At 33.8% G+C, this 72,089-nt stretch overlaps 4 protein-coding genes and 1 long non-coding RNA gene across 15 annotated transcripts; 3 read left to right on the forward strand and 2 right to left on the reverse strand.

Annotated features, from left to right (window-relative positions):
- Positions 1-12,281: 12,281 nt before the first annotated feature.
- On the reverse strand, positions 12,282-27,653 carry LOC107953139 (ubiquitin C-terminal hydrolase 13). 2 transcript variants are annotated; one of them, XM_041117764.1, is made up of 32 exons: positions 27,382-27,653; positions 27,147-27,213; positions 26,848-26,998; positions 26,587-26,744; positions 25,694-25,959; positions 25,394-25,612; positions 25,200-25,308; positions 24,992-25,107; positions 24,460-24,558; positions 23,327-23,436; positions 21,189-21,263; positions 20,815-20,893; positions 20,548-20,694; positions 20,227-20,307; positions 20,028-20,147; positions 19,795-19,917; positions 19,415-19,492; positions 18,455-18,543; positions 18,261-18,369; positions 17,835-17,903; positions 17,630-17,740; positions 16,449-16,504; positions 16,133-16,310; positions 15,946-16,047; positions 15,786-15,857; positions 15,598-15,663; positions 15,184-15,249; positions 14,912-14,998; positions 14,681-14,797; positions 14,382-14,456; positions 14,201-14,287; positions 12,282-12,584 (listed from the first exon to the last, which is right to left on the reverse strand). In XM_041117764.1, exons 1-32 carry the CDS (start codon positions 27,409-27,411, stop codon positions 12,573-12,575), a joined length of 3,324 nt encoding a protein of 1,107 aa, XP_040973698.1. In that variant the 5' UTR covers positions 27,412-27,653; the 3' UTR covers positions 12,282-12,572. The 2 variants fall into 2 exon arrangements, with proteins under 2 accessions (XP_040973698.1, XP_016743862.2); XM_016888373.2 differs by lacking the exon at positions 12,282-12,584 and adding an exon at positions 13,409-14,017.
- An 867-nt stretch (positions 27,654-28,520) lies between these two features.
- LOC107953138 (general transcription and DNA repair factor IIH subunit TFB1-1) lies at positions 28,521-35,929 on the reverse strand. Its single transcript, XM_041117765.1, has 21 exons — positions 35,576-35,929; positions 35,189-35,267; positions 35,046-35,107; positions 34,825-34,888; positions 34,252-34,366; positions 33,413-33,488; positions 33,230-33,325; positions 33,006-33,050; positions 32,777-32,833; positions 32,468-32,623; positions 31,723-31,788; positions 31,375-31,498; positions 31,140-31,194; positions 31,082-31,086; positions 30,911-31,038; positions 30,649-30,840; positions 30,454-30,567; positions 30,206-30,283; positions 29,683-29,730; positions 29,384-29,452; positions 28,521-29,011 (listed from the first exon to the last, which is right to left on the reverse strand). The coding sequence occupies exons 1-21, from the start codon at positions 35,654-35,656 to the stop codon at positions 28,925-28,927; spliced, it is 1,797 nt and encodes a 598-aa protein (XP_040973699.1). The 5' UTR covers positions 35,657-35,929; the 3' UTR covers positions 28,521-28,924.
- An 823-nt stretch (positions 35,930-36,752) lies between these two features.
- LOC107953137 (uncharacterized) lies at positions 36,753-41,434 on the forward strand. The gene is made up of 3 exons (XR_001699083.2): positions 36,753-37,479; positions 37,577-37,647; positions 41,118-41,434. It is a non-coding gene; the product is annotated as an uncharacterized lncRNA (long non-coding RNA).
- A 790-nt stretch (positions 41,435-42,224) lies between these two features.
- LOC107953135 (uncharacterized) lies at positions 42,225-45,896 on the forward strand. Of its 10 annotated transcripts, none has more exons than XM_016888366.2 (9): positions 42,225-42,564; positions 42,729-42,778; positions 43,220-43,301; positions 43,427-43,543; positions 43,608-43,789; positions 44,032-44,083; positions 45,194-45,276; positions 45,423-45,488; positions 45,614-45,896. In XM_016888366.2, the coding sequence occupies exons 5-9, from the start codon at positions 43,620-43,622 to the stop codon at positions 45,696-45,698; spliced, it is 456 nt and encodes a 151-aa protein (XP_016743855.1). In that variant the 5' UTR covers positions 42,225-42,564; positions 42,729-42,778; positions 43,220-43,301; positions 43,427-43,543; positions 43,608-43,619; the 3' UTR covers positions 45,699-45,896. The 10 variants fall into 10 exon arrangements, 6 of the variants coding, with proteins under 6 accessions (XP_016743855.1, XP_016743860.1, XP_016743859.1 ...); XM_016888371.2 differs by having other exon boundaries at positions 43,657-43,789; XM_016888370.2 differs by having other exon boundaries at positions 43,660-43,789.
- An 11,515-nt stretch (positions 45,897-57,411) lies between these two features.
- LOC107955881 (uncharacterized) lies at positions 57,412-58,191 on the forward strand. Its single transcript, XM_016891667.1, has one exon. It carries the CDS (start codon positions 57,412-57,414, stop codon positions 58,189-58,191), a length of 780 nt encoding a protein of 259 aa, XP_016747156.1.
- The last annotated feature ends 13,898 nt before the right edge of the window (positions 58,192-72,089 follow it).

Raw genomic sequence — 72,089 nt, forward strand, 5'->3', positions numbered from 1 at the left:
TACGGTTGTTTTCCGTGCGCAGGCTAGGTAAAGTTGAAGTTCAGTCAAGCATCCGAGTCAATCCCGACCTCAGCTCAATTTTGGTGATACATCTATCTTTTAGAAATGTGACATGTACTAGGTTTGGTGTTTGTCACTTGTAAATATTTTATATTTTGAATGTAAATGTGGTGCATAATCCTTAAGAGGTAATGAAATGAATGAATGAGAATTTGCTAAGTTTGAAAGGTTTGATGAATGTTATTTGATCAAGATATATAAGAAAATGTTTTGGGCATGAATAGGGTGTGTTTAGTATGTGAAAATAGCTTTAAAATGGTCAAAAATTATGTTTTCACACGGCCAAGTCACATGGGCGTGTGCCCAGGCTGTGTGGAAAAGTCAGAATCTGCCCATGGGTAGGCCACACGGGCATGTTCCAGGCCACACAAGCATGTGCCCCTATCTTCAAGGAAAAATTTCTAAAGTTGTCAGTTTAGTTCCGAATCACTTCTAAAACATATATTGGGCCCCGTAGGCCCATATTAAGGATTTTAAGATGAAATTTGATAAGAATTGATCTGGAATGTAAATTTTATGTCTCAGTTTTGTGTAAATGTTAGTGTATAAGTCTAGCAATGCCTCATAGCCCTATTCCGGCGACGGCTTGGGGTTAGGGGGTGTTACAATAATAGTGTGCACAAGAGTTCTAGGTAACCCAGTATCAACCAAAGTATCCCAAAGAAAGTCCTAATGAATCATGTCATATGCTTTCTTAAGATCCACCTTGATCACTAACCGCCTTCGAACGTACTAATCTCCAAAGTGTGAATACTACAACAAAATATAAAATGACAAGATGGTCCTTGCAAGTATACGGGTCGAGTTGTAATATAGTATTACAATGAAGTAAGTGAGTACTCTAAGGATCGTACCCAAGGGAGGCGAGTGCTAGAGCAAATGTAACACCTCTAGCCCATATCCGTCGCTGGATTAGGGTTACGAGGCATTACCGGTCAAAACACAATTTCAAAGCATTCATATATATATAATCACTCAAGTCAAACTCATTTATAAATAAAATATAATTAATTCACCTTTCAGTACATACATCGATTTATACCTAGCATATATAGATCACAGCAAATTTCAACTTATTACTAACAGTATATAATGCATTTAATTACACAGCTTTATCAAATACCAACATGGTTAAATATACTTCCATTACCACCTATTTAATTATACATATAGCCACCAAAATTACATATACATTCTTATAACCCAATAAGCCAAAAAAAAAGCACATCTTAAATCATTGCATATACGGCTTAGGTAATAATCAATTTGAATTTTGCATGCTTTACACTTTACCACAAATTGAAACAACCACACGATATTATTCACACATTTCCATATAATTCATTTAGAGTATTAATTATTAAAAGAAAACTGTACATACCTACTTTAGTCATTAAATTACACGCAATTGGCCTTAGTGAATTTTAACCATTTCATGCACACACCACCAAGAAATACACCGATTAAATATACTAGTTAATGTGTCCAAAATTTCGTATTCAATAACAAAGTAATAGTCAATGTTCGGACATCTTAAATTATGGATCACTTAATATCACTCATGGTCTAACTTTAACAGCAAATTCTTAATAACTACATTTAAGCATACAATTATATTACATAATTTAATAAGTAGTTACATATGTGTATTTGGTACATTATACCTTGGCCGAACATAATATTAATGCACATGTACATGATAAGCAGTTTACCCTAAAAAAATAACGATCAAACTTAACATTGAAAACTTACTAAACAGTCGACCAAATATTCATGAAACACATGCATTACATATTTTTCCACCTCAACTAATTAACATACCAAATGCATATTGTACTATTATTCCTTCATAGTCGAATCTTCTATTTGAAATCATGTACATATCCCAAAACTTTCATCATCAATTACCAACGAACATGCTCATTAAATATTTTGACTATGATCTTACCATACCAAGTTCAAACATAATCAGCAAGCCATTCCCAAACATATAGTGCTTACCACATATATTATACCTTCATGGCACGCAACTTAGTAACCAAAATTAATATAAACCTTAACTAACATAACCAAATTCTAATATAATAACTTAGCCATTTTTGCATGGCTTAGATTACACATAACCAAAAATCCAGCTTACAAAAGGACACTCTAGCCTATACATGCCATAATTCGAGTTTGAATATTAAAATACCGAAGCTGTAGATAGTGTGATAGACTTTGCTGACGATCCCCGAGCTTGTAACTCGAATCAAAAATCTATAAAACAGAGACATATATACACACGATAAGCTATTTAAGCTTAGTAAGTCATAAGCAAACAAACAAACCGATAACATAATCAACTTATTTTAACCAACCAAATTACAATATCAATATCAAGCTTATTCTTAACTTTCAACTTCAATAATAATATACCTGAACACATATATCCATTACCTTGGCCGAATGTTCACAAGATTAAGTCATCAAATCATTGTTCAATTTTCGAAACCAAATTATCAATATAAAACCTAATATACATACCTTTGTATAAATAAGCTTTTAAATCAAGATAAAATTTATATACACACATTAACTAAGTAACCGAATATGCAAAATCATTATATATATATGCGAAAATAAAATCACACCAACAAGGATCATACTTCTAGCCCATAAGGCCGAATACACATGATATATTTACACATATACTTTTCATTCATGTCACATATGCTTGTAACTAATATCATAACACTCACTTACCTTGTTGCAAATAAATACTAAAGTAATACATACCTGATTACTTAGCTAATTTTACATATTTTTCCCCACTTATCAATGCTAGATGAACCATTCTGAATTGGGTAGGGCACTCAGATAATCATACATGTATCGTACAATGCCAACGTCCCAGACGTGGTCTTACATGTAATCACATATCGATGTCACTGTGCCAGACAGGGTCTTACTCGTACACATATATCGGAATCACATATCGATGCCATGGTCTTACTCGCACACATATATCGGGATCCTATGTCATGACATATGTATCCTAACTATTCCTGAGGTTCATACAGGGCTTTCGGATGTCATAACTCAGTCGAAATGAACTCGGAATGTAGTAACTAAGCTTATTCATATTCGACCATAGTGTATATAATTTCATACATTTGGTTCCAGCATACATATTTAATATTAAACTACAATTAAACACGTCTATTTACTTATAAACTTACCTCGGACGATACAAAACGGAACAGGGCAGCTAGTCGACAACTTTCATTTTTCCCCGATCTAAATCCGATTTCTTTGGTTCTTGATCTAAACATATTCAAATTAAGCTCATTAAAACATATTTTCATTCAATTTAGCCCAAAACACATAAATGGTCAAATTACCATTTTACCCTGACATTTACACTTTTTACAATTTAGTCCCTATTGCACAAAACACAAAATATTCAAAATTTCAAGGTACCCATGTTTGGTTGAATATTCCTAGTGTTCACACAAGCCCAAATATTTTATTTATTTCACATTTTAGTCCCTTAAATTATTATTTTTTCAATTTAGTCCTAATTACTCAAAATCATCAAAAACTCCAATACAAAATATGTTAATCTAAAACATATCTTTCATATTTCATCATCAAACAAAAAAAATCACAAGCTATCAACAATGGCATAACTCAAAATATTCATCAAAATCAAAAATTAAAGCTTGAGTTTTGTAGTACTCGAAGCAACGATCTCAAAAACGTAAAATTTATCAAAAACCGAGCTAGAACTTACCTTGAATCAAGCTTGAAAGAGCCGAACCCTAGGTTTCTTTTCTCTTTTCTTTTGTTTTAATGTTTCAGTCATAGAAATAATAATATGAACATGGTTTCTTATTATATGTTTTATTATATACTTATTATTACTTATTTTACTATCATAACCTTAGTTATAAAATTACAAAATCATATATAACATACCCATTATCGTCCACTTTACTTAATATTGGGCTAATTGCAACATAAAGGCTTCCATTTAAAAATCCAAGTGCAATTCAGCCTCTTTTAGAAATAACCACCTAATTTTCATTTTACGCGATTAAGTCATTTTATTTAATCGGACTCTCAAACGACAAAATTAAATCACGAAAATTTCACAGACATAAATTCACACAATATAAACACAAAAAATATTTTTAAAATATTTTTTGACTCAGATTCGTGGTCCCGAAACCATCGTTTCGATTAGGGTCTAAATCGGGCTATTACATCAATTCTAACCTAAACAATAAAAGATCTAATTGGTACTTTTAAATAAATTATAGTACTAGAGCATAAAGAGGGTCTTTATGGTTTTTATAATAATAAAATAAAATAACATAAAATAAATAAAACTCAAGAGATAGAAAAGTAGAGTAAATCATATCTCGATTATGGGTGATTAGCTCATTTTGATAATCCACATAACTGTTGCTTTAGGCTCCTCGTCAATCAAATAGTCACTACCCTAGCAAGACCTTCTGGTCTTCCACTAACATAACGAGTCAAGAAGAACTACTTATCTTTTAACATCACAGTCTAGACTAGCTTGCGATGAAGGTGTTCATGAATGGGCAATATTAATTTTAGGTTAATTCTAACCATGATGACTTATCGAGGTTGTTAGGTCCAGGGTTTGTTTCACGTTCTTCCTTTCCTAAACAGTTGATCCGTTGAGTGTCCCTACAAAACAATTAATAGATCATACCTCCACTCGCTAATCCCCCACAGAGGGATTAGTTTCTCATGGCTTTCATAAACAATATGGAATAGATGGAAGACTTAATCATAATGAATGAATTGAAGTAAAGAGTTTAAGAAAAACCTAATTGATATTGATAATAAATAAGAATCCACAAAAGTTGATCTCCTTCACAATTCAGATATCTTGAAATACAACAAAGAAAAATAAACTAAACTCTAAAAAACCTAAGAAAGTAAGAAAACAAAACTAAATCTAAAGAAAGAATCTAAGCTAATGGAATGGTGTCTATAACATGTGCTAAAAGAGCCTATTTATATCCTTCAGGTGGCCATCGTCCTTACCCTAGGTCAGCTGATGTTCTTGAGTTTTAAGTTTGATTATGCAGACCAAAATGCCCTGCTTCGTGTTTATTTTCCATCCCAGAGTCGATGTTGCGACACACCAGGACCTGTGTCACAACAGATGTGGCAGTATACTCCTTCTTGAGACGTCTTTAGGGATATGTCGCGACACTGTCAATCTGTGTCACGACATCAAAGGTAGTTTCGTACTCTCTCCATTCTGCTCTATATGTTACGACATTAGGCCTCCCGTGTTGCGACATAGCATCCAGTATCGGTCTAAAATGCCTTCTAATGGTCTCTTATACACTCACAAGGTATGTTAGCTCTCCCTTAGGCCTCTTTTGACCCTTAGGGTCAATAAAAGACTCAATTTTCACATTTTGTTGAAGGTAAGTAAAGCTAAAGAAACTTAACTAAAATATAACGAAAATGCTTATATTCGAGCTCCTTAAATATGAAAACTAGTTTAATCTATTACACCGATTTATGGCCGATCAACCACCATCTACCCTTTTTAACTTTTTTGTAGTCTTCATAGTATAAATAGCATCTTAACAATGATTATGTTTGATATGTTTCGCGACGAGATGAAGCTTGATTGGTTTTACTTGACCAAAGTTTGCATTGCTTGTCAAAGCCGGATTACAATTGTTTTGGTGATTATTTTGCACAGAACATTGTACAAACTAATTGGGTGAAATTGATTAATAGTTTCTGCACTAGCAATCTCGGTATTGAACTAAAAGAGTCTTGTTAAGTTTAGGATCCAAGTATTCCTTCGAGAACACGCACTTTACTAAATTGAAAACACTAACCCTCACAACCTCTCAATTTGCTTAGTAGAATTTGGCATGAATCCTATCCACCCCAGATACCTTAAGAGGATTCATACTGAAAATAGAACAGCAAATCTTCTTTAAAGTGACATCAGCCAATAACTCACAAGAATATTAGCCTCCAAATTTGGGAAATGTCCGCACATATGAAACCTCCCCATCGAATAATTATCAATCGTATATAAAGATGAGAAAAAATCAATCACATGCCTTCGTAAAATATCCTTATCAAAACACCAACCAATCCCTTCGATCAGTAAAGCTTCAATTTTATTATGGCTCATCTGCTTTAATGTGTGATTATGGAAAAAAGCAGTATTCTTGTCTCCACTCAATAACCACTCACTTCGATATGTTTGAAACCAATGCATTTCTTCTTGGTTTAGAATGTTTTATAATTTGAGCCAATTTTTTGTTCTCTAAAATTGAGCCTCATACTAAAACTTATTTCTAAGGCTTACTACACACATTCCAATTCTCTCAGCTTCATTCTTTTCCTGTTAAAAATGTTATCGAATCCAATTCTATTCCACTCCTGTATTGACTTCAAAAATGTGTCAATATTCTGCATAAAATCACCCCCAGAATCCTACACCTTCAAAATCACATCCTGGAATTCCAAGTGTTGTAGCCAACTCACAAGGAACCGGAAGGGGCGAACACCCCTCTGTACCTCTTTAGGGCTATTTGACACCAATAAAATATGGTGATCCAACTTTAATTTATAAAGGTGTTTGATTGTTGTATTCAAGGCAAACCTCTACCAATCATCATTGCAAAATGACCTATGTTTGATTGTTGTATTCAGGGCAAACCTCTACCAATCATCATTGCAAAATGACCTATCAAGTCTATGAAACAATTGAACCCTACTCCAAGTGAACTTCGGTCCTTGGAAACCTAAATCATTGAAACTGTGATGAAAGAAGAAAGACCTAAAATTATTACACCAAACCTATAAAGCATCTACACACCTTGTCCTTCATCAGCACTCATAATCATATTAAAATCACCTACCATAATCTATGGCTCATTAACTCCAGAAGCTAAATGAGCAATGTGATCCTATAATTGTCTCCTTAAACCCCGTTGGAGGCTTCTATATAACATTGTGCAGAGGAAAGGCATTCAGCATCTTTGGTCCCGAATCCGCACATGAATAAACTGAAAATGTGCCTTTGGGCTCTCCACACTAGTCCTCTCCTTCCACAACAACCAAATATAACCAAGAAAACTCATGACCTTAACCCTATATAAATAATCAAAACCCAATTTGGCAATCACAGCCTCAACCTTAGAGACACTGATTCTAGCTTCAAAAATAGCAACAAAGTCCAATCAAAATTCTCTATTATACTCATTTAAAATCCTGTGAAAACGTGGATGCCCACAACCCTGGCAATTCCAAAATAGAAACCAAAAATCTAACCCTATAAAAAATATTAAGTAATATAAATATAGGAATTCCTTACCCCGAATTAAGCTTCCTCAACATCTACCAATGATTCATTACTCGAACCACCATCCTCCACCTCATCGTCCATCAATCTGGAGTTTTCCCCATTATAGCTATGTATCCCATGAATAATTTTATTCATCACTATCGTAATGGTTAGAAATGGTTTCTCGTGCGCTGACAAGGAGCAAGGAATCTGACAAGTATTTTCCCCTGCCTCTCCCCCAACCAATCTGTTTGACCTGTGGCGAGAACTTTCTCCCATTCGAATTTCCAGTTTAGAACTATAATTTTTTTTTACAGAGTCCCCTATCGGTTCTTTCCCCTTACTAGAAGGACAAGTCACCGCCACATGATTCCCATATCCAGTCTTGGGCCAGATGCTTGAAAAAAATGCTCCTTAAGTTTTCCCCAAGAAAAATGGTTCCCATTTTAGATCCATCATCAAAAGGGTTCTGGGCCAATCCCAAAAGAGGTCCACCAAGGGAATTAAATTGCTTTAGGACCTCGCGGCCCACTTTGGGCCCATCCTCTATCAATATTAATTTCCCCTTATTAGCTGACTTACCCCGTATCATGTTCCTAGTATTAAGTTTACCAGCAGCTTGTTCTTTTGCCAATCTTTCTCCGAATTCCTCCACAAATTGCACCTAAGAAATCTGATTCACATTCTCCACATTAATTTCCTACCCAAAATCACCAGAATTATCGCCCGAATCACCACTCAATGATTCAAATCTGGACCTATTCCTTTCACCTACCACCGTGGCTCTGCATGTTTTTTCCAACACCGCTTTAACCCTTTTCTTCTGTCTCCTCTCGACTAGCATCCAAGGGCCATACCTTTCCTCCTCAACACATTTTGGAACCCCAGACGTCTCCTTTGATAACTGATCCACATCTATCATTAAAGTCGTATCCTGACCCGATTTGTAAGGACAAATCTCTTGGCTATAGCCATACCTTCCACAGTTAAAACACACCATCGGTAAGGATTCATACTCCACACTATCTGGTCATCAATCTTGATCTTTGATATCAAAAGTTGTCCTAAATCAACAAAAACCGCAAGTCTAGCACATTTTCCTCTAGCTTTGCCGTCTGTAATCCAATCAATTTTGGCTACTGAACCTATCACACCACCAATAAACTTCAATAAGCTTGTATTGTATATCCTTTCCGGTAAGCCAGGCAAACAAACCCAGACCAACAGATTATTGGGCTGTGTTTGATCAGTTGAAAAGTCTGGTGTCCATGGTCTCACCATTATATAATGTCCAAAAATTACCTATGGTCCTCCCGATATTACAGCAAGGTACTCATTTTCATCTTGGAAACGAACCGACAAATAATCATTCTCCAGATCAAATATGTAACAGCTCGTTTTCCAATGGTGTCGAGACCACAACTTTGGCGTATCAATTCGTAAATACTAATTATTTAATTTTACGAGGTCATTAGTGTCGTATTAAAATTTGGTTAAGAAATTTTATTGTTTGGATAGTCAATTAAGAAAAAAGGATTAAATTGTAAAAGCTATAAAAGTTGTTTCTAGTAGTGGAATGTGTCAAATGGTATAAGAAAAGGAAGGTAAGGATTTTAAATGGTAAATATACCATTAGGACTTTAGTGGATGGTTTAGGTGAGTTTGAAGTTGAAATTTCATTAGAAATTAAAGGTTAATTTAGTAATTAGACACATTAATTAAGAAAAATAAAAGTTAAAAAAAATTAAAGTGGCAACATCTTTATTTATTTCATCCAACTGAAACTCCATTGTCAAGGGAGAAGCAAGCTTTCAGTCATTTAGGGTTCTTCGTTTTGGTAGGTAAATCTTACACGTTTTTAGTAATTTTTATGTTTCTAAGCTCCTATTGCTCGATCTAGCTAACTCGAAGACTAATTTGTAAAGCTTTAAAATGTTATGGATTATGCCATTGATGAATTTGGGGCATTCTTGAAGTTTATGATAATTTATTAAGCTTGGTTGTTAAATAGGACTATTTTGTAAAGTAGTTTTTGGTAATTTTAATGTTTAAGCACTAAAATATGAAAATAGTGAAATTACTTGTACTTGCTGCGAATTAAAAGTAAATATGGACTGTAGTGAGGTCCTAAATAGTTTGGCTAAGCTGGGCTTTAGTGGAAATTGGTTAAATTACGAGTTTTGGACTTAGGGACTAAATTGCATAAAAGGTATAATGTTAGGGGTAATTTTGTAAAAATGTATAAAAGTACTTATTAGCATCAAATGAGTTAATTTTTCTGTTTGAATTGGTTAATTGAATGGGATTATTATTATATATCAAGAACGAGTTGAAAATTGAGGAAAAGAGAAAGTTGTTGAATAGTCCCTGAAATTTTGTCATTGCTACAGTTTAGCTTGGTAAGTTCGTTTGGTTTAATTTAATACAATTGTTATGCTTATCTTGTAAAACTAAATTGTTGAATGTTAGTTTAATATAGTCAATGTTAAGGTAAGGAGAATTATAGATCTGATTTGTATATATTGTTGGTTGGTAATGTGTACCCCTATGCATGATAAGTGTAAGATAGAGTATAATTGGCATGTCAATAGGTTATAATGCACGCTGTACGAGATTGATATGAGACAAGATGATGGGTCCTGTATATTTCTTATTCGCTGAATATACAAAAGTCTTGCATTTGTTGTGAACTATCGTGTTACATTACAGTGTTTTTTGGCATGTTAGCGGGGGAAAATGTTAGCCTACGGGTTAGGCACTTAGTGCCAAGGCGTGTTATTGGTTGGATTGGCTCGTATGAGTGTTTGGCGTGTTTCCAGATGGTTAACTGTGTACTCATATCCATATATTGTTCATTGACAACATTCTAGTGAAAACAGATTATTATTTGAATTGTGGTGTCAATAATGGTTAGGCACCTAAGTTGATTGTTTGGCATGCTTTGAGTGTTTTTGAATGTGTTTTGAGAGCTTGTATGAATGTGCTTTTGGTATGTTTAGGTACATAAGCATTTGGGAGTGAAAATGACAAGTTTTGGTTTGAATTTGGATGCACACGACTTGGGACACGAACTGTCACGAGGCCGTGTGTCCTTGTGCCTTATTTGTATTCAATATAGGTTGGTTCACACGGGCACAGAGAGTTACACAGCCTGGCGACACTACCATGTGACCTTATATTACATGGATACAGTTAGTTACACGGTCAGCGAACACGAGCATGTGAAGTAGCCACACGACCATGTCTTAAGCCACACGATTTGGGCTCTATCACACGGCCATGTGCCCCCTGTTTTGAAATTTTTCATATTTTCACTAAATCTTCTGATTTGTTTCTAATTGGTCCCTGATTATTTCTAAACTATTTTTAAGGCCTCGTAGACCTGATTTTAGGCCAATGAGTGTATGTTTCACTTTAAATTACATGACAATATAAATGATGACAATTAATTAGAAAACTTGATGCTATTTGATAATAGATGTTCTGCTTTGTATTGTAATACTCCGTAACCCTACTCCGACAACGAAGACAGGTTAGAGGTGTTACAAAGCATCTGTAAAGATTGTTTTGTTTTCCATATTGACTAAAGTTTATTTGACATAGCATGGTACGAAATCCTCCGACCAAGGAGCTTCACAATCACAATCTTGGACATTCGTTATGCAATAAAATCATGAACCCGTTCAGAAAACTTAATCGAAGGTATCCCATCAACCACTTCCTTCACAGCATTGCCTTCATTTAAGATGAAATCCTCATCCTTTTGCAACAAGCTAATATCGCCAAAGGTACCTAACAACCTGTCTTTCCATGACACAGTGGTTTTCTGACCTAAGCCAATTGACATCCCCGCTCCATCCACAATAGGATCATCAAGATCCAGAGGTTCATTCGACCTCTTCCAGATCTTCTTCATTGCTCGTCCTAAGGCTCCATCGACAGTCAACACCCCATCAACCATTTTTCCTTAAAACTTTTATTATTAATTTTACACTTTTTAATTTTAGAAATAAAATTAGTGGTTGCACTTTATTATAACCTCAATAGTTATTTACTTGTAATTCTTTTATATACCAAAATATAATAAGAAAAAAAAATAATATCTTCAATATAATATCTCAATTATCATGATAAAACTTTATTCTCTCAATTTTTTTTAATTTAATAATACTTTTCCTATTTTGTTCGAGTGTTGAGATTTACTAAACATTCCAGACGAACAATAATTGAGAAAAATTGGAACCAAAGTTCACCGACTTAATTAAATGACAATAACTCAATCCAATTATGTCACGTGACAATGTTTCAAATTGGACCGCTTCAATGTAGTTGATGTTAATAAAACATTGACATGTCATGATTAGGGCAAGCAACTATCTGAACCTATTGACATGAATCATGACTAATAAGTCAAAAACAACTTTATTTGTTTAAAGCTTCTAGATTTGAAGGGGAGAGAATGGTTGTGAGAATAAGAGTGAAGATGAGGCTTGAGATTTTGTGGTTCCACTTCTAGTGCTATAAAATATAATTCCCCAGTTTCAAGTTCACTGTTCAAATGCCATAAAATGTACTTTCCGAGCTTTGATACTTATCTCACTATTTTCAAGAAAAGATATATAGCTTATCGTATATTTTAAGAACACATATCTTGCGGCAACCGTAAATCTAGAAGAGCCTGGCCTTGATCTTAAAAAATAATAAATTGCAGTTTAAATCCTTATAAAATTATAAATTAATATAACGGTATAATTAAATTTTTACCCCAAAAATTTTATTTCAATTTTATTCCCTATAATGATTTTCTAACTTTGCTCTGTCTAGCGGATTTAAATTCAAACGCCAAATGTTGAAAAAACACCCATAAAAAAGATTGTACCATAAAAGTTCCAAATTCCTTTTTCTTTTTTTCTTTTTTTGCATGTTCGTTTAATTTTTGCCCATCTTCTCTTTAAACAAATGTTAATAGATATAAAAGACAACTGATAATAAGCAATCATTGATACAAAGTAAAGGTTGAAAGTTGAAACTGAATTTCTATGGGGGAGAAAAACCAATTTGGCTAAAGTGAATGAGAAATGGGAACCACATAGGAGGTGAGGTGAGGGAGAATTGGTCCTGCAGTTACCGAGCTCATGGTACCATGTTAATACAATTATGATTGAAGTCAAGTCACATCCTGCACAAAAAAGGAAAAGAGAGGAGATAAGGTCCACTATACTACTAAAACTCAGTAGGGAAAAAAGGTAATGTAACATCTCCACCTTATCCTATGTATATATCTAATCTTTTGTCATTTTCCTTAATTCTTTTTTTATTAATCGAGAATTTACTTAGATGACAGGCATCCACAAAGTGAATCTGAACTTAAGCATGCAGGTAGGCAAGGAGATATTGAAACAGTTTAGTCGTGAATTGGCTATCAATCAGTTTAATTCAGTGGTCAATCACCAGTTATACAATTACAGTAAAAGAATTAGAGTCCCTAATTAACAACCTTTGGAAACAAAATATGATAACATAAAAGCTAGTGGTTATAGGTATAAAACAGTTTTGTTAGTAAACAAGCTTTCTAATTCTACCACTAAAAAGTTCCACACACCACACCTTGAGTTTATAAAAGATTTAAAATTACAATTTATCATAAACTTTGAAAATAACATTATTAAAAAAAAAACAACCATGAACCCCATGACATGGACCATTAAAAAAATAATATCACCATGACAAGGCCTACAATAGGTAGGAGAAAAAAAAAGCAGTACCTAAATTGTATATCTTTATAACAAAATAGGTAATTGTTTCGACAGAGTGGAAAATATCTCTCAAGAGAAACAAGAAAATGGAAAATAAAATATATCCCATTATTATGAATAAATTTGATTTACTTTGGATTACTCCGAATCATAATACCAAACTCAGATTTGTATTCATATAAAAACAAGTTCACTATAAAAAGAAATCAGTAATGATTGAGATTGGCATTTCAGAGTTAAGCAAAAGTAGCGCAAATATGAAGAGAATCTTTAGATATAATAATAAGCCATAATAATAGGCTTGAAAAAGAATGGCAATCAACCATTACAAAGGGCAGCAGCTAATGCTAAATGCATCAGATGATCTACATGGACAAAATCAGGGCAACCAACCAAAGGGAATGGCAAAAATCACAACCTTCTCCCAACTATACTGTGTATACATAAATTCACTAATAATCAAAATCTTGTTTATGTACTGACAAATTACACAGGCAACTTGCCCCCATTTACGTTTTGATTGAAGATTGAACCAACCAACCAACCTCGATTTAAAGACGGAAAGTAGTAGCAAAAACCTCAGCGGATCGTAATTGTCATTTGCAGATGCACACTTTGATTACGTAAAAGGAAGTAGTCCTTTGAATCGACACTAGCGAAAGAATTACATTTATCCAACAAATCAACAAGCAAAGGTCACAGATGCCATTTCAGTGCTAACTTGTTGCCTCACATTGTCATTTGCTTTTAGTTCATGTAGAGTGCCACTCTTTTGTGCAATGTCACCAAAGGGAGGTAAAATCTAAAATAGTCCCTAATTGTATATTTTAACAGGCTTCTCAAAGGTGTGCCGGTTCTGCAAAGAAGCGTGATGTTATTAGAGTCTACTATTCCAGGCATCTCCAAAGGCCAGTCATTTTCATGGACTTGGAAAAAGCAGATATATTAATCGCAGTCTTAAAGAATATCTTTATCCTTAGGGTATGTTTGTTATCAACTGATTTCTGCTGAAACTTTGGGAATACTTTATGGTTATTACCTGATTAGCAGCATAAGCTCTTTTCGGAGCATTGTCAGAGTGCTCCAGCCCAAGATACTGCTCCCAAGCACCATAAACATCTCGTCTCTGAGTATATGTATAGTAAAACCAAAATTAGAGTAACATCCTAATGAAACTTGGAAAATTTTTCGAATATCTATAAGCAAAACAATGTGCACACCTGAAAACGACTAGATACAATATCAGAATCTTGAAGGTACTCTGGCCGGCCAAGTGAGAGGAATGCAAACTTCCACTGAAAAAACAAATAGGATTCATATAAATAAAACGGAGAATACATAACTGAAAAGGAAAAACTAGTTAAAAAGAAATATTAACAGAGGATACATCACCATCAGAGTTCCTACTATACATCAATTCAAATTCAAAAAGAGGAGAGAGAAAAGGGGTTGAACACACTAAGAATTAGGGTAAACCAGTGAGCACAAGTTCACTTAGGATTCAGGAAGTACAACAAACCTTAGCAAAGTCCTCATCAGGAACTTGCAGCTTCTTTTGTATTCGGACTTTTATTTCAGCCAGTGTCTCACCTTCATGAATCACCAAGAAAAAGGGCTCTCCAAAATTCAGAATTTGCTGTCAAAACAAGAGGCAAAAACATTGGTAAGGAAACATAATAGTGATAAAGAAGTAATCTTAGGCAAAGCAAAATGGCAACTGAAAATAAGATGATGTAAAAAAAATTATTACCATCTGGTTCTGTGCAGTTTCTTTAGTGAAGTGGTAAACATGAATTAGGCGATCATTTGGACCAAGATTTTTCTCTTCTTCTGGAATCTGCAAGATTAAGAAACAAAGATCAAAATCAGCACTCTATTAACTTAAAGAAAGCCATTATCCAAGAAATGATATTCAAAAAATCAAAACCAACAAAATACAACAGAAAGAAAATGATTCCTTAGATCATAGCAGGAAGCATGAGTGCATGCATAAGAGATAGAGAGCAGGGTGGAGGAACTGACCTCTTCTGCCCGTAATGTCCAGTACTGGTCATTTATATTCTCAATCTTCTCACTAGGTGGGAAAATCTGCAGAAATGTGATGGAAACAAAATTTTGTGACTAAAGGGAAGAAAAGGGAACAATAGGTGAATAAAGGAACCCCAAATTAGCAAACCAGGAAGAGCAGAAAATACAAACCACATAAAGGAATATACAATTTAAGAAACTAACCCATGAAACAATCTTTTCAACAAGCAATGTCAAGTTTTAAACAGATAAGACAACTGATGGCATTAGAAGATTATGAAAAATAAGATATTAGGCAATACATCACCTATACATTCAGATCAAATTAAATAAACATGGCTCATTCCCCATTTCCAGGGTAAACACTGATATGAGCAAAAAATAATCATGATAACATGACACTCAAACCTTGTAGATCTTGTGATAGAAAACTTCAAGCAACCGCAGTTCTGCATCAGGATGAGACAACTCTACCTGTTTCCGAAAGATTATTAACAATATTAACAATTTTTACTCTATTATTTAAGAAATTATCCATAAAAAGTATACATGACCTCAACATGATCATTTGACCCATCAAATGAAAGAAAACTTACCTTTGTCTTAAGATCATTAATCACATCGCCCACAGTGCTTTGTTTTGGAAGCCTAATTGTATGGATAACAACCTGGATCACAAAAAACCCAATTTTAGTGTACTACAACAGAACTTTTACATCATTCATCAAAACTCTTAAATATGATCCATATACTCACTTCATCCTTAGTAGCATGATGAAATGCTACCTTCAAGGTTTTCAAACCTTGTAATTCTGGTAGAGGGATGTCTAAAACTTCATAGTATAAAATATCAGAAGTCTGTCAACAAACAAAATTGGTTAGCTTTTAGCCCTATCATCATTTGGCCTCTCGATATGCATTGTTAAGGGGATTTGATTATTACCTGATTGTAGTGGACCAGCATGTCAGACAAATGATCCACCCCACGATACTTAATAGGCTGAGGTTTGGGTTGCTGAGAGTAACAATTGTGAGATGTAAGCCTGATTTTTGACGGATCATTCAAACCAAGTTGCTGAGCTACTCTTTCAACAACATCATCATAGGTATAAAGCCTTGACCTAAACATTCAAAAGGAAGGAGTGTAAGGCCTTGATCATCAAATTCATATTTAAAATAGAAGAAAATAACAGTAAGAAAAGGTATGTCAATAGAAAAAAAGTACAGGAAGGCAACTTCAACTGAAATTTTGAACTTACATCTCAAGACAAAAATCATCTTCCTTGGGTTTCTCCAAAGACCGAAAGTGTACAATCTACCATAAAGAAATTTAAAAAAAAATGAAAATATTGCTTTAGTGAATGAAGCAAAAAAGATTATTCAAGCTGGATATAACTGAAGGGTTGTATATTCCAAGAAACGACTGAAAGTGTACAATCTGCCATAAAGAAATGTCTTCACAAATAGGATAACAGCTTAATATGCCTTTGGACAACATTCAAAAGTGAGCCAAAACAGTTTGAAGGCTATGTGAATATATAGAGCTTTTACTGTATCATTAATAGACAAAAAATATAACCATACACCTTATACTTTTTCGGACACATACAAATGAAAGGGCTGCACTCATCACTCATCCAAACAAGTAAAACTTCTAATAGCATTTTCTCTTGTATTTAGTTTCTGGGTGACAGTCCTGTTAAGTTTTATGTATAACGTAAGCAAACTGGAATTAATTATGCTGATAATTCTCTTTAAATAGAAAATGCAGAACAAAATGTGATTTGACTATTTTCATTCATCAAATGCATTTATTTTCAAAGAGTGGAAAGATTGAATTTTTTTTAAAATTAGGGAATTTAATAAAGAAATAGATGGTGCTTCTGGAACCAAACACTATTATTTATAATTGTTGATATCATGATCTTATCAACCAAACTCTGAAGCCCATTGAGACAATGAAAGTAATGCCAATGCTATTAAAAAAGTTAACTTGTTTTCTTCTTTAACCTATTACCAATGCTTACCAACATTAGCACATGCAACCACTAACCTAATATGTCAGATCAAAAACTGCTCATGGAATTAATGAATGCGACCAAAAAAGCAGACAAATAGTATTCAGTTAATCAAACTACCACTGAGAGAACAAAGTGCTCAATATATTGCACATTAGCTCCTGAATATCATGAGTGAAAATCTACCTTTTATAGGTCTGAATATTCGTAGAAACAAATAACCCAGGCATCAGATTGGACTGAAAAGACGCAAGACTAATCTACCTACCACACATCATCCATCACAATCATACAAAAAGTAGCTATATGACCAGACAGGTCAACCCTCATGCTTGATATCCATCAAGACTTCAGATGAAAATGCAGTGAAAACAATAGAATAACTGCAAGAAGGTAGTATATAAAGGATAAACAGAATTTACTTGGCGATTATGCACATATTCCAAAAATGAAGGAACATCTGGATAGCGGAATTGTTCAATGCTTTCAACAGGAAGAGACTTTTGAAAGCAAACTATGTCACCATCCTCAAGCTGCAGTGGAAAATGATGGAATATCAAAACAGTTAAGTAGGATCAAACCAAATAAGAATTGTCCCAAGGACCCAAAATGAGGTACAATGCATACCTGGCTAGCTCGGAATGTGATTTTCTTGTCAATGGGTTCACACATAACACTGGGCTCAAACTTAATTTCCTGTACATTAAAGCATACCCAATGTATTATTCCTCATTACATTTTCAAAATTTATGCAAACGCTTGGACAAAAGAACCAGATGGACATTATATCCATTTCACTGTCAAACACAAAAATATACAGGAACTTTTATCCAAGTTTTTTATCAACTATTCAAGTGAAAATAAATTAGAAAATGCCTGAATAGTTCCAACTAAAACCACCATAGAGGAAGAAAAAAAATGTCTTTTCTAGGACTATGCATTAGTTTCAATTACCATCTCCTCAAACGCAAGCAAAAAAGAGAGAAATGACAGGAAAAAGTTAAAAGAGAACTAAAAATTGCACTGCTGTAGAACGAATAATTGGAAGCAAACCTCGTAAAGGTTGATCTCTTCATCAGGAGCATATCCTGCCATTTTGTTTAATTTTGATAAAATTTCAATCGGCTTGCCAGTGCTTTTCACAAACAGCCTTCCAACAAAGCTGATGCAACAGAAAGATAATCTCTTATAAGATTTCACATAATTCCCCGAAGATAAGGGGAAACACGCAACATGAGACAACTTACCGAAGCTCTTCTTTCTCAGGATTATAGTGCTTAAAGAAAAGTAAAATATCCTCCTTCGTCTTATCCGGAGGAGCAATTGGGCGTAAATCCTGAAAAGTAATGTTTAAGTCATGAAAAGAATACAAGATGACCGCAAAATTACCAAGGGGAAGAAGGCAAAACTGGATGAAACACTCATTTTTAAATGATTCATATACATAGGGTTTGCCTAAAGAATTTAGCAAAAAGGAGACAGTTACAAATCCAATTTTTAGTTAAAGGGCGGATAAGTTATTCTGTGCTGGACATGAGTGAAGCTTAAAACCTAATGGTCTGATTCCTACTTATTCCTTTTATATTGGAGGTTTCTGAAGCTTTGACCCATGGTCACTACTCACTAGAACTAAGAGTTCAGCACTCTACCAAAAAACAACAAGGCCATTGGAAAATGCCTAACTTCTATGGTGACAACAGACAGCATTTTGCACTTGGAAGCTTTTAGAATCCCAACTAAGGCCTATCCTTCAGGATCTCTCCTAGTTCTCATTTTTAAATGATTCACAGACATAGGATTTGCCTAAAGAATTTAGCAAAAAGGAGACAGTTACAAATCCAACTTTTAATTGAAGGGCAGATAAGTTATTCTGCGGTGGACATGAGTGAAGCTTAAAACCTCATGGTCTGTTTCCTACTTATTCCTTTTACATTGGAGGTTTCCAAAGCTTTGATCCATGGTCAGTACTCGCTAGAACTAAGAGTTCAGCACTCTACCAAAAAACAATAAGGCTATTGGCAAATGCCTAACTTCTATGGTGACAACAGACAGCCTTTTCCACTTGGAAGCTTTTAGAATCCCAACTGAGGCCTATCCTTCAGGATCTCTCCTAATTATAATTTTGGGATTGGAGAATGAAGATCCTGAATGGGATAAAAAAAAAACATAACTAGACAGAAAATTTGAGAGATGGAAAGCCAAATTACCAGTCCAAGCTCAACTTCCAAGAACAACCTCAATTCTGCATTGTGAACTTTATTTGATACCTCCCGCAGTGTTCCAACCTACAGTGAGGAAATTCAAAGTTGGGCAGTGTTAGATCCTTGACAAACAAAAAAGGAAATTTCAGCAAATTTCTATGTTGTCCAGGTTTTTTCTGTATTTTTTTAAGAAGAAAAACATGTATAAATAGTATAAATATATACTCATTCAACAGGAGAGGCATGCAACAATATGCATGCAAAGGTTTTAAAACCAAAAGGACCTTAACTATGCTGAACAAAAACGGAAGCTAAAACTAGACACAATTACTTCTGAAACAAGGTTTTAGAACCAAAACAATATAAGTGACGCTTAGGAATATTACAGATTGTGTTTCCTCCAAAGGTGTCAATGGTCGGTTTGGACGGTATGTATGATTTTGACGCTTGGCCCACAACCAGAAACGCTGAAGTTGCACTGGTATGCCAAACTCTTTAGCAATCTCTTCCTGCGTGCACCAACAAGTGAAATCATGAACACAGGAGATAACTATTACCATAAGTGCCAAGTACAAGCCAAGAAGAAATCTTTTTATTTCCTTTTCTCTGTTTACCATACCTTAAACACATTGAAAGTTATCTGCTTCTGAATTCGAAAACTCCTGACTTTATCATGATCCACAAGATCAAAATATATATCCTTCCCAATTTGCTCTGCAAGATCATCATCTCGTGCAACCTGGACAATCATATAGCTGTAAGAAACTACTCTCAATAATGCTCCATCCAGCCACTAAAATAATAAATCAAACAACAACCTTTATAATAGTGTAAAGGTGTGCCTCTGCCTTCTCTTTTTTCTTATGCTCCTTCTCTTCTTGTTCTTTCTTCAACCTCTCCTAGAAACATCATAAAAAACATTGCACATTAGATTGTGAGAAAGGGAAGATCGGAAATGATCAAATTGAGAAACAACACCTAAAATCAGCTTGAGACTACTAAAAATGCTGAACTATCCTAGTTGGAGCCATAAACAACCCGAGCTCAAACCCAGCTAGGGACTAGTTAATAACTCCCTTCCACCACATCTCTCGACTTGGCTCATTTTTAGCTCTAATATGTTAACAACAGAATCTTACCCTAAGATGTTCGGCAATATCCTTCTCATCCACATTACATATTATCTTGTCTTTGTCACTTTCACGTATATACACCAGCATGTATGCATTTGAGTATTTGGTAAATTTAAAAGGAGTATTATTGAATCCTGGATTTGTCTGTGGTAACTGGCACATTAGAAGAAAGAAACTTTGTTAAATCATAACCCAGAAGATACATATAATTAAAAGAAAAAAAGCTAAAACAAAAAGTTCATAAACAGTGCGTAAAACATACTAAGATAGTACCTCTTCTTCACCACCATACTGCTCCTCCAATGCCCTTTTCATATCTTCTTTGGTTACTCTTTCATCATCAAATTTATACCTGAAAAGCATTCAATATCAATACAAAAGAAGTATCACCTGCAAGTCTCCGAAGCATAGCTGGCATATGTATGCTGTAAATAAAGTACCTTAAATACAATCAGCATAGGTTAGTTTAATAGTTGTGCAGCAGACTAAGCATTTAGTAATCAATTAGTTTAACATTTGTGCAGCAGACTAAGCATTTAGTAATCAATTCCTTTTCTTTTCTTTTCTTTTTTTTTTTTTTTTTTTTTTTTTTTTTTTTTTTTTTTTTTGCTGCTGCAAAGGATTGAATGCATTAATATGATCCATACCATTGATCAGAAAGAGTCGGCCTGATAAATGCATAATAATGTCCACCATGCACCCCACCACTGTGAACGAGGACACTGTAACCAAACTCAAAGATGTAAGCACCAGCTGTTATTATAAGCATTAAAGAAACATAAAGTAGCATGTGCTGTCACTAAATTTCTGCACAAGCACAATCAACTTGAGATCAGTTACCATCTTTCATAGTATCATTAGAGAACCCCGGTACATGGTTTCTAAACTTAATGTTATTATAAGCAGTGAAGAAACATAAAGTAGTATGTGCAACCCATCAAATCTGTGCACCAGCACAATCAACTGATACGCGTAAACAATCTTTCTACACATTATTAGAGAAACCAAGTACGTGATTCATTTCTCAACTTCTGTTTGTTTTTGCTCACCATCTTAAAGTAAGCAATTGGAAAAATAACTATGTGCAATTGTTGAGGTCAGTTGAGGGGAATGTAACACAGAATCAGCATTCTCTAGCCTCTCTACATCAGGAAGGTAAAGATGCCTCAACTGAAATTTCAAAAATTTGAGGACAAATTCTTTATCCAATTATACCATCTTCTTTGGATTAGGGTCTTCACAAAGAAGACTATTCTAAGTCCAACATCTCCTTCATAGTTCATAAGTCGGTAGAAAAGTAATTATCAACCCTAAACCTTAGAATTTTGATGTCAACAGGAATATTAGTAATTATCTTCCATGCTGGATAGGACATTAAGTCAAAGTCAATTGGGTCCCATCTTTAATATATTTGAGGTACAGTGCTTTTCCTTTATACATTAGTTTGGGTATCATTACTTAGCCTAACCACTTACCAAACCCTAATCCTAGTAGACAAATAAGTATTTTCCCATCTATATCTCTTTGTATTGACCAAACTTGGTAGAGTGGATTTAATCAAGGATATGAATTATTTTTTCTTTTGAGAATGTTGTTATTCAGTACTAGCACTTCATGTTCTTTTCTCTTGCTAGTTGCTACGTTGTTTGAGGTTTCAGACTACCTTCCACATAATGTTGTCAAGGGCACCAAGCGTACTCAAGGCGCTAGGACCTTTATATAGCCTGAGGCGCAAGACGCAAAAAAAGCGCTCACCCGAGTAAACCGAGGTGCAAAAAAAGCGCTAGCCCTAGTAAACTGAGGCCCAAGCATATAAATATACATGTAAAATGTATATAAAAACATATGTAACTAATACATATAATTAATAAGTACTAATTAATTAGTAAAAGAAAGATAAATTTTAATATAGTTCAATTTATAAATTCAAAACATTGTTCAATAATTTAAGTTTGATGATTTACTTAATGTATTGTAAAATAAAACACCATAAGAACAAAATTATATATCATCATCAGAAACTAGCTCTAAATTTCCTTCATCTTCTCTTGAAAAGTTCTAACTTTTAAGAGTTAACTAGGTTTTTATATAATAAAATTAGATCAATAATTAATTAAAAAATCATTTATTATATTTTATTATATTTTTCTTTTAAAAGCAAAAATAATATATATATAAATAGGAGAATGGCTCTTCAGTGAGGCACGCTTTTTTTGCGCCTAGCTTTGCAACAAAGGCACCCAAAAGCACACCAGGCACTCGCCTGATTGAAGTCACCTCGCCTTGAGGTGGCTGAGGCGGTAATGGCATTTGCGCTGCGCCTAGGCACGCCTTGACATCACTGCTTCCACGCACGACCCTCTTTGAGATAAAAAAAATCCCAACTAAACTAACCCTAATTGAGTTATGCCCAAAAATATCTATTTCCACCAAAATGACTTCACAAAAAAAATATAAGTATACAATTTTTGTTACAATGAAGCCCGTACCAGATCCTGAACAATAAAAAGCCTTACCATAAAACCATTAATGAATTACTACTAATGATACAAGTTCAGAAAAATATATATCAAACATATCAAAGAAGTTATAAAACATCTAGAAAGTATTTCCACCATGAAAACGAGTAAAAAAAAAAATTCAAGTCCAAAGAAAATGTGAAGGTATAAAATTTGGATATCCTTCAACTTTCCATCAAGAGCAGCTTATTCTAGCTACTGGTTACCAAAAGATGGAAATGGAAGAGCACAGCTGAGACAGGCTAAATGCTTAATGTTATAGGTACCTGTGAAGCGTGTAAAGATTGCGGACTCTCCTATCAGCATCTGGTGATAAGTATTTTCCACCATCTCGGTCAAGGTCAAGTTGCAAAGGGAACTCATAGCGATCATTAATCTACATAACAAATGGAAATATTAATTTTACCATTAGAATCCAGGATAAAAACACACTTAACAACTGTTAGCACAACCCAATAAAAGCATGCAAATAAAGAACTAATATTTGTCAGATGACAGAACTTGCAGCAATTCCTCACTGAGATAAGGAATGTCAATTTACGCTGAAGACATCAAACAGGCGTAATGGTGCCTCTTTAAGTTTTTGTTACTAAAAGCATCCACGGTGTGTGTGTAACATAAGGATTTCTGTTCTCTAAACAAAATGAAGAGAGGCTGGAAAGTCTACGAAGTTAGTTTTAAGTTTTAATGCAAAACTTCATCAAAACCACACAACAAATTAGCATCGCAATACAACAGCTATTAATAAGATGCAGACAACTAGTAATTGTATTCTGCCAGGTGAGTTGGTTTGAACCCCACGCTTCCAAACCGAAAAAAAAAAAAAGATTCAAATATTTTAATAGCACAGAACATGCCAACCGGCCATTCACAGAGGGGAGGGGGGAACCACTACAGGTGAGAACCAACACCCCCCAAGCTTCGATTCTTTTACATGGTCTGGGGACTGGTCCCCTATATAGCTTTAACCCTTCATCTTTCTTGAAGTGCATGTGTCCGACACATGGATATGATGATACGACCTCTAAGTACGTGGAAAGAAATAGAAATATCTGACCATACTTGTGCCGGGCACATACTGTATCTGACACACACACCCAAGTCCGACTAACAAAGCCAGTCAAAGGGAGCATAGTGGGCCCCTTGCCAGGCACCATTCCCAGACCTAGCTAGCACCTAGCAGCACACAGTTAGAGCTCATTACATCTGCTATTTTTTGCAACAATTGTTTGCATGTATTACGAGTTAAACAAGAACATATAACTATTTTTTTCTCTACTTCTGCAAAAAGAAAATTTATCATCATGTATTATTAAGCACTAACAGCGAAGCCCCTGGACCGCACATGCACCATTGGCTATGAAGAACCACGCAGAATTAAGATGTTATAACTGCTGACCTTGACCATAGTGTCCCGCATAAAATCATATTCAAATCGCTTAAGCTGAAGCTGAAGGACCGGAGGGAAGTCAATAAACAAGACACCCTTCTTAGCATCCTGCAATAACATCATCCAAAATGCAATTATTTAAACAGGAAAAGATATTACACAGAATCAGATATAATGCACTGAGCAAAGGATAAAACAAATAATAGAAAAATGAATGCTTGTATCAAGAGAGAACTTGAAAAGCTACCCTGTTTCAGAAATAGAGAAGATGGCATTTTGTTACTACAATAGCAAAAATAGCCACATTTTGTACACCCTGGCCAAAATAGTGGCTCTTATGCAGCTTTGTACCACTGAAAAACGATCTAACTAAAGGCAAATTTGCTAGTAATCAAATAACTTATGATGTATGCACAGATCATCCTATCGGTATTGTCTTAGAAGCATGAAATTAATTGATGAAATCCTGCATCTACTTTAATCAACCTCATCATAAGCATCATCTAGAATCTAGCATTTTGCAAAATACATAGAAGCTAACCTGCAAGCCATATTGTTCGGCATGATATTTATTATCACCTTCAAGGCGTTCAACTTCTACATACTTGTCAAAAGAAGCATATACATCATGACAGCCTTTAACATCAAGCTGAAGATCTGGTATAGGCAAAAAGTAAATTAGCATCACATGGAGAACAGGACATAAATTCCAACCAGTTATTTCAGAAAAAAAAAAAAAAAAAAGATACCATAAAATGACTCCTTCCTTGTAGATTTATAATCCACATTAATGCACTCAATGTAATTCATATGGTGCCCCTCAAACAACTGTTGTATGGTGCCTTCCACAACAGTTCCCTGGTGGCATAACAGAAGCAAACAAAATTTACTTCAATTTCACATTAGAATGAACTCATGGTTAAAGATCATTGAAGCTTTTTACCTTCATTTTATCTTCAAGTTTTTCACACAGAACTCTATTAAGTTCTTGAACATCGTGCTGCATGAAAGAATCATGTGTGTCCCATCCAAAAGATTTGGTCAGCTCTTTTGTTGCAACACTGCTGTCACTGTACTGGAGTTTGTAAAATAAACTCTGCAGAGCAAGAGGGATGCTTCCTGATGGCATATCATTCTCAGTTGTAGGCATATGATACACTGCCTGAAATATAACATCAGAAGCATTAGCAAAAGTGATCCATCAACACATCCGTTCAACAAGACATGGAGCATCAGTACTTACCTTCCTGAAGTAAGGAATGTGATACAGAGTTTGAAGCAGAGAATTCATGTAACATGTTGCTCCTTGATTTTTAAGTCCAACATAACCAGTTTCCTTCTTTGAGTCATATGTCCAGTAATCAACAATCCTGCGGACAACCACCTCTGCTTCAACAATCAAAGTGTCATTCACAAGATACCCTCTGCAAGGATCATATAACTCGCCGAGGGGCATAAAGGATGTAAAACCCCAATCACTTTCTCGTGCATTGAACTGGTGCTGTGTGTCTGTAAAAATCCAAGTCAGGTGCAAATTTAATAAGCTTATCATTATTCTCTCCAATGGTATGACCAAATTCACATCAAGTTACAGAAAGATACTAGAGAAAACTAAGACATGAACATGGTACTAAAAGCTACACTAGTGCACAACCTACAGATTCATTGGAGGGGGGGGGGAATGAAACTGAACATTAGTCAGATGCTATACATGCAAGGAGAGCACTATGGTCACAAGGAAAAAGGGGATTGTACCAAAGAAAAAGGACAAAAAATCTTAAAATCAGCCAAGTTTAGTCATGTCATTCAATCATCAGAAATGACAATGATATCAAGAACTCCATATTGAAAAAAAGGGCATCATAAAGGCCACATTTTCTTTTTAACCTGATTAGTAATCAGAGATAACCTGCCTTTTATTGCATCAAATCTACATTAGACTGTTTACAGAGTAACAAAAGCATAACTCCTAAATGATGAAACAACATCACAAATAAGGATGTTCTAGAGCTGGTATTGATCATAGCAAAAAAAAACTGATTCAATGAAATCCAGAAACAAACTAATTTGATGTTATAATACCAACGGAAGAAAATACTGAAACAGTGTACAGATCATCTACTTAAAGGGTAATACCTTTTCTGATAGAATATTTATTATGAATTTGATTAACTACTGCCAAACTGAACTGGGCATATCTACTCCACCCATAGGGTAAGCTTGCTGAGTCAGCAACATCCAAATACATAGACAAATGATCCACATTGTTTCCCTTTGGAAATAGCAGTATTCGCCTAAGCAATTCAAACCAGAAGTATCAAATCATCAATTATCATCGCCAAAAAAATATAACGAAAGAAAGAACAGTAGCAATATCAACAAGGGAAAGAGATATACCATTTATAACCACCGACAACGAAGACTTCAGAATAATGCTTCTTAGCGTTTAACCTAGAGAAGTTTTCAATCCTCCAAGTGAATCTTGATGAAGGAGGATCCTCAACTGGTTGATTTTCCACAGTATTTGCAGCTTCGGGTTGCGCTACAACTAACAATTAAGATATAAATCACAAAGATCATAATCAAATTAAACCCTCTTTTCAGTCTACCCAAAAAAAAAAGGTAGAAAATTTCGGAACTTGCATTGATGTAAGCGAATCAAAGAAGTAAATTTCTCAAAACAACAAAAAAAATACCTTCCATGGGCTGGTGATTGTCGGTCAAATCAGACTGTGGGACGAGCATTTCCTCATCTTCTTGTTGCTAAAAAATCAAGGAAAATTTCAAAAAAGAATTTATTAAATCAGAAGAATCAGATCCATCAAGAAACCAAATTGGACAAAGAAAAACCCTAAAAAACTCCAAAAAAAATCAATTAATCAAAAAAATCATAAAAAGGAGTAAAAATAGAGAGAAACAGAGAAAGAGTACATCGATAGGGGCAGGGGCCATAACAGTCATAGCTATGAAATTGAGAGGTAAACAAGCTTACGAAAACAAGAGGAACGAGAAAGGCGAAACTCGGAGAAAGATTTTTTCTCTATTTTTTGGGTTGATTTTATTTGGTGATTTTATTACAGTGAAGAGAAGCGAGGAGAAAGCAAGGTCTTTCGATGGTCTTTATTTGGGAAATGGGTAATTTTGGAATTTCATTCATTTTCTGTACTTCCTTTTTGTTCTTGAGAGATGGCTAATTGGATACGGTCAAACACATATACTTCACCTTTACCACTATTCGAATACGATGTATCATAATTCAATAATACAAATAAAAATTACAAAATAAAAGTTGAACTTCCCTTTTAATCCCTTATAATAAATTTAATCTATAATTTAGTCTTTTTTTTATATTGGTCAATCAAATAAAAATAAGATGAATCTTATGAAGAACCGAGGGGAAAGCTTTCACTAGATCATAAAAGGTAGACATTATTTCGTCTTTTCCTTTAAATCATTCAAGTGTATTTAAATTTTATTTAATCTTTAAATAAATTGATTAAATCGCTAATATATTAGAATTTTTTATTAAAATTTTAAAATTACAAAAATACTTACAAAATAATTTATTGATATATTTTTGTCTGAATGGCTTAAATATTATTTTGTATGAATGTCTTAACACTATTTTTAACCTTACAGTCTGTCCAAACAAATCTAAAAACTAAAATAATGAAATTCCATGCATTGGATTTGATTTATTTTTCATTTTGGAATTGGTTACGACAGAATGATTCCAAAAATAAGAATTTAATTACCACTCTGAGTAACCAAGGGAGTCTGCAACTTACCGATATGATAATAAATGATGAGGTAGGAAAAATATAAGGTAATTTCATTGGAAAATTCCCTTGCTTCAAATGACAAGTCAAAAGATGACTTTTAAGTTGTAATAAAAAAAAAGAGATGACTTTTAAAATAAGGTTGTTACTTTGATTAAACAATTTTGACACATTTCCTGGGGTCAGAAATATGACCTAAAGTATTAAAGAAATAGAGATTAACATAATACTCAACCAAAATAGAGATCATAAGAATATAAGAAATTCCTGGAAAGTTAAAAAACTCAAGACTCAAAAACAATTCACTTGTTTGATGGAACTTTCGTCTTAAATGTTTAGCTCAATCCAGCTAGAATTTAAAGCTTAAAGGATTACTCATAGCTAGAGAAGACCAAAATACTTAACCCTAATCAGTTATTGCAATACAAATCGAAAGAAATCAGGCTTGATGAGAGTATCCTGCCACAAAAGATGCACAAGGCTCTTCTCATCGAGTAATTTCCGAAAAATGTTGCATATGTAACTGTGATGTTTGTTTTGACGTCAAAGGGGCAAAATTAAAACCCCATCCGTAACAAAATTGATCTTTGGCTCTTTTTGAGAGCCTAGACGGCAAAACACCCACCACATTGGGGGTGCAGTTATACAGGTGTATGCAAGAAGAAGACATGTATTGTGACAACAGTAATGTTTCCCTACACATATCCGTTTGGTCTCTCTCCACTTTGTGCGGATCTCTTCTGCATGCTTGCTTCATAATGTTGAATAGCAGCATCTAGAGCCTGCACAAGTCATATTCAACAGGAGCAAACTTCAGAAAATAGTTCAACCTAATTAACCAACTTTGATTAATGATATGCCCCAATAGGCATTGCTCGCTGGCTCCGGAATGTATAGGAGCTGATTTCATCCCATAGAACACGAGTCATGACTGCACCTGCATGTGCTGCTAATAACATCTGCTCATGAGGCTAATGGAATTAGAATGCCCCGATCCAAAACCAGCATATGCAAGCCAGTAGTTTAACTTTGGAGCCCAAAGTTCACAAGAATAAGTGAAACTACTACTGCCTAGCAGTTTAACTCATATAGTTCCTCTGAATTCTCCCTTTCATTTTTCCGGACTTGAACTAAGAAATAAGAAAAGTTCACACCTGATGCATTGGACGAACAAGGAGGGAAACCTGATGCCGAAGCTCTGATGGGACAGATCCCTTAATCTCCTGAATTTTATGGCGGACTTATAAATTATTAAAATTAAGTGTATCCAAAATAGAGGTAAAGGCAAAGCATCTTCAACAAATCATTCAAAGAAATTATGCTTCAGCATCACTCAAGCCAGGAAGATAAGAGAAGGGTACAGGAGGTAAATTAGACAAAATAACTGCAGAAAGGGTAGAATTGGAAAGTTGAGTGAAGAAACTTCTCCATTTTTTATTTTTCTGACATTTACCTCTAGCTGTGGATAGATATTTGACATGGCATCCTTTAATCTGTTTACCTGCATACAGTTACCGAATGAACAACAATTCAGAATGACAGATTTATGAAAAGAAAAAATTTATAATCAAGAAAGTCAATCACATTGAGATTAACATTCAGAATGCAATCCTTTCATTTATGGTCGTCATCAGCTTTCAGGATACTGTTAATAACAGATAAAATACACAGCATTTCTGAAAACAAAAAATGTCTGAGAAAAAAAAAAGACAGATTTTCCTTGCAAATACTCAAAAGCAGCCTAGCTTGTTTGAAGAAATGGTTCTTTTGTAACAAAATTTTTCCTTCTCTCTGACTCTGTGGGTGTCTATCATTATATGCAGGACAGAAGGAGAGAGTTCAGGACTAACACAACCAGTTTGAAAATTTATTTAAAACTTGAATTTTCATCCATTGAGAGCAAACATCATCAACCTTCATTAATAAGGTAGTTAGCCAGCTCCAGGCTTTTTTATAACAATAAGTGCAGCATTTACCTTCACATAGAGGTAAGTGGTGGTGATAGGATATGATGCCCAAAAATGTTTGAGTAGTTCAAGGATTGATGTCCAATGCTGGAAACATTCAGAAGTTCTCTATAAGCAAACCAAAGTCTAGAAATAAAATTATCAAATTAAGCAAAATAAAGATGCACAGCCATAAGGGTTAAGGCAGAACAGGTAATATTCCAAAATCCATTGTATAAAATGCAACTATATCAAGTACACTAACAAAGAAATCTCACATGCAATAGCTCCTCCTTAGTTTTCCTCGGAAGTCTGTCCAGAACACTCTCTTGAGGATTTTTCCCAATATGATATTTGGTGTTGGAGATACTATTGGTCAAAGCATCAAAAACCTGTATGATAAAGTTTCACTGTTAGTTCTTATATCCACCACTTCCCATTATTAACAAGCACCATGAAAATATTGCCGTTACTTGATGAGCAACTTCAGGTTTGACAATAGGCTCCTTCAACCCCATAGCTTTAATCGATGAGATGGACTCCCTTAAAGAACCATACACCTCCTGGGTGCTCAAACCGCATTTTATTTGTTCAATTTCACCAAGTGCATCTCCAGAACTTCTAAGTGCATTAGCTTGTTGAGAATCAAAATAATCTCGAGGGTCCTGGTTTTGGGCACACACAAATAAGGTATCTACAGAAAAGCATCTATTAAAACCACATCACAGGAGTCACCTTAATGCAAAGTGGTGCTAGTGGAAGAGTATTTGGTCCCTGAAGATCTTCTATTTCAGTCATCCTTGATAACCTATCTAACCTCTCACGGCTTGTATCCCCATCAGATTCTCCCTTATTTGATGATTCTAATGCAAAGATAGAACATAAATACCCATAGAACATAAATACCTATTCTACAGCATAAAACCACAGTTGTAAAATAAATTAGGAGAAAACCAATACGAACTCTGTTTTGACTGCAAGTGCTTCTGCTACAGCCTTCGTGTCTTCCAACTCCACATCTACATTCAAATTCATAGAGCAGATGCAATCCAATGAGACATGTATGTTCTCAAAAAGAAAAACTGGACATCAAGTATCAGAAAGCCATTACTAAACCAATATATATATATATGTGCAAGAAAAAAATAAATAATAAATAAATTCTGCAGTGGTAAATAAATTCAAGGGAAAGCCTTTACCTACAGCTCTTCCCTCAAGAACAACCGCAGCATGCCGGTTAATATCCTGGGATAGAGATCTTTTGTATAGCTCATTTTGTGATTCTGTCATTTCCTTACTACCTTCACGTAAAATCCCATGATCCTGCAGGTTAAGAAACATAAACAGATATGATTTTTTATTTTCCCTAAAGTTAAAACTGTAGAATTCATCCATTACAAACCTTAAACAAACATACATGACCCAGGGGTCAAACTTGATAAATGAAACAAAAAAATTCACTTTTATCTTCAAATTATCAAAAAGCAAACCTCTAAAAAGCAGTTACAAAATGAATTAATTCACTTAAGTGATAGCATCGAACATACCGGAAGATGTGTATAATCATCACCCTCATCAGCCTCCATGTCCAGAGTTGGGTCAACCCGCCGGATCTGCAAAGAACACATTATACAAAAGGGTAAGGACCATCCTCATTCATGGTATTATTCACAGGAGAAAAAAAAATCAACGGAGAACAAGATATCCCAGTTAGGAGATTATGTTTACTAGGTATTTTATGACTTCGATTGTAATGTTTATAGCTGTCAAGGCTATTCAAGGTTACTTTGAGGTTATAATTGGTTTTTCTTTTTTAAATTTTACTAGGGTTTTAAGGTAATTGTAAGTACCTATTTTAGTTTCAATTGGGTTTTGCAAACCTAGCTGTTCATGCATCCGCAACATATTCGTGTAACTTTTCAATTCCATGGTCAAGTTTAAAGTATTATATATTTATATAAATTTTGACATATTAGTACATTTGTGTCACTGTTTCGTGTCATGTCATGTTTTAGTTATTTTTTCAATATCGTGTTCATGTCGTGTCCAATTTACCAGGTCAAGGTTTTGGATATTGAACATTGAATTATTGAGATTTGCCACTAAAGGTTCTGCCTGGTTCTCTTCCTAAGTTCTTCTGTTTCTCCTTCAATCTCTTCTGTTTCCCTCTAATTGCTTCTATCTATTTCTGATTTTCTCTCTTGATTTCCATATTCTATCTGTTCCTCCTACTTGTCTACATCAAGGATTATTCCAGTTTTGGGGGGGGGGTGAAGAAAGAACAAATAGCACCTTCTTCCGCGCCTCACTTGCCAATATGTCATCCTGCTTTAGAAATACAGCAAGTTCCTCATCTTCAGCAGCCTCTGCTGCAGCAGCAATACTGTTTTTCGTACTATGTAGGTATTCTGCTCTAAAATATTTTGTCCAGAAAGTCCTTTCTGACATCTATAAACCAAAAAAAAAAGACAGTAGGGCATACGGAAAACATGCAGAATGAATCATACCTAATGGTCATCTTCAAATAGCCAATATACCAATAGGGTCATTGTTTATAGGCCAACTGCTAGAAGAAAAGAATTGTTTCAATGCTCCAGGTACCTTGTTAGGAACATAACTTAAGAATGCACGGTGAACAGCTGGCTTCTCCGCAAATATCTGTCACATATCATCAAGCATTGGTTATACTTACACCAAGTCTGACAGCCAAAGACTAATGATTAAACTAATAATAGTAGAAACAAAATTTAAGAAACAAGATAAGTTTAAATAGGCTCTTGGCATTAACTAAATATAATGAAAGAAAGAAAAAATGAAAAAGATACCATACTTGAAGAATGACCTCCGGTGTCAAATTAAATGTGACTTTGTTTGTCTGCATAACAGCAGGATAAAGATAATATAAATCTTCTGTACCCAACTTACTTGGAAAATGACATTAAATAAACTAATATATGGTAATTGATCTTGTGAGTGAGACATAGGCACATGGAATGGGAAAGACGTAAGCAAGTATGCAATTGTTAGTGAGAGTGAAAGAGAGAAAGGTTGTACCCGACCATCAGTTGATGGTTTGATGTCAGAAATCATTGCACTTTTGAAACCCAGCCGCTGTTTTGTCTTTTTGCTGGCCTCTCTATCCAACAACTTCTGCAATTTATGCAGAGGAAGATTTTAATATTTATTCCAATATAACAGTCTCCACAGAAGAAAACAAAGGCCTAATGTGCACTTAACCTTTCGTGTTGCCCAAAACTCAGTTTCTGTGAGGACACCACTTAGCACAAATTGCTTGTGAAGTTTCTGCAGTTCACTGAGAAGAAGAAATGTCATTTAGGAAGTTCTTGTCAGCTCAGGAAGTTCCATCCAGTAGCAAAGAACCCAGCCAAGCAGCAGTAGAGACTTTCAAGAAAAGAAAAGCCAATGACATATAATAAGAAAATGTTTAAAACACACATTCAGTTAAGAATTTTGTTTTACATGTGAATCTGCTCAGAATACTTAAGTAGTTGTCACAACACAACTCACATGATCATTACCTTATTTATCCTATTAGGCTTAAATGATGTAGATATACATATAAAAGGCTATCATGTATGACATCCTGTGTCCATTTCAAACTAACATATTTTACGTTCCACTAATCATGCATAAGAACAAATGAAATTTTTTGTTGCTAAAATTTTCATATTTACAAAGATACAAAATGACATATCTTCTAAAAAGACACAAGGAGATTATTTCAGAGCAAACTTACTATCAACACCTTGTAATATGTTTTAAATCCCTCTAGAAGTTATGGTTTACAATTTATCTAATATCAACATGACTTACATTTTTATAAACCACAGCCTGACTAAAAGTTCCCTTATCTATCTGAAATCCTTCCAAGCAAAAACTTAATCCTGTAAACCACCACTATATTAATTACTTCCCCTTGCAGCATGTTTTTTCCTATTTTCCCTCTCACCTTAAACTTTTTCTTATGTTTTCTTAAGTAAGCCTCTTCAAATCCTCAAGCCAACCCAGTTGGCATTCACAACACAAACTGGTTTGACACAAAAAGGTAAATTTACCTATCTTCCTGTAATAACTTAATTCGCAGCTCCATTTCAGCGGCACTGAGTTGCTCATCAGGATATGCAACAGTAGGTTTTTCAGAAACTTCTCCACCCTTTGCAAGAACTTTTCCTATTCATGATAAACAAACATCATATCTTGAAACAAGTGTGCTAAAACTTCAATTAATACAATGTAACATGCAAAGCGTAGAAGAGTGAAAATAAAGGAGAAGAGAAAAGGGGATTTTTAAGTTTTTACTTAAAACCACCTCAGGCCCATAAGGGCTAAGGATAGAAATTAAACAGAATTATACACTTGTTAAGAGAAGAGAAAAGAATCTTTAATGCCTAAAATAAAAAGCAAGAACAAATTAACACCATTGATTAGCTACTCATGTTAATAAGGAGGAATAGAAAAGGAAAATTCGTTCTCAAACAATTTACAAAAAAAAAAAAAAAAAAAGAAATTCAAAATTCAAAAACATGCATGACAACTGCTAAGAACAAGGAAAAACATGAAAGCAAATCCTTAATAAAATCCTAGAACCATATTGTGCCAAACTCATTTGACTTGAACATGTAACTTACCCACAAAATCTCGACATTCTTGAAGATCTGAATAATTTTCGAACTCAAAGATGAAACTCCCATTCTGAAAACAACACATAAAGAAAATTTCAACATATCATTGATCCATAAAAAAAGCATTTGGATTCAATCTAAATAAAGACTAAAATAAATCAATAACCAAAACAATGATTATCCAACCCGATAGGAAACATATATTTAATCAACATAAACAAAGATACCTGATTGTTAGTAAGATTAAGCCATGGCGGCTTATTTGATCCTTCCTTCGTATGCTTTTTGCCTGCAAATTTCACCATTTAAGCAGCATTATTTAGACAGTACGATAGCTTGCATTCATACCAAATTACACACAGCAATTTACCTTTAATGTATCGAAACTCCACATCAAGCTTTCCAGCTGATTTAGGATTATGAGGCACAAATAAAATTTTCTCAAACGTCTGTACAAAGCAAAGTTACTTAGATAATTATTTCTTCGAATCATTCAATAATTATTCAACCATTACAACATAAAAATTCATATATTAATACAACAAAACACACCACGAACTTTAAAAACATCCTATATAATTCCAAAAAAGTGAATAAAATTTAAAAATATCTATCAGTAAATACAATGCGTATAAATTTCAAATTTCGTAAAAAAGAATATGAACTGTAAACATCAGTTCATTATTCTTTTTCAACATTGACAAATTTGAAATTCAGTAAATAAATTCAATAAAAATAAATAAAATAAAATGAGTACCATTCTAAGAGTACCGGGAGTTCCTGGATCCTTGATTGTGGTCTTATACTTAGCTCGCTTAGTCACGTGAGTGCTCGCCATCTTCGATTAATTAGGACAACAATTTACCAAAAATAAGAGAAATAATATTATTGATGAAAGAAAATCAAATAATCAAGCTTTACAGTTTTGTTTATATTGTAGTTAGAGAAAGAGAGAAGGGATCGAGCAGGCAGAGTGAGGAAGAGGCGACTGAAAACTGAAAAGCCAAAGATCAACCCAGAAATCCAACAAAGGAAGCATCGGAACCAGGGAGAGACAATTATTGAGAGAAAAAAAACTTCAAAAAGAAAAACAATCAAAACTGGGATGTAGAATTGGATTGTTGAGTTTCAGGCTCAAATATATGACTCAAATTTGGGCTTGTTTTAAACGGTTGGGCCCTCAGACAAACACTGCTTTTAAATTTGATTTCGAAGCCCAAAAGTTATAAAATGCAAATTGAGTCTACTAGACCTATAAAAACAAATATCGATGATCGAAAACCAATTAAGTAATTCAGTTTTTATTCATTATAAATACCATTTTTAAATTCGAATTATTTTAATTTATTCAATTTTCGATTTTGAATATCCAAATCCAATAAATTAATTAAGCATCATATAAATCTAACTCAAGATTTGTACCCAACCCAATATTTAAAGGCCGAATACCCTAATATAAATCACCTCAAAAAATGAAATAACCCAACCCAATTAAATTTCTCAAATATAATGTTAATAAATCCAAATTAAAAAATTTTCCAACTTATTAATTTATAAATTAATTGAATCTAGAATTAAATATTCAAATATAAAAATATCAATTCAAATATACAAAATTTTCAATGAAAGACTAGAATTTTATCACAACGACAATAAAAATATTGGGTAAATTATACTCAATATTTCTTTAAAATACGGAAATGTTTTTGGTTTTTTTTTTTAAATTCAGTTTAGTTATTCCAAATAAAATAATTATTCAAACTAGTAATTTTAATTAAAATCTTCTATTTTTCTCTAATAAATTATAACGTGACACATTAATTAATTAAATTACGATACATGGTATTTTTTATTAATTTTTTGTATTTTTTATTAATTTTTGACTAAAATTTAAGAACCTCTTTATAATTAGTCTAAAACACACATTCGTTTCTGGAGCTTATTTGTTTTCCATGCTGCTGCTGTTGTTGTTGCTTTGTATGTTATCTAATTTAGTAGATTTGAGAAGATCAAGCTCTTCAGACCACCAGTGGAAATTGGTGACAGTCATCGGAGGCAGAGCAACAAAACTAAGCGCTATCCGCTTTTCCACCAAAAAATTTCAGAATGTTTAGAAGAACATGTCTTTTAATTGGAAATAGATTAAGATTTGTATTAATGTTCAGACTTCACATGTGAAAAAAGAAGGGGAAAAACTAAGCTTAGACACTCCCAGGAATGGAAAATCCAAGGTTCTTGATCCAGCATTTTCTGCCTTTTTAGTTCAACTTCCTTGCAAATTTCAAAATTAAGATTTTCATCTTATTGATTTTTTAAATTTTATTTATGGTCTTCCTTTCCACAGTTTTAATTTTAATTTTTAACTTTAGAATTCCCTTTTTATTTTTAATTGTTTTATTAACCTTTGTAGATTCAACCTTGCTCGCTGTTATATACCATTTTTGTATTTTTGAGTAAGAATTGTATTTTTGGGTCCGTTTGGAAGTAAGGAAAATATCTTCCGTAAATTGTTTTCCTGCTTTTACGGTGTTTGGAAGTATGAAAACATTTTACATTTGTAAAATGTTTTACAAACACGGGTAAAATAACCTTCAATTTGGGGAAAATGTCTTACCGATTTCATTTCTGTAAGACATTTTCCATCTCTCGTTCTTCATCCAGGTAAGTCTTCTTCTTCTTCTTCTTCCATTCTTCAACTTCTTATAATATTTTTTCAACTTCCTCTTCCCAATTTCCGTCACATATCTTCTCTTCTCAGGCAAATTTTACACGCTGCTGTTTCGTTTCCTATCTTTCTCTCTGTCTCAGGATCTCATTCCTCTTCGCAAGGTATGGCATCTTCTTTTAAAAAGCTATTTTTTTTCTTCTTGTTCTTTACTTGTCCAAATTTTAACTGATTTCATGCCTGAAATTTTATGCCTTTCTTTGTTTCTTTATTTTTTATTTTTTTTGAGTTTGGGAAATTCTATCGATTCAGGGCAATGAAAATGTAATCTGGTGCCACGTTTTGTTTGCAAATGTGCTTGATTCTTGTGCTTGTTGTTTTTGGAAATGTCTGCCCAAACCTTAACAAGTCTCTGCAAGCAGTAGAGAAAGGTTTTTTTTCAGTCATTTTTAGATCATTTTTTTTCAAGGAAAAATGGAAGACCAATACAAAATTAAAGGCTAACAATGGCACTAGGACTATTCCTAACTAGAGCTCTTCTCTCTGTCTTCGGTGTTAGTTTCTTCCTCCGTTGCACTTTGATTGGATTTACCATCTGTAGGCTTGTCAACATTATGTATTCCCTGCCATATCAAATTCAAGTTGACTAAACTAATGTATAATGGAAGAACAATTCTAACACCATTGTTATGTAGACTAAATTTAAATTTTTTTAAATAGCTGGATCAAAGTAAATATGATCTTTGCATTTTACGTTGCTTCATGGTTTTCTTCATCAACATCAAGCTAATTGAAAAATTCATAAAAATATTTTGAATACAAGGAAACTATAAAAATGGAGATATGAGTTGGGATATTTAGAATTGTCTTTTTCTTATGTAAACCAGTGAATGTTAGAAAAGAAAGCTGCTTAAAATATTTCTCACTGTGAAGTTTGTGGTTTAGCTTGGCCAGATTCATATTGCAAGGTTGCCTGCAACATTGATTCTCCATAACCACCCTCTTCTGCATTTCAGCATTAGAAGCCAAAGCCTTCTCGTACTTTTCCTGCAAATAAATCTTTTTTTTTGAGAATTTTAATATAGTCACAAAAGAAGAGGAAACAACTCTGCTCATAGGATCTTGAATTTAATCAGAGTAGGCACCGTAAAATGAACTGTATGGTAGATGAATCATAAGAATAAAACAAACCTTAATTCTTATGCTGAAGACTTAAAGAAGTTAAGAGAAACACAGCATACCAAGTAACTTAAATTGCCTAACAGTAACTTAAATTTTTCAATAGGAGTCACATCACAAGAATATATATACATGTGTATATATTTAGCATGACTAAAAAACAGAATGAGTAGATTCCTTCTTGATGTATACACTCAAGTATCTTTAAACTTCTCTTTTAATCCTACATGAACAATGGTATAAAATCTGTAGTTTAACATTATCAATGATAACTAGGACATCAAGAAAAGAAGACAGAACCTGAAGCTCAGCATTTATTCATATAATATGTATATTTATTTGTATTGTGTCATCTTTTAATGTACATGAAATCACAAGGATGAATTGGTTAGACCATTGCTATTGAGAAGGTAGAATTAATAAATAAAATTGAAACCCTTCCATAACAAGTATAATATGTATATCTATTTGTATTGCATGTTCTGTTTCAAGCATTCCTTCATTCATATAATATGAGTCTCAGTTTCTCGCTTTGTTGTTTCTGTTTGGCTTTATAATTTTAGAACTAATGTTTATTTTATTTTATAATAAACATAAAAATTAAATTATCATTGGATGCGGGTTTTGGTGATCGAACAATTCAATCACTTCTTCTCTTGCTTTTTCTCGCCAATCTGTGTGGATTGCTAACAACAAGACGGTCCATGAAAGTAAGGAATTGATAGGTTCTTGTCCAACAATGTAAAATGTCTTACACTCGTCAATAAAATCTTCTTCTTAAGACCCAAAATAGATATTCATTTTTGTGTGTGGTGGCATCATGAGCACCAAAGTATTGGTTGAACGATAAAAAAATTATAGGTCAATGCATTTGTAGCTTAATCTGGTCAGTTTGGTTGCCCATTTCCTTCTTAACATCCAGCATAAACATGTGACCAAAGTATTCATTTGGCTGCCTTTGATTAACATATTGTCCTTTGCTGATTCCTGTGTCTTTCATGTCTTTGGTCATACTCCACAAAAGCTAGATCTTGCCTATCAACAAAATCTTTATTCTATTCTCTTATCTTAATCTTATCACTATATGATTAATTGTATGTTTGCACTTTGATTCTTATTTACTTTGCACAATTATTTGTGCGAATTGAATGATTGGAGAGGCATTGCACGTTTTCAATTTGTATATTTTTTGTAGTGATCAAATATTTGTGTGGCATTATTTTGGCTCCGTTTGTTTGCCATCAACTGGAAATATTAAAAGCAAATTTGAATTCTTCTTATAAAACAGATTTGAAAATCTGATGTGCAAATATCATGATTCGAAATTAGAAGAGAGTTGTAATGCTAAGTGTTCTTGCTTGACTCATTAATAAAGATGCCAAATATGACAGAATCATCCAGTAACGTGCTTAATTCTTTCTTCTGCACTGTTTCTTGGTCTTCTCTCATTGTCTTTATGTTGAAAACTACTATTACTCTGCTTTTGTTTTCTTTGGGTTAAATCCAATAAATTTTCTTCGATTTTATGCGTCTTATCTTAGTTATCATTTAAAACATTTTATTCTTGAAAATAATAGCTTACTTTGTTTTCTTGATTTTGACTATGTATCTACTTCAAAATTGGAGTTTTGTTGCTGAATGATTTCTTTGACCTTACTCAAAGTTGGGTTTTCTTTTACTCTTTAGTGACTACAAAAATTAATTAATCTCATGAACTTTTATCATTTTGTTCTTGGTGAAGGAAAAAAGAAACGACTTATGAAAACTCAAAAGTTAATAAAAGTTGAAGTCTTGATAAAAAAGATTTATTTTCAAAAGCAAGAAAAGATGAAAGCTCGAAGAGAAATGGATAAAAATGAAAAAGAAATTGAGAAACACGTTATGTGAAATGAGAAGTTGAGATAATACACTGCAACAAAAGAAGACAATAGCCAAAGGTCAAATCCTAAAAAAATTAATTAAGCAAAAATGATGCCTTGCGAAGTGGGAAGAGCTTCTTTTGGAGGAGCATTCATATCAAAGTTATTTGTTTTTTATTTTAGTAGGATTTTAGAATTTCACTTTATTTTATAAATTAGTTTTTAGTATATTTTAGGACTTTTAAGTTTATTATATATTTTTAGATTTTAGATTGGATAAAGTATAAAGAAATGTTAGTTTGATTTGTGCAAGGAAAGTAGTTTTTCGCTCTAGCAAAAGATTTATCCGCTGGAGCAGCGCGACTACCTGATAAGCGCCGCAAATTTTGATTATAAAAAAGAAGAAGAAGAAGAAGACTCAACCTTAAAAGAAATGTATAAGTGTAACTTTAGTCATGGTAACTTTAGTCATTACTTGAGAAGCTTTATATATATATGTATGCATTTTAGTCATGGTAAATTTAGTCATATATGTGATCTTATGAAAAGTTTACGTATTTTTTGTAGTGATTAAATATTTATGTGGTATTGTGTAGATGGATCGTAATCAACATCATGCAATTGTCGGAGTCGTGGCTTCAGTTTTAGCTTTTGGGACTCTCTGGATTAAAAAATTAAAAACTAGGAAGTAAATTACTTCTCACCCTCAAGAAAGTGTCAATGATGAACAAATTAAATTTGTGGGTGAACAACTTGGCAAAATTGCTAATGCTTTGGAACAATTTACTGCGGATAAGACACCACATCTTTACGAAGAAGTGATGTCAATGGAGGTAGAAGGATTTGATGATGACTTCCTTTGTTCTGTGTTTTATTATTTAGTGAGTCATGAATCTGAGGCAAAAGCTTTTTTAGTTAAAAGTAAGAAGCATAGAAAAATTTGGCTTCAAAAATTTTCTCAAGGTTGAAGATATTGATACTTTTAATGTGGTGTAATATTAGTTATGCACTTGGACAATATTGTTGTTATCATGTGGTGTAATATTAGTTATCATATGGTGTAATATTAGTTATGCACTTGGATAATGTTGTTGTTATCATGTGGTGTAATACTAATTATGTATTTGGATAATATTATTAATTTCTAGTATTAATTGTGGTTTGGAAGCTAATTTATAATTATTCAATCCTTATTTTTTATTTTTTTATAACACAATTACAAATAATTTATTTGACTTTGGTTGTTTTCAATTTATGACGGTTAATATTCTAATTTAATAATTGAGTATTATTATATATTTAAAATGATTTATTTATTTATAAATAAATCATTGCAATACATGTAAAAACAATTTAAAATATAAATTTATTAATATATATATATAAAGTAAACTCAATCAAACAAGGAAAAGATAATAAATTCTTAAATATATAAATTTTTATTAAAACAGCTTTTCAAGAAAATATTTTCAAGAAATCTGCCAAACAACAGAAAATATTTTACACAGATTCATCCAAACACCAGAAAAGTAAATCATTTTCCAGAAATCATTTTTCAAAAAATTATTTTTCAGAAATCATTTTTCAGAAAACATTTTACCTGCAAACAAACGGAGTCTTTTTTTTATTTCGATACCCATCAATTGGAGGTTTGAATTTTATTTATTTATTTATTTATTTTTTTACATATGAGAAGGCAATAAAGAACGTGTGAATTTTTAGGCTCCGTTTGAAAGCTAGGAAAACATTTTCTGGAAAATATTTTCCTGGTTTTACTGTGTTTGGCAGCTTGAAAATATTTTACACTTGGAAAATAGATTCCAAGACACGGGTAAAATGACTTGCAATTTGGGGAAAATGTCTTATCAATTTCTTTTCAGTAAGACATTTTCCATCTCCTTCATCCAGATAAAATTTCTCTGATTCTTCCGTTCTTGAACTTCTTATATTTCTTCCTTTTTTCCTTAGTTCGTTGCATATATATGCTCTTCTCAAGCAATACACGCTGCTATTTCGTCTTTCTCAGGCAAAGCTCTTTTTTAGGTAATTTCCCAAATATCCCCATATTTTTCTATTATAGGTGAAATTTTGTTATTATTGTTCGATTGATGGGGCTTTGAAGGTTATATTGTATCTCTGGGATTTTCCATTTTGTTTCATGTAATACAGATTTTCTAATTATTAATTTATTGGGTTTGCTTCTTCAGGCAAGAAAGAAACTTTCTATGGAATCCATTGATTACCCATTTGGAGAAGAGTAAGCAATGTTCCCATGATCTGTATGTAAAAGCCCTGTATAAATTAGCCTGCAACAACTTGTTTTCCTGGTTATTTTTCATATACCTTACAAAGACACAATACCAACTAAAATTTGCAAGCATATTTTAAAGTATTCTTTCAAGCTTAGGATGATGGAATCTATCCTTCACATAACATAATTTACATGGCTAAAAGTGAAATAACAAAAATATTAGAGTCAGACCTTTTATATTGATAACAGCTTTATTTTCTTTTTTGCATTTATCAATTTGGCCTTATTTTAGGTTTGAAATTGAGATAGTTGAGGATAAAAAATCTTACTTGCAAAACAGACTTAGAGAAGAGGTTCTGCTACCTATCCACCTTTCGAAAACTTACTATTATTATTATCTTGACTTGTATGGAAGCTTTTCATAGTAAAGTCATCTTTCTAATACAGATTGAAGGTAATACCAAACTAAGCCAGTGTGGAAAAACAAAAGAAGACATTGCAAGGGCATCAACTATGTCTTGAGAAAGAAGTACGTTTGTAATGTGAAGCTCTTTTGTTTTTTGTTTTTTGCAATATATGGAGTTTAATATTTGTATTTGCTTTATAAATTAACCGTTGTGAACCTTGATTGTTGCTCTTGATTGTACTTAATAGGTAGCAATATTAAAGGAAGAGTTGCAAAGGGAGAGAGATAAGAGGACAACTTTGGAATCCGTTCTTAATTCATCTCAAAAACAACCCACAGTTCTCCCAGCTAAGATTGACAAAAAGGTATACGATGGCCTGACTCTAATTTAAGTAATCCACCTAATCTTTAACTTGCATCAAATTTTAGCTTGCAACTATTATGAAGAAAAAGGCAGATCTTAATGACATAGCTCTAGCAGAGGCAGATATAATTAATTTGAAAAAGAAGGTTGAAGATCTGGAGGTGCAACTTAATCAACAGCTTGAGAAAAAATCTACTTCTATGAATGATTCATGCAGTCAACGTCAACCAAATCATCATGCAAAAAAGTAAGCTTTCAGTTGGTTCTATCACAATGTCATATCTTTTTGGGTATATGTAGCAAAACATTTCTTATTTTTGTCTCTTTGGTGATAAATACTTGTCATCCTTTTAGTGATTGGAATTGTTTAAACTTTAATGTAAAATACATCTGGAGTTGTTTGACATATTTTTTTCAATTCACATCCTCATCTGGAGTTGTTTTAACTTTTTTTTAACTATATTTATGTTGTTTTTACACTTTATACAGAGAGGATAAGCCAAAGGGTACTGGAGCTGTTGTTAAAGAGTCAGGAAGCAAGGTAAACTCACATTCATTTGAGACAACATGCAGTACTGTAGTTTACTAGAAAATGAATGGAATTGATCCTGTTGTTTTACTTTGATGATTGTATTCCATTTTCTCCAAAATCCAAATAACTCTACCTATTTATTGAATTTTTGAGTGTTTGCCTTAGTTGTTGCTTATGGATGTATGAAGATTCTTGATGCACTCACCCCAAAAGAAATTGTGATTGTGAAAGTTGATGTGGAAAGTTGAAGAAAAAATTGGACAGGCTCCGAGGGATGTGATCAGTTATATGGTTGAATTTATTTTAAAAGAAAAATCGAAACCTCTTGTTTCAACTTTGTCTTAACCGATCAGTATGAGCTGCAGTTTTTTGTTATGATGTGGATATTGAGTGTTGGGTTTAAATGATTGCTTGATCTTAGGTTGGACTCACACTGACTTAGACTCAACTATTAGTATTTAAGGTGAATTTTTTCTTTAATTTTTCTTTCATTTGTTTTCTTGATCGTAGTTAACCCTTGAAGAAATTATTGCTGAATAAACAAGATTGGTTTAATTCTACAGCAAAAAAATAAAAGCAATCCTTTTCTTAGCCTTTATTTACTTTTGTTAGGATTGAGCTCTGATTAGAGATTTTGTTTTGGGTTTAATTGTTGATTCATCTTTTTTTTCTATTATTTCTTCTTCGCCTTTATTTACTTTATTAGGATTGAACTCTGATTAGAGATTTTGTTTTGGGTTTAATTGTTTATTCATCTTTTTTCTATTATTTCCTGGCAACTCCTTTGTTAGTGAATGTTGTTTCCATGTTAGTTTATTGTACGTTTTAGAAAGATCAGAAATCAGGGAGCTTGGGTTGTGTTATTTAATCAAGAATTGAGAAGAGAGGCTAGAAAATAATAGAAGAAAAGAAGGGAATATGAGTGTGTTCATGTACAGTATCTGATAATAACTCCTTAGCTAACAGCTGAAAGTAATGGCCAATAAGAAATTAAGACTTGGCCAATATATGATCTGTGTGGTTACAAAAGGGAATTTAAGCTAACTTTCATCTCAGCAGGTTGCTATGCCTGATTCTCTCTCCCTTTAGCTCCTTTTGTCAATTTCCTTCTTGTTCTAGGTTGCATTGCCTATAACCTCGGAACCGGCAGTGGTACATCTGTGCTTGAAATGGTTGTTGCTTTTGAGAAAGCTTCTGGAAAGGTTAATGCTAGTTGTCAATTCCCATTCAACATCTATTTGTCAATTCCCATTCAACATTCTCTCTCGGCCTCGCTCTCATTTATGCTAATATAAAACTGTTGCTGCTGAAAATATTGCAAAAAAATCCCCATTAAACTATGCCCCAGAGGGCCAGGAGATGCTACAGCTGTTTATGTTTCCACTGAAAAAGCTCAAAAAGAACTTGGTTGGAAGTATGTTTACAATCCTATCTTTTTCCTAATAGATTATTTAGTTAACATGGATAATCTTTCAAAAAGAATTTTCAATTACAGTACAAGATAGGTCCTTTTAATCTTAAGAGTTTGCTATATTGCAGAGCAAAATATGGTATAGCAGAGATGTGCAGTGATCAGTGGAAGTGGGCAAGCAACAATCCATGGGGATACCAGTCAAAGCCTTAGGCTGCAACTAAATACTAATTTTCTTCCCTAGTCTTTTAAAATTGTCTCATAGGGAGAATTAAGTGTACAAATACTTGTTTAATTTAAACAAAACTGATCTTTGATGATCAAAAGTTAGGATTTATCAAATGTTCAAAGATCTTATAAAATTCCTTTGTGTTACATTTATAAGTCTTTGTAAGAGTGATGTTTTTATCATTTCTGGAGTTGAAAAAACAAATGGTTTTAAATTTACCGTAAGGAGTTGACCTAAACAAGATCCCTTTTAGCTTTGATCTTCAATCCTATCTATTGGTTGTCTCAATCTCATCTTTGATAAACTATTTTTTTTAAGGATCTCCATATTCACAAAAGTCCAACTTAAAGAAACAAGTCAAATTTGAGTTTAATTGAAACAAGCAAAGACTTGAGAGGAAGAAGTTCGAACTAAAGAGTGGAGCAGGTAAATGAACCAGTGAAAGATGAAAGAGAACATGTCTAGAAATTATAAAAATTTAAGCTAATTTATTTATAAATAAATCATTGCAATATATGTAAAAAAATTTAAAATATAAATTTATTAATATATGTAAAAATAACTTTTCCGGAAAATATTTTCAGGAATTCTGCCAAACAGCAGAAAATATTTTACATAGTTTTATCCAAACACTAGAAAAGTAAATTATTTCCAAAAAAGTAAATCATTTTCCAGAAATCATTTTCTGGAAAACATTTTATTAGCAAACAAATAAAGCCTTAAACGTTTCACAATTCATTTCTAATGTCCAAGGTGAATTGAGGATCCCGGAAGAAGTTGAAATCCTGATTAAAGGAAAAGCAAGAAGATCAGTAAGTGTTTTTTAGATTAAGAACCAGTGACAAATATTTTTAAATAAGCTGCTTTTTGAGAAAAAAATATTTCTCTCAATTCAAAAATTAGCCCAAAAATACCTTGTTTAGAAGTTGAAAATTTTAACTTCTCCCCAAAAATATTTTTTTTCCTCCAAAGATACTGTCGAAACCATTTTTATTTTGAAAATGGGGATCGACTTTAAAACAAAAATGTAGTCGCCACCAATCCTTTTTGTTTAGATGTGATCGGGTCACCTTGTGATCAATCATTTTAATAAAGTATTTCGGTTTATTAAAACAACGTTTTTAGTCTACGAAAAACTAGAAAATAGATTCGGGAGTCAGTTACGCGCGAAGAAGGATTAGCACCCTCGCAACGCCCAAAATTAGTACCGTATTGATCAATTTACGTCCTAATGTTGAAACTTTGAAAAATATTTTAAAATACAATTCCTTTAAAACATTTGGATAACTTGAATTGGATATTGAGATTCTCTTGCTTAGAAAGCATAAAATATTACGTCCAGCACAATTGGATACAATATTTCGAACGTTCGACACAAGATCATCTCAGGATTTCCAAAACACATGCACTTAACTTTTAAAAATGATATTTGACTATTCGACCCAAACGGTAAACCGAAACCCAACACGATTAGACACGATTTATCGAATTTCCAAATACGAAACATTGCCTCATTTTAATTTGAGAAAACATGGATGGAATTTCAAAAGGATATTCTGTATTTTAGTCGAATGAAAAATCGAAACCCAGCACGATTGGGCACGATCTCTCAAACTTCCAAACACGAAATATTGCCTCGTTTTAAGAGGTTTTTTTTTTAATGAGGGTGATTATAAAAGCGGTGAAGTACATTTATTCGGTTTATATAAAAATGAATTGAACAATTTAAGATGACAAAGTAAGCAAGCTCGATCATAAATTAATACACAGAAATCCAAAAGCAAAGTAACTAATATGGAACATGTACATAGTTAATATATTACACCATTTATCAACGATATTACAAAGGTGCAGATATGTAAATTAAAACACACAAAAACAAACAATAAACAAACGAACAATACATAAAATAAACTATATGTATACAGACAAACAATACATGCAAAACTTTAAAATTAATTATAAAATAAATAAAAATAATCAATGCATAAAATACAAAATATTGAATCTAAATTAATAATATACATATAATGAAAAACTTATTATAAATATATGTACAGAAATAATAATATAAAACATTTGAAATAAACAAAAATACATCATAAAATAACTTTAAAAGGCATAAATTATATATATATGGATTTAAAAGGAAATGTATAATCACAAATAGATTTAAAAGAAAATACATAAATAATATAAAATCAACAATGTATATATAAAAAAATAATGTGCAACAATTCAAAGCTGATGATATAGGAAATATTTACATATATATAAGTGTAAATAATAATTTTGTAACGAAACAGTATAAATGATATACAAAACAATATATATACACGAATAAATAATATACACAAAATACAAATAGCTTAATATAAATAATATATATAAAAATAATAATAAAATATTTAAAAAATGTTCATAAAAAAGAAAATAAATAAATTATAATAAAACATAATGAAAATATACAAAAGAAAATACAACAAGAAAAAATTAAAATAAGGTGGAACCAATTAACAAAATGTTAAGATAATATGAAAAGGGGGGAAAGAATGAATGAATTATAAAGAATATAAAAACATGAATTTTAAAAGAACTTAATGGAAATAAAAACAAAATTAAGGGGATAATTTGTTAACAAATAGAATTTCTAAAGCGTAGACAAGGACTAGAATGAAATATGCCCAAATAAATAGGGATTTAAAATACAAATATTCCAACTCACAAAAGATAGTATTTAAATGAGGAGCAAATTAAAACGATGCACAAATCCTTCGAAATAAACACCGTTATTGAATCGTTGTTTTTTTTGTGTTCGTATTCAGCATCTCCTCTCCTTTTATCAAAAAAAAACCTCTCCCTTTACAATAGTTTTGAATGGCTTTTATAGCCAAATTTTATAACTGATTGCCCTTTTCTCTTTTCCTAGGCAAGTGGGGTAATGGGGTTAGTGGGGTGATTTAGTGGGGTGATGGAATTAGTGGCAAGTAGGATGATGGAGTTAGTGGGGTGATGGAGTTAGTGGTCTGTTTAGTGGTGTGCTAATTGGATGGTTAGTGTTTTGAGCTCTGCTTGTTGAGCCCGGGCAAAATTTGGGCTTTACATATACTTTTAAAAAAGTATTCTTAAAGTACGCCTAAAGTTTTTTTAATTACAGTTATTAGAAAAGGGAATAGACACAAGAGAGAAAAAGTATAGAAGATATTGCACAGATTTACTAGAAAGCCTAACGGTGAGGACTTTTACCATTACGGGCTACTTGAAGCCACCTATCATGTGAATGTTGGCAAATACGGAAAGGTGAATTTGATCATCCAGTCCGTTTAACGAGTGCTCAATGGATACCCATTTTGTTTGCATTTGCTTAATTAATTTCTTTTATGATTTTTAGGTTGTTTTAGTGATTTTGGCTTGATTTCACATTTTACGTTTTCATTTTTGAATTTTTACGAATTTTATGCATATTTTTAGTTTTTTTTTCACATGTTTAATTTTAATAAGGCGTGTTATTTATGAATTGAAAAAGTTTGGGATGAAGGTTTTAGTATATAGCCGCATGCAATCAAAGGAATAAGCCCCCAAGATGATGAAAGGAAGCCTAATAGTTAAGAAATTCAAAAATCCTGTGTAGAATTCCAGTTCAGTGTTTTTACCAGATCTCAAACTCCAAAAATTGATTTTATATATGATAAATATTGATTTCATAATTTATCTGGCTTATGATGAAACCAAAGCCCCGAAATGACAAGAATAAAAAATATGAGCCACAAGTCCTGAATTCTATTTTAACTCATTAGAGGAAATTTATCATTTCCACCCCTTTTTTGCGATTTCACCCTTCAAACACATTCTTATGATCAAAATCATGGGTGGCCAACTTCTGGCTTAACTATTTTATTCTCTTAGGTTTTTTAATAGTTTTCTCTTTGTTTTTCTTTACTTTTAGATTTGTTTCCATTTTATAATCAATCGCTTGGATATTCTATTTTGGATCTTCAATAATATTTGATGGATTTTAATATCAATATAAGTTATTGTATCTTTTATTTTAATCTTTGATGGCATGATTTTCTTATTAGTTACTAATTCTTCCATAGTGATTAGGATTTCTATAGCTTAATTTTGAATGATTGAAATAGAATGAATTATGATTTAGGTTAATAACTAGATTAACTACTTTATTTGAAGTTATTACTAAATTGAGCAACGCCTAATCAATAAATTATTAAGAAAAATATGAAAGTTGATTATAGCGAAATAGTTACGTAGTTAATGGAGTCTAGCTAAGATAAACATCAACTATTTGGCTATCTTATAAGATATCCACCAACTTAGGTTAGTGGGGACTCTAATAATAGTGTAAATGCCAAAAGAATTTTGATGTTCCGTAAGGGACTGTTCCAGTGATTTCATCCATGTATCTAATTAGAAATTCATTTTTACTGGATTTAATTATTTTTAGACTATTGAGATGCTATTAGGATGCATTTTGAGATGTTTTTAGAGTTTCAAACTCAATTGGATAAAATAAGAGATAATGGGCACAATTATAATTTTTGCCCTTAGGGGTATTTTGGTCATTTGGGATCTAAATATAATTAAATATTAAAGATATATTGATGCATGGTAATGAGATAATATTTGGGATGGTTAAACATGAACTTAGCTTTAGAATTTCATTGGGACCGCACCTTTTGCTAACCTTTGACTTGGTGACCCCCTCCCCCCCCCCCCAAAAAAAGAATCACTATCCACCCTTTTTTTACTTCAATCTCTCACCATTTTTCTTTGTTTTCTTGCAAAATCATCCTTTAAAAATCATAATAGAGCTAAGATTCTCCACTAAACTCATCACCCACACATTTAGATTTTGGGTTCTAGCATATAAAGATTGAGTTTGAGAGAGAAGGAAGAGCTTTAGTAAAGATTCGTGGCTTTTTATCATTTTATCATCTTATTACATGTTTAGAAGCTTTAAAATGAATTGTTGAGCCATTAATATCACTATTTCATGCTATTGTAACATATGGGCAATTGGAGAAAATTGTTGTTTTGAATGAAATTAAAGAGAAGAAAGTTGCTAGAGGTCATTGGTTGTGATTTTAAAGTGTTCTGTAATAGTTTCTTTTATATAATTCAGGGTTCTTTAAGTAGGTTATATGCATACCATGAATGAAGGGACTTACAAAATATTTGAAGTGTTTTTAGGTAAACTTAAGGAGTCACATTGCGACTACAGAGCCCAACATCACGACATGGCATATATGACGTCATGACCTCATTATTCAGTAAGGCTCATCGCGACGTCGTAAGTCCCTACATTGCGGCGTCGCGCCTGTTTCAACACTACAATATTTTTTAAGTTGTTTGGACCTTTCGAGGCCTATTTTGGGTTCCGATCACCTTTGATTAACTCTAAGTAAGTCTTAAATGATTTTAAATTGTATTCAAAACTTTAAATCTTGTCTAAAATATATTTTAATTATTTTATAAAAGTATTTCAAAATTTCAATTCTCAAATAAATTCAAGATTTCTTACTTGTACATGATTCGGTGACATTTCCCATCTGTACCGATCATCTAAAATGGGTGAGGGGTATTATAGACAATGATGATTGTGACATGCTTGTGAGGTGACAAAAAAGTAGGTAGCTTTACGTTAAGTCTATCTAAGTTATTATGTCGAGATTAGGTAAAAGTTGGATAGATTATTAATTACCTTTAAGTAAAGGAATTCCGGATCATTAGTTTGTGAATTAACATTATGATTAGTTTTTTGATGTTATTTTATTTTATTTTGTTAGTTAATTTAATTATCAATCATATTTGGTTGTCGACTATGTGATTTATTTGGAAGGTTGCTTAATTTTAGTATTGATTATTTGATTATTATTGTGAGTAGAATAGTTAAGTTATTTACTCTAGTAGTTTACTTTCCTTTTGGGTTTTGTCGTACCAATTAAATTTACTCTCGCCAATGAATTCTGTCAAATGTGGTTGCAACAAGAAGGAAAACAATGAGGGAGAAACACATGTTGTTCCATAAGCTTCAAAGAGATGGTATGACACTCCAAACCTTCTTCTAATCACATTTCATATATAGTCTTCCCCAGTAGGCATAGGAAATTTGACAATCATGCAAAAGGTGGCTACAACCATCTTATCTATCCGCATTATAGGTCTCTTAAAAATTGCATTATAGGCCACTAGGTGGTTTATGACCAGGAAATTTACCATATTTGTGACTATATCTTCTCCATCCACTAAAATCATTGGAAGAGTGACAAACCCCTTAACTGCAACCAGCTAGTTGGCAAAACCATAAACCAAGCTAGCTTTTGTCACAGGAGATGTTTGGATTTAGGGGACCCTTCCCTTAGTCGCAAGAAGCATGGGGATCAATGTCATTATCATCAGAAAAGCTTGAGATATCCTCACTATAAGCACCCATTTGAAGTTGTCTTCCAGAATGTCCTACTTAAGTTGCGACATCCTTAAGATGAAGAAATGGATTCCAGTGAGAGCATTCTTAGGAGTGAGCAAAACTCTATTCGACTCGAAAAAATAAAAAAAAATCTAAATTTCGAGTTAAAGGAATCGAGTTATTCGAACTAATCGAATTATTCGAGTCAACTTGAATCTTTTTTTTCGAATTTCGAGTTCGAATCAAGTTTGGTTTTTGAATTCGAATAAATCGAATACCAAACTATAATATTTTACATTTTACCCCAAACTCCCAAACCTCTTTACTTTCACCCAAAACTTTTACTCCTTCCCAATTTCCCCCAAAAACTTTTACTCCTCTCTCATCCCACCACCTTTTACCCCAAACCCATTCCCCCCTCCCAAATTTTACTCTCTCCATTGGCTTCCCCCCCAAAGTTTTACTCCTTCAACCCTCACAATTTTTTATTTTCCCCTTAAACTTTTACTTTTCACCTTTTACCCCAAAATCAAAAATTAAAATCATCCAAAAAAATCCCTAAACCTAAATAGTAATAATTTTATTTATATATACTATTATATTATTAAATTAAATTTTATATTTTTTACTATTTATATTATTGAATTATTTAATCATATTGAATTTTTATTGTAACACCCCAAACCCGGCCTAAACGTTATGGTCGAATCTGGCGATGTAACATGAGAGTGTTTTTGAAAACGCCCTGCCCTTAAATCGTTCCAATTATTATCTTTTAATAGTTCGAGAAAACGTGGATTAATTGATTTGTTTTAAACATTTCTTTTACGAGGAAGCTTTTGAAACCCAAATAATTTTTGAAAACTATTTCATTTACTAAAAATCTTAGTTTATTTTAGGAAAACTGTACTTAATTACGTTGCAGTTTATAAATCCATAATCAACAGTTCGAAATCCAAAATTAAAACTGAATAGTCCCAAAGTCCATCATACATAAAATACCAACAAGAAATAAGCGATGTAACCGCATGGTAGTGGTGGTCACCGTTGAGCCCTCCGCTGCACTAATCCATCAAGTCTGGGAATTTATCTACACAGATTAAACAGAAAAGGGTGAGTTTTCGCAAACTCAGTGTGTAATCCCCACAGAAAATATACACAGTATCAGAAGTTAGTCATATATCCAAAAAACAGATAATTCGAGCCTGAGCCCTTTACAGAATCAATGTGAACCTTAGTCCACTCAGATACAGAATAAGATACGAACTGGGTCTTAGCCCATCTTAAACATAACATGCATAACATAACAAAATAACAGAATTATGCCCACCAGCCCTGCACACCAACTCTGTCTAACCCAACACACCATGTGGGGATAAAATCGACCTACCCATCCTAACACATTGTGTTGTACCGAAATACAACACATAATCAGATAATTGCAGTTGAGCTACCAGATGACAGGCCTAAAAACCTTTCAGAATACTTCCTCTATCATAACACCAACCCCACTCTAATGCAATGCATCAAACAAGTATGACATGCTATAATGCAATTTAACAGATCATACAATCGGTCAGATACACATGCTAAGACTAACATGCTTAATATATACATCACATAATCAAATCACAAAATCAGGGGTCTAAGTAATGCTTATCGACCCTACAGTAGGTCACAGTCGACTTGGGCGACCCGTGCAACCTTACAGATTATTTCAGAAAAATAGGCTCACACGCCCGTATAGCCCCTATGGCCCAAATTGGCCTTGGCCACGTGGATCACACGGCCTGGCCCAAAAATCCTACACGCCCGTGTAGGCCGACACGGGCCCAATTAGTCAATCTCGTATCTCATTCACGGCCTCAGCGGCCATCACACAGCCGTGTCATACACCCATGTCTTACGCGCATGGCCTGGCTTGTCGATCACAAGCTCGTGTACTACCACACGGGCGACCACATGCCCATGTGACGTCGACAGAATCATTTTTTGGCTTTCGCCGACCCTCATTTTCTGTGGTTTTGGGTACACGCCTGGTTACAAAACGAAGCTAAAACAACCCTGAGCACTCTAAAACCTAAAATCAGTGTATACAACATCAGTTTAGCAAATTAGAAATTGAGACTAGCGAATTCACCATTAAAGATTTTCCCAAAACTCGCCTTACCGTTAACAGAGAACTTTTGCAACCACTTTTTGATCCACAAACCGAATCCACTACTCAAAGATTATCGCCTAAACCAGTAATTCCAGAAAAAGGTTCAAATTCTTATTCTAATGATAAGTAATCACAAGAAAAAAGAAAAAGAATCACCTACCGAAACCGCACCAATGCACTTCTCGAAGCAAGAGGAAATCAATACTCAAGAATGAAAAAAGGATAAAAAGAAAAAGGGAGGAATTTAGGAGAATTTCGACAGAGAAAAGCAAAAGAATAGAAGAGGAAAATCGTCAGAAATTCAGAGAGTGGGAAGGGAAGGCCGAAATTCGCTATACCGAAACCACACCACTACTCAGAAACCTAGACAAAACCAACTCTTGCCGAACTAATAGCAAAAATTATCCCATTTTTCCCACATAGAGATTTGAACACAAGACCTCAAGCACTACAACTCTCCACTTAACCACTAGACCAACAAGCCCATTCTAAAACATTTTGACAAATAAATACTTTTAAGCCTAATAACTAAAGGTCAGGCTTTAAACAATAAAAATGCCAAAATTTGCCTAAACTAAAGCTTGAACTTGGGACCTCACACACACACACTCAAGACACATAACCATTAAAGCAAATAGATAGTTATGTCAATGAATTACAAAAATATATTTAAAAACATTGGGCGTTACATTTATAATTTTTTATTAAAATTGATTTATTGATGATGCTATAAAATATTCATGTTTAAATTTTATGTTGGTATCAATTTCACATTTTATCTTTAAGATAAATTTTATTAAAAAATCACATTTTTTACATTTAATATATTTTTTTAATTTTAAAATACATAGCGACAAGAATCAAAAGATAATTGAAGCAACTAAGCAAGAAAATAAACTAACTCGTATATAAAATATTAATAAATAAATTATGAGGGGATGAAAGTTAATAACAAATTTGATTATCGTGGGTGATAGTGATTATAAGGACCCAAAATCATTTTTTTAATTTAACTCGAACAAATATATTCGATTCCAATTCCATCTCACTCGACTTGATTCGAGAAAATTTCAAATCGAGTTAGGATGATAAAATAAGATTCGTCAACTCGATTAACTCAAAATTTTTTTATTTGATTCGATCGAACGCTCACCCCTAAGCATCTGCCATAATATACTCGCCTCCCAAAGTAATCGTGAAACTTCTTTCATTCGAGTCCATAAGGGTAGTATACATCAAAACTAAGATGATGACCCTCCCGGAGCATATCAAAGAAGGGTTGGAAGTTTAGCCCAACATGGTTTAACGGCTAAAAAGCTACTTGCATGACAACAAGTACCCCTTGCACAACATTAACAAGGGCAACCGTTTCCACTATATCCATGACCTTCTTGGTCTCCATCTACTTACCTATCTCTCCCCTCCGACAAGCTCTTTCTTCCCTTGAGGACTAAGTTGACCTTTCTAACCTCTCGATAGTAGTATTGAGATTGAGTTCTAAGTTACTAATCCTTCGGTCCCACTCATGGATTCACGCGATAACCATCACTAATTTTGTTCCTTCAAATATTGATATATTAGCTCTTTTAGAGTTTTCAACTACATTACTAAATAATTAACTCTTCTGGAGCTTTCAACTAATTTTGTACTACCAAATATTGCATCAATATTGGTTTGTTTTGCTACTTGTAAGGATAATATTCATTGTTACATTGTCAAGTAGACATGTTTTGTTCCTAAGAAATTTTTTGAACAAAATATTTGGGTATTCAACAAGTATACAGAATATTTGGGCATACAAGTGTCTTAAAAACTCTCATTGTTCTCTTATTTATTATTATGTTTTCACTTCTAGTGGTTATTATTAATTCTAACATGACAAATTTCTAAATGTCTCAATAAAAACTAATATTACAAAATTTTATCGTGATAATTTAGTCAGATCTAAAACAATTAATAATCACAATCATATCTCAATTAAAAATATTCTAAAGCATTTTATCAATCTAAATTTTGCTCGATAAATCCAAGATTAAAAACCAAAATCAATATTGTAATCAAATCTTTCACCATCCTCAAAATAGAAATAAAATAAGGTAATAATAATTAATCATAAGATTAAAAAAATAATTTCAATATAAAATATTAAATAAAAACTTTCCGAAAACTCCACATCTTATGTCTAAGACCTAAAAGAATAGATTTGATCTTCAATCCTTAAATGAATAAATCTGATTAGGGTTTATAGTTGTCTTGAAGTAAAAAACTTAAAAACTTTGAAGTAGTTGAGTGGGTAAAAGATTGCCAAAGGCCATAAAGTGTAGGTTCGACTCTTATTCTCGTCTCTTTTTACTTTCCTTTCTTTTATCATGTGATGATGGTTTTATAACCTTCTTGACACAAAACAATAATAATCATTTAGTAGTTGATTAGTTAAAGTTATTTGATTTATTCTTGGGTTGCGGGATCAAATCCCACTGTAGGAGTTGGGGCTCTTTTTCTTATGATAAAAAAAAATAAGTTTTATAATTAAATTGAGAAAATTTTCAAGTGATAAAAGTGAATGAATGGTTGAGGGAAATGAAAAAAAATTGTTTTTGTGACATGGGTTTGAAATTAACTTTGGGTGTGTATAATAAAAGTGACAGAATGGTTAAAGGAGATGAAAAGAAGTTCTAGCTTTGTAATGTGGGTTTGAAACTTTGGGCGTGTGTCAAAATTTTTTCTCTATTGAGAATCATGAAAAGTTTTAAAGAGAGACTAAAAGGGAGTAGTGTAAATAAATGATGGAAAATTAATCACACCACGTTTCTATTTTTTTTATTAAGTGTTATGGTCAGTTTATTGACTCCTATTTCTTAGCAAGTCTATTAGTTAAATTAGTTTGTTTAATCTTTTTGGGATTATTTTGTTTTCATTAGTCTGTTAGTGGAGAATCTTACTTCCACGATTTAATTTCTCTGTAAGCCTATATAAAAGCATAATTGTTGAAGTTAATAATAGTGAATTGATTTTGGTAATCTTCCTCTCTTGTGTTAAGTATTCCTTTAAAGCTTGTCATCAGTGGTATCCGAGTCAGGTTTAGAGTGTTTTGTGTTGTATTCCATATACGATGTCGCAACATCTGAATGATTCCGATAGATTTGTTCAACCTGCTATTCCTCGCTTTGATGGTCATTATGATCATTGGAGCATGTTGATGGAAAATTTCTTAAGGTCAAAAGAATATTGGTCTACCGTTGAGGATGGAGTCCAAGAGCTAGAAGCTGGAACCAGTTTGACAGATGCACAGAAGATAGAGATTAATGCACAAAAGCTAAAACATTTGAAGGCAAAAAATTATTTGTTCCAAGCAATTGATCATTCAATCCTTGAAATAATTCTTCGCAAGGATACGACAAAACATATTTGGGACTCAATGAAAAAGAAGTATCAAGGCAATGCAAGGGAAAAGTGTGCACTGCTTCAAACGTTAGGAGGAGAATTTGAGAATTTGTGCATGAAGCCAAGAGAGACTATTTCAGATTATTTCTCCAAAACAATGACAATCATCAATAGGATGCGTACTCATGGGGAAAAGCTTGGAGATGTTGCTATCATTAAAAAAAATTTACGATCCTTGTTGCCGAAATATAATTTTATTGTCTGCTCAATTGAGGAATCAAAAGACCTCGATGCTCTTTCCATTGATGAGTTAAAGAACTCATTAATGATTCATGAGTCAAAATTCGTTTTACAAGATAGTGAGAAGGAAGTGTTGCAGGCACTATCGTCTCACAAAGATTCTAGGCATGGTAACAACAAATGGAGGAGAAGAAGCATCGATGATAGGAGAAATGTTTGGGATCATCGTATGCCTGATAAGAAGCCAAAAGCTATAGAAAAATCCTAGATTGAATGTTTTCGGTGCCACAGGTATGGTCTGTAACACCCCCAACCTGTATCCATCGCAGGAATAGGGTTATGGAGCATTACTGGAGTTTTCAAAACAATTACAGATAATCTATGTACATTACTATTCATGTTCGAAACATGTCATATCGTTCCTTGAATGGACCCTCGAGGCCCAATTTCTTCATTTGAAACAAGTTGGGACTAAATCAGAAACTCAGAGAATCTTTCACAAAATTTCAAAATTTTTCTTATGTACAGGGGTCACACGTCCGTGTGGCAAGACCGTATGGCTCACATGGCCAAGTGACAGGTCTATGTTTTAGGCCGTATGGGCCTTAGATGTGAGGCATATGGCCGTGTCCCAACCCGTGTCCTTACCCGTGTAACTCTACCCGTGTGCTTATTTCTAAGCATTCTATTTTTCAATTTTAAGATGCAAGGCGCACAAGGCCAAACCACATACCCATGTGCCAGGCCGTGTGTCACACACGGTCAAGACACACGCCCGTGTGTCTACCCGTGTGGAAAAATAAAGCCATTTCCTAGCTTTATTTCTCACCCAAATTTTCCATTAACCTACAACAACGCTTACACATATATAACAACCAATTCAATACATATTATCCAAGCCAATTGCAAGAATTATGTGTGATATATTATCACATACATTCATGTATTTCCAAACTTACCTTAATAACTTCATTCATTGATTACTAAAAACTACTACTAAATACATGCATACAAACATATACAGATGTATCATTCACAATCATATTTCAAGTTTAACTCTTTTCTAAGCCAACTCAATACACGCCATATAAACCATAGGATATTTAATAAAATCTACCAGATTAATCTGGATAATGTAGTCTGATATGTTGATCTGATCCTTCGAACTCATGTTAATCTACAAGAAACATTAAACAACACGAATAAGCTTATTGAAGCTTTGTAACGCCCCGAATTTGGGCCTAGAAGTATTGAGCCTTGAGTATAGGTCCGTAAGGAGGTTGTATATAAGCATTTAATTGTGCAAGGAAATGACACAATTAAATGTCTACTTTGGTGGTTTATGGCCCTGAGAAATGTTGGAGAAACCTTGGGTTCAAACCTGGGATTTAGCAAAAATTTTGGTTTTAAGTGAATAAAACCCTGGGTGCTTGGATGAAGGCCTTTTAAATTATTGTGGTAAATAAATGACATAATGAAGCATGTGGTCTAGTGGTTGTGGCGTCATTAAGGTTGCAAGGGAGTCTGGGTTCAAGTCTTGCCTCTTGCAATTTATTTTGGTTTTTCTTTTAAAGGAACCTGGACTTTGGCCTATAGACCTTATAATTAATTGAGGCTAAAATGGTAACACAAAGAGCCTTGTGGTGTAGAGGCAATATGGCGTGTTGTGTAACTGTGAGGTCTAAGGTTTTAGTCTTGGGATGCGCAATGGGGTATTTATTTTACTGTTTGAGATGTGTAGGAGGTAGAGTTGGACTGGAACTCTGTGGTTGAAATGGTCATATAAAAATAAGGAATTTTCCTAATGGTTGAAAGTAATTCGACATCGGGAAGCTAACATGGGAATTGGTGAGAAGCTGGCTTTAAATAGAGCGAACCAAATGAGTTGGTGAGGGAAGAAGTGATTAAGACTCAATACAGAATGTGTTAAAGTTGGTGATCATGGGCTTCAGCGCGTTCTCATTAACAGGTGTGTATTCATGCCCTTCTTTGTTGGAAGTCGGCAAAAGTCGAAAAGTTGAAACCTTGGCATTCGGAGCCTCACAAGTGTGCAAACGCACGAGGGGCGAACCGAGCCCACAAATCATGGGTGATAGACTGTAGAGGCCGCCACGAGCATTCTCGTGTGCTAGGGCTATTTTGGGCATCGATGTACCCGATGGGCCCGTGGGCCCGCTTGTGTAAACTTTACTGTTAAGTGGGATGTAGCTAGACTTGTCATGTCGTGCACAAAACTTAGGTAATGCTAGGGCTCATGGGCCCCACATGGATTGAATCTGTAAATTGTGATAATTATTGGACTGGGCTATGTAGGTTGCATAGCCGTATCTAAATTTGGGCTAAATGGGCCACACGAGGGTGTGGGTCCACTCGGACCGAGTAATAAGCCTTGAGCCTATTTATACTGTTATGATTATTTAGGTTATTTGTGCCGCTGAGGGGATTGTAGACCTTTGAAGAGGTCGTTATCTGAGCTGAGACCCTAATATTGGTAAAATCACCGAAATACTCTTGTAGTGCAAAATGACCGTAATACCCCTGTATAGTAGAATGACGATTATGCCCTTATGTTTCGTATGACTTATGTGCCTATGATTTACATATATGATTGTGCTAAGTATGACTTTGCATGCACGTAATATTTATGACATTACATATTGCATGGGGTTGGGTTATTATGGACGGAGGAAGTGTACGGCCTATAGCCGTCCTGTATAATGCTTTCACCCTTTCTGCAATACTTATGGCTTATAGCCGTTCTGTTAACTGCCAGCGTTGCTGTGATATTTACGGCCTTTAGTCGTCTTTTCTACGATGTTGAGTCGTCCTGTCTACGGCGTTGAGTCGTCCTGTTGACTTGGTGTCGCAACAGGTGCTAAGCTTGGTGTGTTGGCTGGGTGGGTCAATTTTATCCCCACATGGTGAGTTGGTTGGTACGGGTGGTGAGCTAGTTGGATTAGGTTGGGTTGCATACTTGTATTGTGCTTATACTGTTTTGGGCATAGGCCCACACTGTCACTGCATAGGGCTTACGCCAAGACTATACTATTATTGAATAGGGCTCAGGCCCAGACCGTTACTGTAATGGGCTCCAGCTCAGACTGATTCTAAATTATGTCTGTTTACTAACTGTTTTAGTTTAGGAGAGGATTACACATTGAGTTTTCATAAACTCACCCCGTTTATTAACTGTGCAGGTAATCCCCAGCATTAGGAGGATCGGTGCTGCGAAGGACTCGGAGGTGACCACACAACTGCTATTGTTTCCGATTTTCTTTTAAGTTATCTATTTACAAGTACTTATCTTTGATCTGGGTTGTAACAAGGCCTCTTAATTTCTAGTTCTAAATTTGGAATTTTATATATTGTTTTATAACTGTTGGAGTAGAACACGATTTTCTTTTCCAAAACAATAACTGTTTTTCAAAATATCACGTTTCTGCAAAACTTTATATTAAGCTTCCGCAGCAAATAAAGTTTTTCAAACCTTTTTGAAACAATTCTTTTAGAAATCCAATTTTAAAACCCATTCCACAACTAAGTTTTACAACTTGACTCTAATACCACTAAATGTAACACCCCAAATCCGGCCCAGATGTTATGACCAGATCCAGCGTGTCACATTGAAATGTTTTATCGAAAACCTTGTTTTCATTGAAAACCCTTCTTTAAAACAAAAATCTAGAGTAAAATCTCAGCTTGTATTTGTTGTTTTCAAAGCGATGTGTATTAAAAAAAACTATTCCTTCTTGTATGATAATAATTACTTTGTAAAATCTCTTTTCAGTTGCGGAAGCTTTATTTAAAACCGATGATCTATGAAAACTTGTCATTTAAAAATTGAGTTGCGGAAACGTAGTATTTAAAAACAGTTATAGTTTTAAGAAAACCATGTTCTACTTCTAGCAAATATAAAGCATAATGATAATAAATATAATTCTAATTTGAATAATAACCAGAGGAAAGGCCTTATTACATTCCAGACTAAAATAACTTTAAATACTAGAAATTATAGGCTTAAGAAAACAAGTCCAAGTCGTCTTGCTAGCTGGCCACCTCGGAGTCCCTCCAACCGTCGAACCACCTACTGAGGATCACCTGAGAAAAATAAAAGAAGGGATGATTTTACGAAAACTTAGTGTGTACAACCCTCGACAAATAGAAAAGCATGCAATAGTAAGTCTTTTAGGGCCTGAGCCCAATTCAATATCAGAACAGATGTAAAGCAATCAAATATGCATGGATCCCACCCATCCAACCGCTACACACCATCTCCATCCCCTGATACACACCATATGGGGATATAAATATCGACCCACCCATCCGATACACTCCAATGGTAGCCCGATTGCGGTATTACCTTTATTGAAATGGCCAGGGGTTTTAAATAGTAAGAAGGGTTTTCAATGAGAACATGGTTTTTGAAAAACACTTCAATGTGACACGCTAGATTTCATCCATAATGTCTAGGCCAGTTTGGGGTGTTACATTTTGTGGTATCAGAGTTAAGTTGCAAAACTCGGCTGTGGAATGTGTAATAGCCTAAATTCAAGGTTATCGGAATAATGGTTTCGTAGCCACAAATTCGATTTAAAGAGAAATTTATTTTAATATTTTTGCATGAAACTTTATAAATATCGATAAATTTTTTTTATTTAGTGGTTAGTTAGAAAAAGAAATTATTAAAGAAATTGGGTAAAAACAAAGAAACGAGACCTCGATCTCATAAAACTGAATCAAAAATATTTTAATAAATATTTATGAAAAGTTATTGACGTGGTATTAAAATTTCGTTAGGAAATTCTAATGTTTGGGTAGTCAATTAAATGAAAAGGACTAAATTGTAAAAGGTGTAAAAGTTGCTAGAATGATTAAATAGCTTAAGAGTCTAATGAGAAAGGATTTAAAAGGAAATTAGACCCAAAATTTATTTGGGCTGGACGGAAAGGGCATGAAATCAGCAGGAAAATTGATGATTTAAGGGCAAAATTAGAATATTGCATAATTAACAAAATAAAGATAGGACTAAATAGGAAATATCTAGATTTCTCTTCATTTTTCTTCATTATCATCAGCCAAAACGCCATAGGAGGGGTTATATAAGCTGGTATTTCATAATTTTTGCAGCAAGTGAGTTAATCCTTGCCTATTTCTTGTAATTTTTGTGTTTCTAAGACTTTTACAACTAGGTCCTACTATTAAATTCATTAGTTTTTGATTTCATGGATGAAATTGAAAGTCACCATGGTTTAGTACTGTAAGTTTATGATGAAATAGAATGAAATTGAAGCTTTAATTTGTTTAAGAGATGATTGTGTTAGGTAATTTCAATAGAAATTGATTTTTAGGACCTAATTGTGAAAATGTTTGGAATTAAAGTCTAGTGCTAAAATTATGATTTCCGAAGGTTGTAAACTAGTTTAAGTTGATATAATAAAGTGTTAATTGAGAAAAATCAGCTCAATTAAGAGGATAATTTCGTATGGCGTCCATACTCAATTAAGAGGCTAATTGAGTATGGACGAAATTGTCATTTATTAAAAGCCTAGGGGAAAAATGGTAATAAACAGCTTGCACTAAAACAGTTTTGGGCAGCAGCAATAGACTAACTTTGAAAAATCACCATAAATTGTAAAATTAGAATTAGAAGATGAAAAAATATGGAATTAAATCTTATTGAGTCTAGTTTCTCATAGAAGAAACGTGTCAGCAATGGATTTGTAAATCTTGAGATATATTGAATTTTGTGAGACAAGGTCAGAATGAATTCGGGTTCCCCTGTTCTTACTTTGAAAAATCATAAAAAAAATTGAATAAAAATAATTAGAGTCTTAAATTTATATTTATAGAATCCTGAATGAGTCTATTTTTTTATAGAAACAAACGACAACATCATTTGAATCTTGTATGAAAAGATAATTAATTTTTAGTGAAAAAGGGTCAGAACTATCAGACAGGAGAACAGGGGTGACTTTAAAGAATAAAATGTACTTATTGGATAAACCAAAAATTCTGAAAATTTTATGGTAAGAAGATATGTGAGTCTAATTTTAGGGAAAATTAGCGGATCCTAATTTTGAGTTCTGCAGCTCAATATAAAAATAATTTAGTGACTATGACTCAAATAGACAGCTTTGAATGAACTATAAATAATAGTTGAATTATAGAGAATGTTGCATATGAACATGAAATGTATTAAATTGATAATTAAATTTGTTTATTTAGATCCAGAAAATTCAAATACGAAGCTAGATTGAGGAAAGAAAAAAGTTCAGGATTAGTAGATTTTTGTACACGAATAAGTATCAAGGTAAGTTCGTGTAACTTTAATTATATTCTTAAATGCTTGAAATGTATGTTATTGATGTGAATATGATTTGAATGTTCATTGTATGAAAATTAATGAAACATTGAAATATTTGATAAAATGGGAAGAAATCCCAGTTGAATGAAAGGAAAATTCGATGGATCTCTGAAAAGGTATTGATGGTAAAAAGGATCTAGCCCGGACGGGTGATCTTATCCAGATATGGCCCTCCCGAAGAATATGTGGAAAATGAATTTAGCCCGGACAGGTAATCCGAATTAGGGTTTGAATTTAGCCTGGACTATTAATTCAGATCCAAGCTCATTAGAGTAATTGTCGTTGCAGGGGATTTAGCCTGGACTGGTAATCCCGACAATACTCTATGAGTTTATATTACGAGGGATTTAGCCTGGACTGGTAATCCCGCTGTAAGGATGAGGTTCGCGGGAGTGTACTCTCTGAAATGGAAATGTGTGAACATAAATATGAATTGACGGACTCGGAATTGTACACTAAAAGTGTACCTCTGAAAATCCATCGAAAATTTCAAGAAATTCAACAGGATAAATATGAAAAAAATAAGGGAATGGAAATCATGGTATTGATGAGTTCATCAATCATGGTATATATATTATTGACACATGGAAATTATTGTACTAACTTGAATGTTGAGTTTGTGCATGTTAGGGTAATAATGCATTGAATGGATATTTGAATGTTTATTGCATTGTATTGAAAATATTAGGTAAGTATAATTCTTGTTACATGAGCTTACTAAGCACAAAGTGCTTACCCTATTTCCTTTTTCCCTGTTTTGTAGTGTTAAGAGCTCGGAGGTCAAATTTGGTCGGAGACACATCACACTATCAACTTCAAGATTTCGGTATATCAAGAAACTTTATTTTGGAAATCAATGGCATGTATAAGATAATAAAGTAAATGTTAACGTGAAATGAATGTAAAGTTAGTCATTGGTATAGGTAACAAACCTTGTTTTGGTATGTGATGATGTTATCTTATAAATATGCGTGAATCTATATGTGTTAATCTATCTTGAAAATTTGTTGAATTGGATTGGTTGATGTGGATTGTTTTTGGTTTAAAATTGCAGGGAAGGTTAGATATCTATAAAGGGGTTATATTGAGTTAAAAAAATTAATTCGTAAACTCCGGTAATACCTCGTACCCTATTTCGGCAATGAATACAGGTAGGGGGTATTACAAAATGGGTTTTAAAATTGGATTTTTGAAAGAATTGTTTCAAAAAGGTTTGAAAAGATTTGAAGTGTTTGAAATGTTTTTCTGAATATTTCCCTGAAAGTGTAGTTACCGAGTCTCCGGCGTCGAATCCGTAAGTTTTCTGTTAGACTGTACTTAAAGTTAGATTTTGTATTTATTCAGTGTATGTTCTGGAAATCAGATTTTTTTTAAGTTAGCAACAGTACTGTAATGGATTCCGAAGGCAAGCAAGGTCGCGAGGAGTTGCCCGTCTCCTTGGAACATGAGATGGTTTACGAAACTGTAGTCAAGGTAAGTCCACCAACTTCGGGTAACAATAACCCGAAGCTTGGTATGGAGGCACTGACCCGATTGGTAAGGGAAGTGCTAGAAGAAGTGTTCGAGGTAAGAGTTAAGGCTTATGGTGAAACACTTCAGGCTAGGCACTTGGAGTGCAGCAGGAAGAGGGATCACAGTCCTCTGAAGCAGGAGCCTCGTTCTGTGAAACGCGTTAAGACGCATCTAAAATTTTTGGCTTGCGAGTATTGCAAAAGGCACCATCCAGGCGAATGCGGGAGGAAGTCAGGAGCGTGTCTCAAATGCGGGTCTAAGGAGCATCGAGTTCGGGATTGCATAGTTCCTTTTAAGTCAGGTGTGTTTTGTTTGGATGTGATGTTTGAATATAGAAATTGTATGCATGTGTGGTAAATATATGTTTGCTTCTATGGTTAGATGTTTGGTTGAGTGTAAGAGGTTTCGAGATTAAGTTAAAAGTGTATTAGTGTAGTTTGGAACTAGAGTGCGCAGCGGGAGCGTAGTGGTGTAGATTGAGTTAAGCGTTTGTTCAGATAGTTGGAAATTTCGAGGACGAAATTTCTTTAAGAGGGGTGGAATTGTAACGCCCCAAATTTGGGCCTAGAAGTATTGAGCCTTGAGTATGGGTTCGTAAGGAGGTTGTATATAAGCATTTAATTATGCAAGGAAATGACACAATTAAATGTCTGCTTTGGTGGCTTATGGCCTGAGAAGTGTTGGAGAAACCTTGGGTTCAAACCTAGGCTTTAGCAAAAATTTTGGTTTTAAGTGAATAAAACCCTAGGTGCTTGGATGAAGGACTTTTAAATTATTGTGGTAAATAAATGACATAAGGAAGCATGTGGTCTAGTGGTTGTGGCATCATTAAGGTTGCAAGGGAGCCTGGGTTCAAGTCTTGGCTCTTGCACTTTATTTTGGTTTTTCTTTAAAAGGAATCTAGACTTTGGCTTATAGACCTTATAATTAATTGAGGCTAAAATGGTGACACAAAAAGCCTTGTGGTTTAGAGGCAATGTGGCGTGTTGTGTAACTGTGAGGTCTAAGGTTCAAGTATTGGGATACGCAATGGGGTATTTATTTTGTTGTTTGAGCTGTGTAGGAGGTGGAGTTGGACTGGAACTTTATGGTTGAAGTGGTCATATAAAAATAAGGAATTTTCCTAATGGTTGAAAGTAATCCCATATCGGGAAGTTAACTTGAGAATTGGTGAGAAGCTGGCTTTAAATAGAGCGAACCAAATGACTTGTAAGGGAAGAAGTGATTAAGACTCAATACAGAATGTGCCAAAGTTGGTGATCGTGAACTTCGGTGCGTTCTCATTAACGGGTGTGTATTCACGCCCTTTTTTGTTGGAGGTCGGTAAAAGCCAAAAAGCTGAAACCTCGGCATTCGGGGCCTTACGAGTGTACGAATGCACCAGGGGTGAACTGAGCCCACAAATCATGGGTGATAGACTGTAGAGTCCACCACGAGCGTTCTCGTGTGCTGAGGCTGTTTTGGGCCTCGATGGGCCCGTGGGCCCACTTGTGTAAACTTTACTGTTAAGTGGGATGTAGATAGACTTGTCATGTCGCACACAGGACTTAGGTAGTTTTGGGCTACGTTGGGCCTAGATAGGCCGTGGGGCCTAATGGGCTCATGGGCCCCACAAGAATTGAATCTGCAAATTGTGATAATTATTTAACTGGGCTATGTAGGTCACATAGCCGTATCTAAATTTGGGCTAAATGGGCCACACGAGGGTATGGGTCCACTCAGGCCAAATAATAGGCCTTGGGCCCATTTACACTGTTATGATCATTTAGGTTATCTGTGTCGCTGAGACGACTGTAGACCTTCGAAGAGGTCGTTATCTGAGCTGAGACCCTAATATTGGTAAAATCACCGAAATACCCTTGTAGTGCAAAATGACCGTAATACCCTTGTATGGTAGAATGACGATTATGCCCTTATGTTTCGTATGACTTATGTGCCTATGATTTACATATATGATTGTGCTAAGTATGACTTTGCATGAACGTAATATTTATGACATGACATATAGCATGGGGTTGGGTTATTATGGACGAAGAAAGTGTATGGCCTGTAGTCGTCATGTATAATGCTTTCACCCTTTCTGCGATACTTATGGCTTATAGCCGTTCTGTTAACTGCCAGCGTTGCTGCGATAATTACGGCCTTTAGTCGTCCTATCTACGACGTTGAGTCATCCTGTCTACGACATTGAGTAGTCCTGTCTACGGTGTTGAGCTGTTCTGTTGACTTGGTACCGCAACCAGTGCTAAGCTTGGTGTGTTGGCTGAGTGGGTCGATTTTATCCCCACATGGTGAGATGGTTGGTACGGGTGGTGAGCTGGTTGGATTAGGTTGGGTTGCATACCTGTATTGTGATTATACTATTTTGGGCATAGGCCCACACTGTCACTGCATAAGGCTCAGGCCCAGACCGTTACTGTATTCATTGTTATTGTAATGGGCTCCGACCCAGACTGATTCTTACTAACTGTTTTAGTTTAGGAGGGGATTACACACTGATTTTTCATAAACTCACCCTGTTTATTAACTGTGTAGGTAATCCCCAGCATTAAGATGATCGGTGCTGCGAGGGACTCGAATATTGCCACATAACTACTATTGTTTCTGATTTTCTTTTAAGTTATCTATTTACAAGTACTTATATTTGATCTGGGTTGTAACATTGCCTCTTTTAATATTTGGTTCTAAATTTGGAATTTTATATATTATTTTATAACTGTTGGAGTAGAACACGATTTTCTTTCCCAAAACAATAACTGTTTTTCAAAATATCACGTTTCCGTAAAACTATAAACTAAGCTTCCGTAGCAAATAAATTTTTAAAGGTGATAATGTTTTACAGGAGAATGACTTATAATAAACCAACGGAAACTGAGGTTTTCAAAAGTTTTAAAATGGCCAGAGGTTTTAAATAGTAAGAATGGTTTTCAATAAGAACATGGTTTTCGAAAAACACTTCAATGTGACACGCCAAATTTCGACCATAACGTCTAGGTTGGGTTTGGGGTGTTACAAGCTTAGTAAGTTCATAGGCTTTAAAGATAAATCTTACCGAACATACTATAATAAATCATTAAACAAGCATTTCACTAACACTTTCTACCATTCACAATTTCAAATGATGAATTCACTTGATTGAGCTCCATATCAATGACTACTTAAATTCTATCACTTTAATTTCATATGACACTTACTAATATTGGTCAAATTAGAGAATGTCTTACGGATTTGAGTACACCATTTACTTGATGCCATAGTTTAACTATGGTTTTACACGTATATTGCCATGGCCCTGCCATGGTCTTATACTCGTAATATAATAACCTTGTTATGGTCTTATCATCAGGATGCCATAGCCTAGCTATGGTCTTACACTTATACATATACTGACATGGTCCAACCATGGTCTTACGTTCACAGTGCCATAACCCAGTTATGGTCTTGTCACTGAAATGCCATAGCCCAGCTATGGTCTTACATTTAAATTTTGTCATGCTCCAACCATGGTCTTATCCGTCAATTCTTCTTGTGTCACAGAACGATCGTACTCAATCCTGTGTTCCACTTAATTTGAACATTCAATTAGATATTCATATTATTACAATAATCATAAATCAATAACAAAGATATTAAATAATACATTATATCATTCCTAAAGCAACAATTTATCATGAAAGTTCAACCATATGAACTTACCTGGGCCAATTTGTAGGATTTGTTGTAATTTAGGGATTATTCAGCTAATTTCTATTTTTCACGATTTTCTTCGGGCTCTTGAAGCAAAAATATGAAAAGCCAACTCAAGAGGACTCTTCAATGGCGTTTTTGGCTGAAAGTTTATGAAGAATTGCCTAGATTTCTTTTAATTGTTATTTTATTTACTTAATTTTGCAAAATTTCCAATTTTACCCTTATTTCACCAAATTTTTAGATTTTTTTCTTGCTAATGCCTCCTTTATTTGTCAATTAAACTATTTAATCACTTTAGCAAATTTTATACATTTTTAAATTTAGTCCTTTTTAATTAATTAACCATCAAAATGTTAAAATTTTCTAACGAAACTTTAATAATAACTTAATGACATTCCGTAAATATTTATTAAAATATTTACGGCTCGGTTTATAAAATTGAGGTCTCGATACCTTATTTTTAACCCAATTTACCTAATAAATTCTTTTAAATCACAAAATTCACTAGCTTAAGAATATTTCTAAAATCACACTTGACTCATAAATATTAATTTGTTAAAATTTCAAACTTACTCGTCGGATTTAGTGATCTTTAATCACTATTTCTGACACCACTGAAAATTGGGCTGTTATATGGTCATTACCGTAGTGAATGCTCTACCAACCTGAATGGAAACAATGACGGAGGTCGAGGCCGTTGGAGATAGAATAGTAGAGACTGTGGCAGAGAAAAGGTAAATTTTGTAGCAGCAACTGATGAAGAGGAAGAGGAAGAGGAAGAAGAAGAAGTTACCCTATTAATGGTGTGTGATTCGAATGAGGAGACTCGAAAGAATTTATGGTATCTTGATATAGGTTGTAGCAATCATATGTGTGGAGACCGATTAGTGTTCTCTAAGCTCGATTAGACGTTTCAAACAACAGTAAAGTTTGGTGACAACTCTCTCATTTCTGTCCAAGGACAAGGAAAGGGAAAGATCCAAAAGAAGTTATCATCTGTCTAAAGTATTTCTGATGTTTTCTATGTTCCGGATCCAAAAGGGCTATGATGTGATTATCAAGGATGGAGTGTGAAAGATCCAAGATGAAAATTGTGGGTTAATTGCTAAGGTCACCATGACGGCCAATAAGCTTTTTCCATTGCATATTCAACATATTAAACATGACCATTCATGCTTTTTCAACACAAGAAACAAGTTTGGTGTGGGTTTGGTATTACAGGTTTGGGTACTTGAACTTTGGAGGACTGCAAACACTACAACAAAAAAAGATGGTTGTTGGTCTCCCTACATTCGATATTCCTTAAAAAGTATGTGAAGAGTGTGTTGCGGGAAAAATGCCTCAAGATAGTTTTTCAAAAGAAAAAGCCTGGAGAGCCTCAAAACAACTTGAACTGGTTCACTCTGACATATGCGAACCATTGAATCCAACTTCAAATGGATTTAAGCATTATTTTATAACATTCACAAATGATTTTAGTTGAAAGAGTTGGGTTTACTTTCTCCATGAAAAATCTGAAGCCTTTGTAGCTTTCAAGAGCTTTAAAGCGCTGGTTTCCATTCAATCATAAAGTCCCTAATACGAGCCTATGAGGCCTAAAACATGCTTCGGAAGTGGTTTGAGACTAAACTAATAACTTAGGAAATTTTCATGAAACATAAAAAATTTTTGCTATAAATAGGGGTCGCACACCCGTGTGGTTTGGGATACAACCGTGTGGTCACACACGCCCGTGTCCCTAACTCGTGTAGCTTTCTGTTTTGCAAGGCATGAACAATTTAAGGTCACACGGCCAAGTCACACTTCCATGTGCTCAGCCGTGTGGTTAATTTAATTTTCATAAATGATGTCGCGAAATTTTTAAAGCAAACACAATAGCAGCTAGTTCAAAGTTGTGCGTAGGATAGTTCTTTTCATGTGGTTTCAACTGTCTCGAGGCATAAGCTATCATTTTACCCTCTTTCATCAACACACAACCTAAACCGTTCAAGGACGCGTCGCTGAAAATCACAAACTCTTTTCCCGACTAAGGTTGCACTAACACCGGTGCCTCAGTCAACAACGTTTTCAACTGCTCAAAACTCTGTTGACATTTCTTAGACCACTCGGATTTCACATCTTTTTGTAACAATCTGGTCATAGGTGTAGCAATCATCGAAAATCCCTTAACATCTATAATAACCAGCCAAGCCCAAAAAGCTTCTAACTTCAGATGCATTTCTCGGTGGTTTCCAATCAACAACTGCCGAAATCTTACTTGGATCAACCCGTCTACCTTTCGCTGAAACAATGTGTCCCAGAAATCCGACTTCTCGGAGCCAAAACTCACTTTTGCTAAATTTAGCAAACAATTTCTTATCTCTCAAAGTCCTATAATACAATTCTTAAATGTTCTGCATGCTTAGACTCATCTCGGGAATAAATCAGGATGTCATCAATAAATACAACTAAAACTTATATAAATACGGCCAGAAGATTTGATTCATCAAGTCCATAAAAACTACAGGAGCATTTGTTAACCAAAACGACATAACAAGAAATTCATAATACTCGTACCTTTTTTTGAACACGGTATTCAGTACATCCAAATCTTTAACTCA

Source organism: Gossypium hirsutum, chromosome A07 (assembly GCF_007990345.1).
Source record: "Gossypium hirsutum isolate 1008001.06 chromosome A07, Gossypium_hirsutum_v2.1, whole genome shotgun sequence".
Classification (NCBI taxonomy): domain Eukaryota; kingdom Viridiplantae; phylum Streptophyta; class Magnoliopsida; order Malvales; family Malvaceae; genus Gossypium; species Gossypium hirsutum.

Coding starts and splice junctions, on each gene's coding strand:
- LOC107953135 (XM_016888366.2), top strand. CDS start 43,620: ATGAAGAAAAAGGCAGATCTTAATGACATAGCTCTAGCAGAGGCAGAT. Junction 44,084..45,193: donor TTAAAGAGTCAGGAAGCAAG/GTAAACTCACAT, acceptor TTCTTGTTCTAG/GTTGCATTGCCTATAACCTC. Junction 45,277..45,422: donor TTGAGAAAGCTTCTGGAAAG/GTTAATGCTAGT, acceptor ACTATGCCCCAG/AGGGCCAGGAGATGCTACAG.
- LOC107955881 (XM_016891667.1), top strand. CDS start 57,412: ATGTCGCAACATCTGAATGATTCCGATAGATTTGTTCAACCTGCTATT.
- LOC107953138 (XM_041117765.1), bottom strand. CDS start 35,656: ATGGCGAGCACTCACGTGACTAAGCGAGCTAAGTATAAGACCACAATC. Junction 35,268..35,575: donor CTCCCGGTACTCTTAGAATG/GTACTCATTTTA, acceptor TGCTTTGTACAG/ACGTTTGAGAAAATTTTATT. Junction 30,568..30,648: donor AACCTGAAGTTGCTCATCAA/GTAACGGCAATA, acceptor TTTATCATACAG/GTTTTTGATGCTTTGACCAA.
- LOC107953139 (XM_016888373.2), bottom strand. CDS start 27,411: ATGACTGTTATGGCCCCTGCCCCTATCGAT. Junction 27,214..27,381: donor TGGCCCCTGCCCCTATCGAT/GTACTCTTTCTC, acceptor TTGATTTTTTAG/CAACAAGAAGATGAGGAAAT. Junction 18,544..19,414: donor TGGAAGTTGAGCTTGGACTG/GTAATTTGGCTT, acceptor ATTACTTTTCAG/GATTTACGCCCAATTGCTCC.